Source organism: Capra hircus, chromosome 17 (assembly GCF_001704415.2).
Source record: "Capra hircus breed San Clemente chromosome 17, ASM170441v1, whole genome shotgun sequence".
NCBI lineage: Eukaryota > Metazoa > Chordata > Mammalia > Artiodactyla > Bovidae > Capra > Capra hircus.
Window position 1 is genome coordinate 43,839,763 of NC_030824.1, and position 72,089 is coordinate 43,911,851.

Genomic DNA, 72,089 nt, shown 5'->3' on the forward strand with positions numbered 1-72,089 from the left:
AGTTGTGGATATGAGTGGTGATGGGAGTTGTAAAGAACAATATCGCATAGGAACCTGGAATGCTAGGTCCATGAATCAAGGCAAATTGGAAGTGGTCAATCAGGAGATGGCAAGAGTGAAACACTGACATATTAGGAATCAGCAAACTAACATGGACTGGAACGTGTGAATTTAACTCAGATGACCATTATATCTTCTCTGGGCAAGAATACCCTTCAAAGAAATGGAGTAGCCCTCATAGTCAACAAAAGAGTTCAAAATGCAGTTCTTGGGTGCAGTTCAAAAATGACAGAATGATCTCTGTTCATTTCCAAGGCAAACCATTCAATATCAGAGGAATCCACATCTATGCCCCAACCAGTAATGATGAAGAAGCTGAAGTTGAATGGTTCTATGAAGACCTACAAGACCTTCTAGAACTAACACCCAAATAGGGTCTCCTTTTCATTATAGGCGACCAGAATACAAAAGTAGGAAGTCAAGAGATACCTGGAGTAATAGGCAAATTTGGCTTTGGAGTACAAAATGAAGCAGGACAAAGGCTAACAGACTTTTGCCAAGAGAACACACTGGTCATAGCAAACACCTCTTCTGACAACACAGGAGAAGACTCTACACATGGATATCACCAGAAGGTCAATACTGAAATCATATTGATTATATTCTTTGCAGCCTAAGATAGAGAAGCACTATACAGTCAGCAAAAACAAGACCAGGAGATGACTGTAGCTCAATCATGAACTTGTTATTGCCAAATTGAGACTTAAATTGAAGAAAGTAGGGAAAACCACTAGACCATTCAGGTATGACCTAAATCAAATCAAATCAAATATAGCAGAAGTGAGAAATAGATTTAAGGGAACTATGGATGGAGGTTCGTGACATTGTACAGGAGGCAGTGATCAAGATCATCCCCAAGAAAAAGGAATGCAAAGAGGCAAAATGGCCGTCTGAGGAGGCCTTATGAATAGCTGAGAAGAGAAGAGAAACTAAAGGCAAAGGAGAAAAGGAAAGATATACCCATTTAAATGCAGAGTTCCAAAGATTAGCAAGGAGAGATAAGAAAGACTTCCTTAGTGGTCAGTGCAAAGAAATAGAACAACAGAATGTTAATAATTAGACATCTCTTTAAGAAAATTAGAGATGACAAGGGAACATTTCATGCAAAGATGGCCACAATAAAGGAAAAAAATGGTATGGACCTAACAGAAGCAGAAGATATTAAGATGAGGTAGATTAAAAACAAAAAAGAAGAATTATACAAACAAGATATTTATGACCCAGGCCGTATATTGTCACCCTGCTTATTTAAGTTATATGCAGAGTACATCATGTGAAATGCTGGGCTGGAAGAAGCACAAGCTAGAACAAGATTGCTGGGAAAAATATCAATAACCTCAGATATGTAGATGACACCACCCTTATGGCAGAAAGTGAAGAGGAACTAAAAAGCCTCTTGATGAAAGTGAAAGAGGAGAGTGAAAAAGTTGACTTAAAGCTCAACATTCAGAAAACGAAGATCATGGCATTTGGTCCCATCACTTCATGGGAAACAGTGGAAACAGTGTCAGACTTTATTGCTTTGGGCTCCAAAATCACTGCAGATAGTGACTGCAGCCATGAAATTAAAAGACACTTACTTCTTGGAAGAAAAGTTATGACCAACCTAGATAGCATATTCAAAAGCAGAGACATTACTTTGCCAACAAAGGTCCGTCTAATCAAGGCTATGGTTTTTCCAGTGGTCATGTATGGATGTGAGACTTGGACTGTGAAGAAAGCTGAGCACCGAAGAATTGAAGCTTTTGAACTGTGGTGTTGGAGAAGACTCTTGAAAGTCCCTTGGACTGCAAGGAGATCCAACTAGTGTATCCTAAAGGAGATCAGTCCTGGGTGTTAATTGGAAGGACTGATGCTAAAGCTGAAACTCCAATACTTGGACCACCACATGCAAAGAGGTGGCTCATTGGAAAAGACTCTGATGCTGGGAGGGATTGAGGACAGGAGCAGAAAGGAACGACAGAGGATGAGATGGCTGGATGGCATCACCAACTAGATAGACATGAGTTTAAGAGAACTCTGGGTTTGGTGATGGACAGGGAGACCTGGCATGCTGTGATTCATGGGGTCACAAATAGTTTGACCCAACTGTGATTGAACTGAACTGCTAATGACCCAGATAGCCACAATGGTGTGATCACTCACATAGAGCCATACATCCTGGAATGAGAAGTAAAGTGTGCTTTAGGAAGATTCACTGAAAACAAAGCTAGTGGAGGTGATGGCATTCCAGTAGTTATTTCAAATAACAAAAGACCATGCTGTTAAAATGCTTCACTTGGTATGCTAGCAAATTTGGAAAATTAATCAGTTCCCACAGGACTGGAAGAGGTCAGTTTTCATTCCAATCCCAATGAAAGGCAATGCCAAGGATGTTCAAACTACTGCACAATTGCACTTATCTCACATGCTAGCAAAGTAATGCTCAAAATTCTGCAAACCAGGCTTCAGCAGTACATGCACCATGAACTTCCAGATGTTCAAGCTGGATTTAGAAAAGGCAGAGGAAACAAAGATCAAATTGCCAACATCCGTTGGATCATTGAAAAAGCAAGAGAGTTCCAGAAAAACAATCTAATTCTGCTTTATTGACTATGCCAAAAACTTTGACTGTATGCATCACAACAAACTGGAAAATTCTACAAGAAATGGGAATACCAGACCACCTTACCTGCCTTCTGAGAAATCTGTATTCAGATCAACAAGCAACAGTTAGAACTGGACATGGATAAACAGATTGGTTCCAAATCCGGAAAGGAGTACATCAAAGCTGTATATTGTCACCCTGTTTATTTAACTTTTATGCAGAGTACATCATGAGAAATGCTGAGCTGGAAGAAGCACAAACTGAAATCAAGTTTGCCCTGAGAAATATCAATTACCTCAGCTATGCAGATGATACCACACCTATGGTAGAAGGCGAAAAAGAACTAAAGAGCCTCTTGATGAAAGTGAAAGAGGAGAGTGAAAAAGTTAGCTTAAAACTCAACATTCAGAAGAGTAAGATCATGGCATTTGGTCCCAGCACTGCATGGCAAAATAGATGGGGAAACAGTGGAAACAGTGACTGACTTTATTTTGGGGGGCTCCAAAATTACTGCAGATGGTGACTGCAGCCATGAAATTAAAAGAAGCTTGGTCCTTAGAAGAAAAGCTATGACCAACCTAGAGTGCATATTAAAGAGCAGAGACATGACTTTGCCAACAAAAGTTCATCTATTCAATGCTATGGTTTTTCCAGTAGTCATGTATGAATGTGAATGTTGTAGTATAAAGAAAGCTGAGCACTGAAGAATGGATGCTTTTGAACTGTGGTGTTGGAGAAGACTCTTTAGAGTCTCTTGGACTGCAAGGAAATCAAACAAGTCCATCCTAAAGGAAATCAGTCCTGAATATTCATTGGAAGGACTGATGCTGAAGCTGAAACTCCAATACTTTGGCCATCTGATGTGAAGAACTGACTCATTGGAAAAGACCCTGAATCTGGGAAAGATTGAAGATGGGAGGAGAAGGGGACAATAGAGGATGAGATGGTTAAATGGATCACCAACTCATTAGACGTGAGTTTGAGCAATCTCTGAGAGTTGGTGATTGGCAGGGAAGAGTTGGTGATTGTGTTTCAGTCCATGGGGTCGCAAAGAGTAGGACACACATAAGCGACTGAACTGACTGATTACAAAGAGCAGCGTATAGATGTGCAGAATGTTCTGTGTGGCAGTTTCAGTTCTTGCGAGAACTTGTATTTACTCACGTAATATTTAACCTCGCCTGCTTTCCTTCTGTCTTGGTAATTTGCTTCGTAGATTCATTAATGAATCTCTTTAAAGCATCAGTTGTACCAAGAGTTATTAATGTATGCTTTCCACTTCAACGACAATGGGGTTCATAGAACCTTTATATTTTAATCATATCTGTATTATGAGTATGTTTTCTGAAACCACTAGTCTGTCTTCATTTATATAACTTATGCTACATAAAAAGCTGGTGTGTTATCTGGTGATGACTAGTTTCATAAGTTAATTAATTGCCACTCAGGGCCAAAACAGGAAGACATAATTGTCATTTTTAAAGTATTTAATTTTTCTATAGAATTCTTTTCATTTTTGTATGACCAAGTTCTATATTATGCTGATGTGTAGACAACAAGCCACCTTCCTATCACGGAATGATATTTTTAAGGGTTCATGATATACTATGAAAGTTAATCTTGTTAAATTCAATAGTTGTCAAGTGCCCTGATATAAATTTGACCAGATACAATTTATTAATTGATACCAACTAAAGAAGAACTGTGGAGAAGGCAAAGGAACCCCACTCCAGCACTCTTGCCTGGAAAATCCCATGGGCGAAGGAGCCTGGTGGGCTGTAGTCCATGGGGTCGCTAATAGTCAGACACGACTGAGTGACTTCACTTTCACTTTTCACTTTCATGCATTGGAGAAGGAAATGGCAACCCACTCCAGTGTTCTTGCCTGGAGAATCCCAGGGACGGTGGAGCCTGATGGGCTGCCGTCTATGGGGTCGCACAGAGTTGGACACAACTGAAGCAACTTAGCAGCAGCAGCAGAGAAGAAGAACTGAAATAATAGTGTGGAAAAGGACATCTCTAACCAGTGTCACCTTGCATCCCTTCTATCACATGCTATACATGTGACGATGTACTCAAAGAACATTGCCCCTAGTTTAAATAGAACTTCTTATAAATGACTAGCTAATAAACTCCAGAAAGAAAATTTCTCTCATTTTTAATCAACTGTATTGCAGTATAATTTAGAAACAATAAAATATACATATCAAGTATCACACCCATGTAATAACCTCAATTGAGATATAGAATATTTCTATCACCAAAAAATTAACTTTTGCCCCTTTGTAGTTAATCTCTTGGACATGACTGAAACAACTTAGCAGCAGCAGCTGCAGCAGCAGCAGCAGTTAATCTCCCTATTCCTCCTAGAAAACTAGGAGACTAGTGACTTGTGGATTTTGTCATTGTACAGTAGCCTTTACTAGGGTTTTTATGTGGGAATTTTTACAAATTTATATATATATATATATATACATATATACACACACATATACACACATATGTAGTATGTACACACATATATATTATATAACATAATGTATGTTATAGTAACATAAAATATATGTATACACATATACACACATATATTTATATATAACAAATCCTGAATCTCAAGGGGAAAAAAAAATTAGAAAATCAGAAAAGGAGAAAACATTATAATTCTGTTGAGAAAGTCAGTTATTATCAATATAGAGATGTTCCTAGCGGAATCAAATGGAATCATGAAAATGATAGAATGCTGATAGGCAGAACCTAAAGTTATGTTAACATTTCAGGGACCAGGGCTGGGAGCATGTGGAAGAGAAGGAGCTTTGATGCAGTCAGTCAGTCTTGCTTATAGCTTGCACCACATTTTCTGTGCTTGTTGCCTTTTCTATTCTTAAAGGTAAGCTATTCTTACAGATAAAATAAATGTTCTTAAATTTATAATCCTGGTACACTGTATACAAATCCTATGGATAGAATTAGAAGATGTAACAAATCTTAAAAGTAAAGTGTCTTTAAATCTGTAATCTTGACACAGTCTCTATAGTGCTCTTACATTTTAAAAATCAGAATGCTATGCTATTCAAATGCTCCCCATGCATTATAGAAGATTGTATAACCTTGACATCAAACTCCACAAAGGATAGAAGAGAAAATGAAATCTATATGCATCTTTCACTTATGTGATACGACTGAAACATTATAAGCATAGTATTAGCAAATAGAAAGCAGCAATATATAAAAAGGCGTACTATATTATGTTGAATTTGTGTTTGTACCAGAATTGGAAAGTGATTGCCTGCTTAGTCTCTCAGTCATGTCCGAATCTTGGCAAATTAGATTATAGCCCAACAGGCTCCTCTGTCCCTGGGATTCTTCAGGCAAGAATAATGGAGTTGGTTGCTATTTCCCTCTCCAGAGTAATTTCCCAACCCAGGGATCCAAGCCACATCTCTTGTATTGCAGGTGGACTCTACCTGCTGAGCCATCAGGGAAACTTCCCTTATATAAATGTATCAATAAACAAAATAATTTATCTAGTCTTTAAAACAAATTTTATTTTTCTCTTAATTTTTCTTCATAGTGATTACAGAGTAAACAAATCAATCAGAAAAATAATTTGACAAACTTAATTTTGTTAAAAAATATTTGAGGCAAATCAATACCCATTTATGATAAAATTCTTTAAAGCAGGAATTTAAAATCTGTTAGCACAGCAAAGCATGTATTCATGCATGCTTGTGTCTTGTTGCCACAAGCAAAGCTTTCTCTGTAGCTCCTGTTCCTTCAGACCAGGGCCCAGAACACAGAGAGGGTTAGCAAAGTCATTCTGCCCCTGTCCAGTCATAAACACATTTGCAATGTTTATTATTCCATACCCCTAAAAACTTATGGTTGGTAGTTATGCAGCATAGACTAGCGGATAGCTATGGTTCTATCTTTTTCTTCTCTCTTTCTTCATTATTTAAATCGCCATTAACTCCTATAATCTCTGTGCTTTCCTACTTGTGACAGGATACCTGTGTCAATGCTTGCAACAAATCTTTTTGACAAAATGGGGGTAGAACTTTTCCTTTGTCCTCTCCTGTCTTATCTACTCTTATTTTTAGCTATGTAATATATAATATATTGTTTTGAAATATGTAATTTAGAAGATAGTACTATAAAAGTTATTCAGTGGGTGGTGAGTGGTGCTTAGGGAACTTGAAATGAGTTAAAATAGAGTTCCTAGCTCCAGTACTCTTGCCTGGAAAATCCCATGGATGGAGGAGCCTGGAAGGCTACAGTCCATGAAGTCGCTAAGAGTCAGACATGACTGAGTGACTTCACTTTCACTTTTCACTTTCATGCATTGGAGAAGGAAATGGCAGCCCACTCCAATGTTCTTGTCTACAGAATCCCAGGGACAGGGGAGCCTGGCAGGCTGCCGTCTATGGGGTTGCACAGAGTCAGACATGACTAAAGCAACTTAGCAGCAGCAGCAGCAGTATGATATAGTATGCAATAAATCTTGAATTTTACTCTCTTTAAAATAAATATTTGTCCAAAATAATTAAATCTAAATTTTGAATATGATTTTCTTTGTGTAAATATATTTGGCACATACTTAAACTCATTATGGGTTAATTATAGATAAAGATAAGTGGGAAAATGTAACTAATTCAAAGTTTTCAAAATCAATATAGCTTTTACATTATTTAAACTATAAATTTGGGATAAGTAAAAATGACAGATGTGAAAAGGACTATAAAAATTCCGCAAGGCTCTGACAGTTTTGAGAGGTTTAGAATAATTTATAATTTAATTCATCTCCTGTTTTCTTAGTGAAGTGTGAAGTGCCTCAGTCATGTCCGACTCTTTGTGACCCCATGGACTGTAGCCTACCAGGCTCCTCCGTCCCTGGGATTCTCCAAGCAGGAATACTGGAGTGGGTTGCCATTTCCTTCTCCAGGAGATCTTCCCAACCCAGGGATCGAACCTGCGTCTCCCGTATTGCAGGCAGACGCTTTACCATCTGAGCCACCAGGGAAGTCGTTTTCTTAGTAATGTGTGTGTTTTTTTTTTTTTATTGCTTATGAGAAAACTAATTATTAACTGTTATTTATATATTGGCCATTTTTAATGGAATCATCAGAAACAGACTGTTTAAATTGATCATTATATTAAAAAAATTTCAGCCACATATGCATCCTGTAGCTTTCCTTCAAGTCTGCTCTTTCAGTTGTTTTAAAGACTTTTCCTTTTTGTAGCAGATCCTAAAATTATCTCTTGACTATAATGTAGATATTTTATACTAAATGCTCTGTTTAAAGAGTCCATTATCAAATTAAAAAAAAACTTTAATATAATAAACAGATATTTACTCAGTTTCCACAGCATATCAGCTATTATTGAGTGGATGGTGGAGATAAACCATTATACGAAGAGTTACATTCCCTTACCCTGTTGTGCTTACTTGTGTGTGAAATTTACAATCTAGAGGCAATATACAATAATAATTAAAGCAATAGAAAGTTTATGTTTAAATCCTGCTTCCCAAACTCATGGCTGAGTGGTTGTGGCTTAAGTTCCCTTAGCTTAGGTGTGCACGATAAAATGCAGATAATTTAGTGGATTAAATAAGTTAATATGAGCAAGTAAGTTATTAAGTTTCTGCTATTTGGGTATTGTTTTTTAATTACTGACCTAGACAATAAACATAATGCATAATTATGTGATTATATTTAAAGTTTGGAAGAATAAGGTAGATGTCAGAGTGATCATTTTTGTTAAGGTATTCAGGGTAGAAATGTGTCATTTAAGAAAATAATTGATTAACGTAAGGCTATGGATATTTAGTGGAAGACAGTTCTAGACAAAGGCAACAGCTCTTTGCAAATACCTGAGTTCTGTTTGAGGAACAAGGGGGACCCAAAGATTGAAGCATGGCAAACCAGAGAAAAGATGGTAAGAGATATGGTTGTGGAGTTAATAAACCTGCTGATACTGCAGAGCCTTGTAGACCATTAAAAGACCATTGCATTCAATGTCTCAGTTTGTAGCTTCCCAGGTGGCTCAGTGATAAAGAATCTGTCTCCCAGTGCAGGTGATAGGGGATCAACCCCTACATCAGGAAGGTCCCCAGGAATAGGAAATGGCAACCCACTCCAGTATTCCTGCCTGGGAAATCCCAAGGAAAGAGAAGCCTGGTGTGCTATATATAGTTCATGGTGTTGCAGAAGAGTCAGACAGGACTTAGTGACAACAACAACTTGTAACAGTGAAGGTGGGCTAATTTAGGGAATTGTAAGTTTGTTTCACATGTAAAAATCAACAACACAATGTGAGGTATAAATCATGCTCATCTCAAACCATAAATCATTTGATCGTCTCAAAGTAGAATTAAGCATTTAATAAAAACCATTATCCAATTATACTTAATTGCAAGCCAGAATTCAGAAGAGAATTTCATTAATCTGATTAAGGATATAAAGTATAAAAAGAACCTATAGTAAATATGTATGTGTGTGCATTACTCAGTTGTGTCCAACTATTTGTGACCCCATGAACTGTAGCCCACCAACCTCCTCTGTCCACGGAGTTCTCCAGGCAAGAATACTGGAGGGGGCTGCCATTCCCTGCTCCAGGGGATCTTCCCAACCTGGGACTGAAGCTGGGTCTCCTCCATTGCAGACAGATTCTTACCATCTGAGCCACCAGGAAAGCCCCACAGTAAATATAGTAAATAGTAAAATATTAAATGTAATTCTCCTTTTAAGACACAAAATATTCTTTGTTCACTATTACTACAAGTCAGTAGTATTCTCTGACAGTACAATAAATATAAAACAAATAATGTCATACTTATTACAAAAGTGATAACGTTTATTACTTGCATAGAAATTACTACATTAATTAATAATAAATGAACACAAAGTCAATATGAAAATATATATTTAGATATGAAAAACAATGATTTTTTCATATTCAGTTTATAAATTATAGTTAATATAGCATCAAAATACCAAATATTGAAATCTAACAAAATAAATACATCTAAAAATATATGAAAGATCCTCAATCCTGCAATATATTATAGAAATGGATTCTGGATGATCTAAATAATTGGCATGTTTTACTGTATTCCTGGATTGGAAAATTATTATAATTCTATATATTTTTCCATAAATTGATATATGAAGTAAATGTAATCCCAATATGAATTTACTTAGCATATTGTAGTAAAATTGACAAATTAATTATAAGATTAATATGAAAAAACAAAAAGAATAAATCTATCACAACAAAATAACAAAAAAATAGAATTATACTTTCAAATACCATGACATTAAGAACTATAGAAATTAGAAGTCATAGGGATACAAATACAGATCAATAGTATAAAAGAGAGATTTGTGAAATAGTCTTCAATATTTATGAACATTTACCTTATTAAAAAAATGTGACCAGTGCACAGTCATTTCAATAACTGAAACTTGGCAATTGGAAATTCATAATTTTTTAATGAAATCTCTTTCTTCACACTACTCACAGAACTAAATTAGAAGCATATTGCTGATTTAAAGTAGGAGGAAATACAATAAAGCCTTTAGAAAATAACAGGAGAATACCTTCAAGCATTTGAGGTAGGGTTTTCCTTGGCCACAGCAGTTCTAATGAAAAGGATTCAGATAAGGGGTGATTTTGATTAAGGTAAATATACACTAGGAAGTGATATTTTGTGATTTTTACTTTGACTATCAGCAAAGACATGGGAAGGCAATTAAGAGGTATCATGAGGTTAACACAGGATATTATAAAAGTTGGAAACCCCAACACATGTGTACAAATGCAAGTAATTCATTAGAGACCTAAATCATGATTCAAAAGTGATTTGGCAATCATAGTAGAGTCAGTGCTGGTTGAGGGCAGAATAGAAGCTGAAAAGCATTCTTTCAAATAAACAGCTAAATTTCATGTACTTTATTTAGCAATGAAGTCATATTCAGGTGATGGCAAAAGAATAGGAAAGGCAGAAAAATCAAAATTGGAAAATATTGTTAAGCCAAAAAGAGGAGTTGAAGGTGATAAACCAAGAACTATTGCTTAGGACTGTGTATTTAGGTGTAAAACTACTGATAGTATTTCTAAAACTTTAAGGGTTCTTTTCATTCTAAACATGGACTTATGAGTATAAATGTTTTATTTGTTAGGTATGGATAGGTCTTTGATTTATAATTATTTTTAAAATTATACAGATATATTTTATATAGTCCTTTTAATGGAACTTATATCTCAAAAAAAGAAAAGTATATGAGAATCTTCATATAGAGTCTGGATTCTCAGTTAAGTTTTGTTTTATTGGTGCTCATGTTGCAGTTGGTTTAGAATCTAGACCCTCTTCACCTATACCACAGTAAAAGGTTAAAACTCAAAATGATTAATTTTAGAATCAGGTAATCTTCTACATATATCAGCTAAATTCTTAGCATTCAACTTACCATGCTATACAAAATATAAAATGTAAAATTGAGTTTCTTCTCACAGAATGTGAATACATTTCATACAGTGTAAGTTGCTTTCAATGTAAGAAAATAAACTAAAATTCAGTGTTAAAAATATTGTCTATTTTAGGTTGTGTAGACTTTTTTTTAAGCTTGTTTGACTAAAAGGGAATTGATTCATTTGTCAAAATACCTTTGAGCCTATATGGTCAAATACATGATATTTATTTCTTATAATAACAGAGGATTGATTATTCCTTGTTGTTTAAGGAAAATAAAGTTTCACCAACATTTTTATCATTATTTATCCCTGAGTTGCGAAGATCTTCTAGAGAAGGGAGTGGCTACCCACTCCAGTATTCTGTCCTGGAGAATTCCATGGACTGTATAGTCCATGGGGTTGCGAAGAGTCAAACATGACTGGGCGACTTTCACTTTCATGATTGATGATAAAATAACCTCAACATACTCTTTTAACTTAATTTTCTTTGACACCACTTTAGCGTGATAAATTTTAATGGAACATAATGATATTTTTAAAGTATTTACTCTGAAATAAATGATGAAAATGTCATTATGGGGAGAGCTTTTTTCTAAATAACTTTTTCTTCTATTTCTTCTCTTTTTTCTTAATTTTTTCACTTGCTAGAATTGATTGTAGGAATTATATGACTTTATGTCTAATAGTGGACTTATAAAGGCACTAAAATTTTTTTGAGTTTTTAACAGCATTCATGTCTGCTGTAGCCTCAATCATGTGAGGTTTGTAATGATTATGAGTTATACTATATGTGATAATACTATGTGAGTACTCAGAACATCCTGATTGGGATGTGAAAATGTGCATTGATAGAGCTAGAGAGACCACTTAACCTATATCTCTTTCATAAACTCTGCTAATACATTTTTTTAGAGGTTTTTACTACTACTACTACTACTAAGTCGCTTCAGTCATGTCCGACTCTGTGCGACCTCATAGACGGCAGCCCACCAGGCTCCCCGTCCCTGGGATTCTCCAGGCAAGAACACTGGAGTGGGTTGCCATTTCCTTCTCTAGTTTTCCTTTAAAATTGGAGGAAGTTACAGTTCAGTACACACAGGCAAAGTCATATCCGACTCTTTGTGACCCCATGGACTGTAGCCCACCAGGCTCCTCTGTCCATGGAATTCTCTAGGCAAGAATACTGGAGTAGGTTGCCAGTGCCTTCTCCAGGGTTAGAGGTTTCTAACTGTTTAAAATCCTACATTGACATATATCAGATTTGATAAATATTTTCCTTTTGCACCTCTCATTTATGTCTCGCATTTGTATAACTTACCCAGAGATCTTACTCCACTTAGATGTCAACACTTTTATATAATTAATTAGACTTTCAAGGCTGCCTGGCTGGGCTTGATATATGTTTGTATTTATCATTTTGGGTCACCAAACTTACCATACTATTTAATTTGATTATTTACCCGGAACAATGAAATGTCTATTAAGCCATTATAACTTCAGAATCACCCCAGTTCCTACTGAGACTAGAACTGATGCCATAACAGTTTCTGTTTTTTGTTTTGTTTTGTTTTGGTTTTCATTTGGACTTCACTTAAACTTAAACAATTGCATTTTACCAGTTAAAGTGAATCATGGCCAAACCAAAAGGAACTACAACATACTGTTTTATTGAACTACAGGATTCAGAGGAAAATATCCAAATTTAAACCTAATTTTTCTACTGTATTTGTAATTCAATAGCTATTTCTTGAGGCTGTTGACAAAGAAGATAAGATGAACCTTTATTTTTACCTATATTTTTATAGATTAAAACTCTTCCCTTCTTCTGTTTATGTGTAGCCATCATCACATGCTACTGAGCACATTCACTCTGTTTCAACTCTTGCTTTTTTCCTTCCTGCACTCATAACTGGGCAGCTTGTTTTATAATTTCTAGATAACCAAAATGAATCCTTTTTGTAATGTTTTCAATATGTGGGCTACCACTGAAACTATTTCTGGCCCTGAAGCAATTGAGAATGTAATAGACTGTGTGGGCCAGATTATCATTTGTGAGAACAACTATTCATCTTCAAAAAAGATCTGCTGTGGAGTCCACATATGTATATGTATGGCTGAACCCCTTCTCTGTTCATCTAAAACTATCACAATATCATTAATCTGATATATCCCAAGACAATATAAAAAATTAAAAACAAAAACAAAAAAGATCCGCTGTGTGTACCAACTTGCTACTGTAAATAGTAATATTCTGAGCTAAATCACCAAGAGGGCTAAGATTAGGACAGTATGTCTATCTTGCTATCTTTATGCAGCTAACTTCTATCAAAGTCCTCAGGAGTAAGAATGCTTTGACTTGGCTCTTTTCAAAGGACTTGAAGACTGCTTCCTGAATTGACTTTTATCTTCCTTCTTTCACACTATAGGTCTCCCTTTCTGCTTATGAAGTGATTTGTTTTCTCTCAGAAAGATATGGGTTATTTTTATTGTAAATGAGGGATATTTTCCTGCTTTCAGTATCTGGTTAGATTGTTCTCATCAGGAGATATAGACTAGAAGTAAAATGAAGACAAAGACAAAGAGTTAGTAATTTTTGATACCTGCCATTTTAGGTAGATTTGAGAATTGGATGTGAGCAATAAATAGAGGCTTCTTCTCTGCTATCAGACACAATGGATTCTAGCTTGTGTGGTATAATGTACAGAGTGAAGGCCCTTTCTCTTCAGTATAAACCATGAAAAATTAGCTCCATGATACTAAATTTTGCAGCCTGTCTCATTTTGCCATTTCTTTAATGCATTAGTGTTTCTCCAAAGGATTATATATAAATTATATGCCATTGGTAGTATAATTCCAGAGTTACTCTGTAGTTCTTCTTGATTTAAGCTTTTCTATTCTTTCATTTTGTGAAAGAAAAAGGAGGAAAAATAAAGCATAGGCTAACTGGTTTCTTTGAGTTCTGCTAAATGATTTGTTTCATTTGGGATTCTCAAATTATCAACCCCATTTGCAAGAGAACAATTTGATCATAGCTGTGCTGCTCTGCAGTTTAAATTAGAATTTTGGAAATCTGAGGATTTAAATTAAAGCTCATACCTAAGGTAACAGAAAACTCTGCACTCTACACTCATAGAGAGAGTAATTATATATGAAAACCTGAAATTAGAAGCTGAAATTAGAGCTATATTCACTCAGTCCCAAAGAACAGCTATTTTTTCAGACCTTGTAATGAAATGATTCCAGGTAAGATAATATACATGCCAGGGCCTTTCTACGCCACGTTTGCTCAGCCCTTATTTTCTTTTCTCAAGTATATTGAATCCCTTTAACTGCCTTTGTTGGTAAAAAATGCTTTAAACTATTTATAGATTACAATATTTGACAAAAGGGTTTTTCTTAAATTTAGAAAAAAAGGGCCATGTTTAAATAAATTTTCTTTTGGTTTTATTTAATATTCATATTAGCAAATACTAATAATTAATGGGTGTTTTCAGTATAGTTCATCCAGTGATGAGGAACATGATGCTTTTATTACAAAATATATATAATGTTTCAGTTAATGATAAATGATTTTATGATAAAGAATATGCAGAGAATATGAAAACATTATTATGAAAATAATAAATAGCACTTGCTGAGCCCTTGTTTTAAATCAGACAGTGTGCTAAATATTTCACCAATATATCTCATAAAGCCTTGACAGAAGCTGTGATATGTATCTTTATATATATATACATATAAGCATATATATATATAAATAGCAAGCTTTTACAATACCATACATACACACACACACACACACACACACACACACACACACACATATACCTGTTTACTGGACATAAAATGATGACTTTCTTTAAATCACAAAGATAGATTTCCAGAGCTCAGATTCTTCACCTCTCTAATATAGTAAAATGTGTCACTATTTATTTAGTCTTCTGAAGACAGAAAAATCATTTTATTAAAATTATATTGGTATATTTCTAGTACATTGATTTCATGTTTTATGTAATGCTGCTTTTACATTAGTATGCAAACACATATACAATAGTATATGTATAAATAAAAACTGAAGAAATACAAATTATTAAATCGAGTATGAGACCAAATTTAAACAGATCAACCATATTTGGCAAGGCAGCAACTGCTAAAAATTAGCATAATCTTGAAAAAGTAATATTTTAGTGTCATCAATAGTCAGTGATGAATCTCTTTGTCTAATCTGCCTTGAGTAATCCAGGGTGTTATCAAAGATTACAGTGTATGTAAAGATTCACTGACATCTTTATACACACTCACACATACACACATATATATATATTGTAATTCCAAGGGAGTCAGTGATGTCTATATAAAAGCTTCACTAATCATACTTTGGTATTCCCATACACTTTCTTGAGCAAGAAACGGGGTTTGATTATATAGCTACTGTCCATTAAATTAGATATAGGGGCATAGAACTTGGTGTTTCCTACTTATAGACTTTATTTTTAACATCTTTATTGAGGTATAATTGAAATACAAAGAAACTGCACATATTTAATGCAACTTGAGTTCGATTTATGCATAAACCTACGCACAAATTAATGAACATTTCCATCACATAAAATGTTCTTCCTGCCCCACCTCCCACTATTCTGTGGTAACAACACATAAGATAAGATCTACTCTCTGACAAAATTCTTGAGTGTAAAAAGGAGTGTTTTTAAGCACAGGTAGGATGTCACACAGCAAATGTCTAGGACTTATTCATGTAGCATACCTGAAATGTTATACCTCTTGAACCACAAGTTAGATTGCTGAATATTATAAAAGCTTCCTTTACTGGAATGAGTCACCTTATTAATTTACCATTCTCATAAGAAAAAAAATTAAGGAGTAGGGTTACATGCATTTTAGAATTATTCTTTTTAAAAAAAATTTTTTTTTGGTTGCACTGGGTTTTTGTTGCACTGTGGATTACTCTAGTTGCATCGAGTGCACCACTACTCTTCATTGTGTTATGCAGGCTTCTCATTGCAGTGACTTCTCTTGTTGTGGAGCACAGGCTCTAGGCACGCAGGCTTCACTAGTTGCAGCATGCAGGCTCAAGTCAGTAATTGTGGCTTGTGAGCTCAGAAATTTTTGTGCACAGGCTTAGTTGCTCCACGGCATGTGAAATCTTCCCAGATCAGGGATGGAACTGTGTCCCCTGCATTGGCAAGAGGATTTTTATCCACTGTGCTAGCAGGAATGTCCTGGCATTATTCTCCATTTCTGTGTTTTGGTGCATGGGGAAAAAATCCTATAGTAATCATAAAGAAGCAGTAAAATCCATTTATTTTTTGGCTTTAATTTAGAATTACAAGCTACTTTCTTTCCTTTGAACTATAGAAAGCATTTGCCAATTATCCTCCCAATTAAAAACATAAAAAGTGTCTTCTTCACACTGTATTAATATGAGAATATAAATTGGTATGACCTTTCTGGAAGGCAATTTGGTAATGAATATCAAAAGCCTTAAAAATGAGCAAGAAATAGTACTTCAGAAATATATCCTAAGGAAATAATTATGAATGAAAAGATCTACAAGAAATTTATTACAACAGTATTTGTAATAACAATAAATTGGAATTTTCCTAATTGATCAACAACATGGGAAAATTTGAATAAATGTAATTAGATATAATCTAAGCATTATAAAGTATGTAAAATCCAATAATATCAAAAAATTGAGCTATAAAAATATCAAATCATAGTATTAAGCATATAATCAATTAAAGTGTTATATATATATATGCACACATATCATATATTAGTCACTGCATTTGTACTCAAAGGCAAAAAATTGACAAGAAAGTAATTGAATCTAAAATTCATCCAAGCAAGAAAATATGACAGAAATAAATCTTAAGGTTTGTGTATTTGAAATGATATTGAAAATAATTTTGCATGGAAATTATTAAAATATATATTAAGTGCATTGTGACTTTAAGTTAACTGAAAAAGCAGAACATTTTTAAAAATTTTTTAGTAACTTGATCATTTCAGTTTCATTCTCTGTGTTTTATATATGGAACTATTACCAGATTTACCTTTGGGGAGAAGAAAAGTGGAAATAGCTTTTTAATTGTTGTCGTTAGGCTAACAACCATTAAAGATGATATCTACTATTAAAGAAATGTTCTTAGACACTCCCCTCTTACTGGCAGATGGGCACAATTTCACAGCCTTTCTTTATCATGCATAGTAACCTTCATGGAATAACGTCTCTGCACACGGCCAATGCAAAGCCTCAACTGCCCTTGCCCCTGATCAAGCAGTTCCAAACTAAGAGAGCCAAGTTGAGAGGACCGATCAGTGGGTGTGCTACTCAGAAAGTAGCCTGCCATAGTCATACCTTAAGCTGCAGAGCCCTGTCTCAGGATTTGCCTAGGATTTTGCCTAGGCATGCCATAAAATACGTAGCCCCTAATCTCTTCCCACTGAAGAAGGAAATGACAACCTACTCCAGTATTCTTGCCTGGAGAATCCCATAGTCAGAGGAGCCTAGCAGGCTACAGACCAGGGTGGGTCACAAGAGTCAGATATGACATAGGGACTAAACAATCAAGCCAATCTCTTCCCAGGGCTTCCCAGATGGAGACAAAAGAGACACAGGTTTGATTCCTGGGTCAGGAAGATCCTCTGGAGAAGGGCATGGCAACTCACTCCAGTATTCTTGCCTGGAGAATCCTATGGACAGAGGAGCCTGGTGGGCTACAGTCCATACGGTCACAAAGAATAGGACACAACTGAGCCACTTAGTACACACACACAATCTCTTCCCAAATCATCTCCCTTTACTTCCCAGGGAATATAAAGATATTCAAGAATAAAGATTTTCTAAAAACCTTGAGAATGTGGGAAAGGATAACTGGGAGGAGTTTCATGGACTTAAATGAAAGTACAGTCCAATGCTAAGCTGGCTAGTTTGCAGGATAGTTTGTAACGAGACAGCTGCTGGGACCAATCCTGGAGTCAGAATAGATGTCAACTATGAATTTAAGTAACTAATCCTTCAAGAGAACTAAAATTTAATTGGACTAGTTTGTAGAGCAATCCGTGCCTCCAGGCATTGCTAAAAACAATTGAGTTGTCTACTTCCCCTTAGTGGATTTTAACAGTGGTTAGGAAAAGAGAAAGAATGCTCCATCAATACCACTGTTACTGAGTCCAAGTTCACTCTGCTCACTGCATGACAGGCCAATGAATCTGAGAGCAAGGTATTGAGGTGAGTGATACAACTTTATTCAGAAAGCTGCCTGACCAAGATGGCAGGCTAATGTCTCAAAGTAACCATCCTGTCAGGGTTTGGATGCCAGATTCTTTTATAGAGTCAGAGACTATTGTTACGCTGATACCAAAATCAGACATCACAAGAAAACCCTAGACACCAGTATATTTTATCCACAACAAAATGCTAACAATCAAATCCAGCAGCATACAGAAAGGACAGCCAAAACAAACATACAAACAAAACACTGACAAAGTGCCCCAGGAATTATATTATCATTAAACAATTATGTTGCTTCTTCTCCCTTCATTATGACTTTCACGCTCATTCTCTTTCCAATATATAATTTAAATGTTAGTAGGAAGAAATGTGTGTTCATTTGTGTTTTTAAGTCTATGTTTTCCCTAACCCCTGCTATTCAATTTCTCCTCATCCCCTTTGGTTAAGTTACACCAACCGAGTAGGTATCTATCAGTTGCTCCAAGTTGTGAAGTTTCCTTCACTTTGCTTTCTCCATGTATACGGGCCTTATAAAAGTTTTCTGCAGTCTGAAAAGCCTGTTAAACTACATTATAATGGTATCAATATATGTAATTTTCAATTTAATGTACACATTGACAATACATAAAAATTATTTTAATAATATATTTTATATAAACCAAACCTCCAAATTAACATTTGACATAAAAAACAATTAGGGAGGTCCAAATAGTATATTTTTATATAATTTTTTCATATTAGATATTTCAAATGTCATATTTTACACTTATAACAGATGGAAACCACCCTTATGGCAGAAAGTGAAGAGGAACTAAAAAGCCTCTTTATGAAAGTGAAAGAGGAGAGTGAAAAACTTGGCTTAAACGTCAATATTCAGAAAACTAAGATCACAGCATCTGGTCCCATCACTTCATGGCAAATAGATGGGGAAACCGTGGAAACAATAAGAGACTTTATATTTTGGGGCTCCAAAATTACTGCAGATGGTGATTGCAGCCATGAAATTAAAAGACGCTTACTCCTTGGAAGGAAAGTTATGACCAACCTAGGTAGCATATTAAAAAGCAGAGATATTACTTTGCTAACAAAGGTCCGTCTAGTCATGGCTATGGTTTTTCCAGGGGTCATGTATGGATATGAGAGTTGGACTGTGAAGAAAGCTGAGTGCTGAAGAATTGATGCTTTTGAACTGTGGTGTTGGAGAAGACTCTTGAGAGTCCCTTGGACTGCAAGGAGATCAAACCAGTCCATCCTATAAGAGATCAGTCCTGGGCATTCATTGGAAGGACTGATGCTGAGGCTGAAACTCCAATACTTTGGCCACCTCATGTGAAGAGTTGACTCATTGGAAAAGACCCTTTAGCTGGGAGGGATTGAGGGCAGGAGGAGAAGGGGACAACAGAAGATGAGAGGGCTGATGGCATCACCAACTTGATGCACATGAGTTTGGGTGAACTCTGGGAGTTGGTGATGGACAGGGAGGCCTGGCGTGCTGCAATTCATGGGGTCGCAAAAAGCCAGACACGAATGAGTGACTGAACTGAACTGAGCTGAATTTGCATTAGTCACATTTCAAGTTTGTAAAGTCATGTGTGGTTTGTCCAAAAGTCAGGAGCAAGTCAGATGTTTAAGATAATAATGGGGTGAAAAAGACATTGTTACTCTCTTTTGAGAAGGAAGTACCTTTTTTTGAATGGAAATTTATATTATTTTTTTTTAATTCTGAAACTGTTTCACCTTGATCTCATGAATGTTCCTTCTATAGTGAACAGTTACCTACTCTCAAGAAGATTGATACTTTGAATAGATAAAGGAGAATATCATGCATTTTAAAATGCAAAAATAACATTATATTAATAATTTTCATGTTATCAATGTTATAAGTGCTAGTCACATGCACTATACAGATTTAACCCATTTAAGATAACATTTTTGTGCATCTAGGAATTGGATGCTAGAAGGAGCAGTAAGAAATGATTTTAGATTAGACATTGCCAAGTTTCTGATTCCTTTTGCATTTTCTAATACTGGTAATGATTTAATATATTTAACAGCATTCTTAAACATGGAAAAAATGTGTGTTTGTGTGTGTGTGTGTAAAAACTCAAGGCACAGACATGGACATTCGTTTATTGTTGAATTGCATAAGTACAGTTGGCCCACTCCCTTCCCTATTAATCTATTAGTGCATATGCTTTATATAAGTTAACTGAAGACAAGAACGATATCATTTTCAAAGTCAAAGTCATTTAATTATTCTTAATATGCTTAATTAAGTCAAAATTTCTTACCATCTGCACGATATTCATTATACAATCAAATCAAAGGACCCAGGATAGGTCTGTGGTGTCTCTCAAATTAATTTCAGGTAAAAACAGTCATCACATTATTACTAACTTGCTGCATGAAGTCAGCGCTATGTATTAACTAGCTTAGATTTAATCATTAAACATTAAAGCACTTTTTGTTTTTGTCAAGGATGAAAGAAAAGAAACGAGAAATCAAGGTTATTGGAAATTAATTGAAACCAACAAGATTGGGAGCAGATAACTAGAGCTGAGTATACCTGAACATAGACTTTCCAAAACAATGGAAGTTGAAGTTATTATAGAAGAGTAGGAGGGCCTACAATAACTAGAAGCTGATGTGTGTACTTCTCTTTTATTTTAGCTTCCATATTTTATCTCACAAGAGAAAGGTAAAAGCAGACATCCAGGAGTTGGCCTAACACTCAGAGCTAAGCTTAAAGTTCTCCTTGTAAATGTTAATAACTTCATAGAACATCAACATCAATTAAGGGCACTGTGGGCCCAAAGTTTGTCCACACACAGAAATCAGCAACAAAGATACTGTGCAAATTACAGAAACACCAAATATACCCCATCAGATCTGATAAGAGTAGCTGATGCTTCTTTACCTATATTTTCAGTTTCATGCTAATCTTTTCTCCTTCTATATAAAAGTTCATTAAGGGGAGGGGGGCAAGATGGCTACAGAGCAGGTAGATGTGGAGTACATCTCTCTCCATGGATACATCAGGAATACACCTTCAGACACAGAATAGCATGAAGCAAACCAGCTGAGAATGGACAGGAGTACCTGACCAGCAGAAAAGAATATATAGAACCATGCAAAACTCAGCAGGACGAAAGAACTAGGGGGAAAAACAGGAGCGTTAGTAGCACTGGACCTGCCCTTGGTAGGTTGGGGAACTGAAGCAGGGGTCCCATCCCCATACAGGGGCAATTGTTTGAGTCAGAGGAGAAACATTTAAGGCTGAGAGTAAAACAGCTGATCTGTGGCAGCCTAAATGGAATGAGAATCAGACAGTCCTTGCCACAGTCATACATACCCGAGACAGGGATGCAGATCCTCTGGAAGGTGCAGAAGCTGGGAGCTGGAGTCTAGGGATTGTGGAGCAATCCCAGGGTGAGGGCTGCTATTGACTGAGGAGAGACAGATTGAGGGGGTGTGAGGGAGGAGATTGTGGTAGAAAATGCCTGTGGAGGAAATCCAGGCAACCATGGAAGCAAGGTGATACTGCTGAGTTATGCCTAGGGGCTGGAGCCATCACCATAGCCTCTCTGTCCTCACACGTAGGCATCTGCAGCTGAAAAACAGAGAGACTGGCCCATCAAAAGCCTGATACACTGAACTGAAGAGTAGGACTCCACCCAGGGTGCCCCTTTACGTGCATGACATGCCAATCTACAGAGGACCCCAGCCAGAGTGGCCCCTTCTATGTGCCTGATGGCCCAAACAATGCTTAAAGGACCCCAGGCAAGGGAGCCTTCTAAGTGCCTGAACAGGCAGAGTAGGAGAAAGAATGGCCAAAGAGGCCTTCTGATCACCAGCTACAAGAAGCTCAAAAGATGACTCAGATAGGGCCATGACTCCTGAGGCAGAGGCAGTCTGTGTCCCTGCACACTTGGCCCTGTGAGGTTCCCTGCAAGCTAAGCAGCTGCACCATCTTCATGCTAAACTCCCACTAGGGCAGAGCTGCCACAGGGAAAAAATGTTTTGTGTCTATGTGCATAGGGTTGCTTCCGTTGTGTTCAATTCATTGCAACCATGTAGATATGGCCTGCCAGGCTTCTCTGCCAGGGGTTCTCCAGGCAAGAATACTAGAGTGTATTGGCCAATACTGGTTGCCATACCCTTCTAGAGCACTATATTTCCTGCTGCCCTAGCCACCAACTCCCCTCAGTACCTGGTGCTGCCAGAACCCCTGCGACCCAAACAGCTGCACCACTTCCACACCTGGCCCTCACGGGGCAAACCCAAGTCCTCCAGAGTAGCCTCAGGAGCAAACCCTAGTGGACGACCCACATGCAGAGGTGGAAATAAAGCCACAACTGAAACCCAGGGGCAGTGTGGCTAAGGAAGAAGACCCAGAACCTTCCCACCAGCTATACCAACTGCAGATTAAGTCCACACTATCAACTAGGCAGACTCTGTCTATGGAATATATAAAAGGACATTAGTCAGTTCAGTCAGTTCAGTCACTCAGTCGTGTCTGACTCTTTGCGACCCCATGTCATGAGAACTCCTAAAAAAGAAAACACACTAGTTCTGATAGCTGTGAACATTGGAGGCAAGAACACACAGGAGTAGGACCAGATTAGAATCTGAGCTGCCCCCACAGCTGGTCCAGAGATCAGCACAGGGTTGGAGGGCATCCTAGGCAGGTGAGGTGGACTATGACTCCCAGCGAGGAAAGGACTCTGACAGCAGTGACTCAAGAAAAATATTTATTATTCTTATGTTTTGACTTGTTCTGTAGATTCTTTTGGACTTTTTTTTTTCTTTTTTCCCCCTCCATTGTAGTTGACTTTATTGGCACTATGAAATCTAATTAAGATTTTGAGCTTTTTCTTTCTTCCCTCAGTCACATATTTTATTGTTGTTATAAACCTCTGCCTCTACATTGAGCTTTTGCAGTTCTGTGTAGTTCTTTCTTTTTTTTAAAAAAATTATTTTTTAAATCTATTATAATTTTTTCCTACATTTATTCCTTGTTTGCTTTTCTTACTGTTCTTTTCCCCTTGGAGTTAATCTTTATATAAATCTTCTTTGCTAGGTCACTTCAGTCGTGTCTGACTCTGTGTGACCCCAGAGATGGCAGCCCACCAGACCCCCCCTGGGATTCTCTAGGCAAGAACACTGGAGTGGGTTGCCATTTCCTTCTCCAATGCATGAAAGTGAAAAGTGAAAGTGAAGTTGCTCAGTTGTGTCCGACTCTTCGCAACCCCATGGACTGCAGCCTGCCAGGATTTTCTGTCCATGGGATTTTCCAGGCAAGAGTATTGGAGTGGGGTGCCATTGCCTTCTCCAAAATCTTTTTTACTTACTTCTATTTAACTTTGCTTATCTATTCTTTCTTTTCCTGTCAACATTTTGTTAGTTTTATTTTCGTTACTTTCTTCTCCAATTGGCACGTTGTTTTAGTTTTGTTTTCCAGTTTGTGCTTTAATTAGCTTTGTTTTTAACTGGTAGATATAATTTTTGGCTTCTTTTGTTTGCCAGGTCAATCTATTATACTTTACTTTTGTTGGACTGTTTTTATTTTGCTTATGGGTGTATATGTATATGTGTATATTCAGTCACAATTTTTAATGTTGTTATAAACCTCTGTCTTTATGTTAGGCTTTTGCAATTATGTGGAGTTTTTCCTTTTTTCTTTCTTCCTTTTCTTTCTCTTTTCATAACTTTACTTTTTAAAACTAATTATATTTTTTCTACATTTATTCCTTTGTTTACCTTTCCTACTGTCCTTTTCCCCTTGCAGTTAATTTTTAACATATATAAATCTCCTTCATCTATCCTTATTTAACTTTATATATCTATTCCTTCTTCCTTTACTTTCTTCCCTTTCCTCTCAAAATATGTGTTAGTTTTGTTTTCATTGCTTTATCCCCAACTTGGCACCTTGCTTTAGCTTCTCTTTTCAGGTTGTGCTTTAGTTAGTTTTGTTCTTAACTGGTAAATATAATTTTTTACTTCCTTTGTTTGCCAGGTCAATCTATTGTACTTTATTTCAGCTGAACTATTTTGACTTTGATTATGGGTGTATATGTTTATGTATATACTCCATCATTTTAATTATTATTTGCCTGATTTTTTAACTGCCATTTCTCTGGGGTTCATCTTTGGTTTTTGTTTGGGGGCTATTTGTTTTTATCTCACTTAATGCCATGGCAAGCCACTTGTGGAATCTCTGTTCCTCACCAGGGATCCAGCCCTGAGCCTTTGGAGTGGGAGCACTGACTCCAAGACCCTAGACTATCTGAGAACTAACCCTAGGGAGTATGAAAGAGTGAGAGCTCACACAAAAGAAACCACTTGAATAAAAGACCCCCCATCATCCAACCACCAGTAGCACCCTGTGCAGGACATCTCATCTAAACAACAAACAAAACAAAATACAAACCCAGTTACCAGCAGACAGGATTACCACCTCACTCAGCCTTGGCTATGAGAGGAAAAGCAAACAAATAACCAAACAGACAACAACAGCAGCTCAACATGAATCTCCCCTATCTGAAGCTTACACAAACCACTGGACCAAGCGTAGGAAGGGCAGAAACCAAAAGGAAGAAAGAATTGAAGCCTGTGAAAAGGAGACCTCAAACACAATAAGTTAAAAAATGAATAATTGGAAGGCAGAGAAATACTACACAAATGAAGGAACAAACTAGAAACACAGAAGTCCAAATAAATGAAGAGGATCTAGGCAAACTGCATGAAAAAGAATTCAGAATAATGATAGTAAAGATGATCAAAAACCTTGAAAATGGAGAAAATTCAATAATCAATTAACAAAGATCTAGAAGAATTAAAGAATAAACATACAGAGACAATACAATTAATGAAATTAAAAATGCTCTAGAAGGAATAAAAATAGAATAACTGAAGCAGAAGAACAAATCAGTGAGCTGGAAGATAAAATAGTGGAAATAACTTCTGAAAGGCAGAATAAAGTAAAAAGAATGAAAATAACTGAGAACAATCTCAGAGACCTCTGGGACAATATCAAATGCATCAACATTTGAATTATAGGGGTCCCAGAAGAAGAAGAGAAAAAGAAAGGATGTGAGAAAATTTTTGAAGAGACTGTAGTTGAAAATTTCCCCAAAATGGGAAAGGAAATAAAGTCAATCAAGTCCAAGAGGCACAAAGAGTCCCATGCAGGATAAACCCAAGGAAAAACATGCCAAGACACATGCTAATCAAACTAGCAAAGACTAAACACAAAGAAAGAATATTAAAAGCAGTAAGGGAGAAGCAATAAGTAACATACAAGGGAAACCCCACATGCTTCACAGCTGATCTTTCAGCAGAAGCTCTGCAGGCCAGAAGGGAATGGCAGGATATATTTCAAGTACTGAAAGGGAAAAATCTACAACCAAGATTACTGTATCTGTCAAGGATCTCATTCAAAATTGATGAAGAAATAAAAAGATTTTCAGACGAGCAAAAGTTAAGAGAATTCAGTACCACCAAACCACCTTTACAACAAAGGGACTTATATTGTCAAGAAACAAAAAAGAAGGAAGAAGATCTATAAAATCAACTCCCAATCAACACCAATGCACGTCATTGAAACAGAAAACTATTTAATAATACATTAGATGAAGTGGATCTCATTGATATCTTCAGGATATTCCATCCAAATGCAGAATACATCTTTTTCTCAAGTGCAAATGGGACATTCTCCAAGATAGACCACATCTTGGGTCACAAATCAAACCTCAGTAAATTTTTTTAAATGGAAATCATATTAAGTATCTTCTCCAACCACAATGCTATGAGACTAGATATCAATTATAAGAAAAAAAACAACTGTAAGAAACACAAATACATGGAGATTAAACAATATGTACCTAAATAACCAGCAGGTTACTGAAGAAATCAAAAGGGAAATCAAAACATTTCTAGAAACAAGTGACAATGAAAACATGACAACTCAAAACCTATGGGATGCAGCAAAAGCAGTTCCAAGAGGGAAGTTTATAGCAATACAACCCTACCTCAAGAAACAAGAAAAACAGCAAATAACCTAATTTTACACCTAAAACAACTGGAAAAAGAAGCACACGCACATATACAAAACTAAGACTAGTGGAAGGAAAGAAATTATAAAGATCTGAGAAGAAAAAACAGAAAGAAACAACAGTCAATTTAATAAAACTAAAAGCTGGTTCTTTGGGAAGGTAAACAAAATTGACAAACCTTTAGCCAGATTTATAAAGAAAAAGAGAGAAGAATCAAATCAACAAAATTAGAAATGAAAAAGAGATTACAACAGACAATGCAGAAATACAAAGGATTATACAAGACTATTATGATCATCTATATGGCAATAAAATGGATAACCTTGAAGAAATGGACAGATTCTTAGGAAAGTTCAATCTTCCAAGACTGAACCAGGAATAAATAGAGATTATTAACAACCTAGTTACAAGCACTGAAATTGAAGCTGTGAACAAAAATCTCCAAAAAAACAAAAGCCCAGGACCAAATGGTGTAACAGAATTCTATCAAACAGTTACAGAAGAGATAATGACTATCCTTCTAAAACTGTTTCAAAAAATTGCAGAAGGAACACTTCCAGACTCATTCTATGAGGCCATCATCACCTGGATACCAAAACTGGACAAAGACAACACCAAAAAAGAAAACTACAGGCCAATATCACTGATGAACATAGAAGCAAAAATTCTTTAAAAAATTTTAGAGTTTGAACATAATTCAAATTCAAATAAAAAAACTCATACACCATGATCAAGTTGGGTTTATTCCAGAGATGCAAGGATTCTTCAGTATATGCAAATCAATCAATGTGATACACCATATTAACAAACTGAAAGATAAAAGCCATATGATAATCTCAATAGATGCAGAAAAAGCCTTTGATAAAATTCAGCACCCATTTATGATTAAAACTCTTCAAAAAAAATGGGCATAGAAAGAACCTACCTCAACATAATAAAGGCCATATATAATAAATCTACAGCAAATATTATTCTCAATGTTGAAAAACCGAAAGCATTGCCCCTAAGAACAGGAACAAGACTAAGGTGTCCACTTTCACCACTATTATTCAACATAGTTCTGAAAGTCCTAGCTATAGCAATCATAGAAGAAAAAGAAATAAAAAGAATTCAGATTGGAAAAGAAGTAAAGCTCTCAGTGTTTACAAATAACATGATACTGTACATAGAAAACCCTAAAAATAGTATCAGAAAATTACTAGAGCTAATCAGTGAATTTAGCAAAGTGGCAGGATACAAAATCAACACACAGAAATCACTTATATTTCTATATACTAACAATGAAAAATCTGAGAAATTAAGGAATAAATCCCATTCATCACTGCAACAAAAAGAATTAAGTATCTAGGAATGAACTTACCTAAGGGGGGGGGGTGGGGAAGAACTGAACACATAAAATTATAAGACACTAATGAAAGAAATCAAAGAGGACATAAACAGATGGAGAGATATTCTATGTTCCTGGGTAGGAAAAATCTATTTTTTGAAAATGACTTTACCACGAAATACAACCTACAGAGTCAATGCAATCCATATCAAGTTACCAATGGCATTTTTTACAGAACTATAACAAAAAAATTCACATTTCATATGGAAATACAAAAGACCCTGAATAGCCAAAGCAGTCTTGAGAAAGAAGAATGGAGCTGGAGGAATCAACCTTCCTGACTTCAGATTATACTACAAAGCTAAAGCCATCAAGACAGTATGGTACTGCCCCCAAAACAGAAATATAGACCAATGGAACAAGATAGAAAGCCCAGAAATAAACCCATGCACCTATGGGTACCTTATTTTTGACAAAGGAGGCAAAAATATACAATGGGGAAAGATGGCCTCTTCAATAAATGGTGCTGGGAAAACTGGACAGCTACACGTAAAAGAATGAAATTAGAACACTTTAAGAAGATACACAAAGATAAAATCAAAATGGATTAAAGACCTAAATGTAAGAACAGAAACTATAAAACTCTTAGAGGAAAACAGAGTCAGAACACTTGATGACATAAATCAAAGCTAGATCCTCTATGACCCACCCTCTACAGTAATGGAAAGAAAAACGAAAGTAAACAAGTCGGATCTGATTAAAGTGCAAAAGTTTTGCACAGCAAAGGAATCTATAAGTAAGGTGAAAAGACAACCCTCAGAATGGGAGAAAATAATAGCAAATGGAACAACTGTCAAAGGATTAATTTCCAAAATATACAAGCAGCTCATATAACTCAATGCCAGAAAAACAAACAACCCAATAAACAAGTGGGAAAAAAACCTAAACAGATATTTCTCCAAAAAAGACATACAGATGGCTAACAAGCACATGAAAAGATATTCAACTTCACTCATTATTCAGTTCAGTCCAGTTCAGTCACTCAGTCATGTCTGACTCTTTGCAACCCCATGAATTGCAGCACACCAGAAAAGCAAATCAAAATTACAATGAGATATCACTTTACACTGGTCAGAATGGCCATAATCAAAAAGTCTATAAACAATAAATACTGGAAAGAGTGTGGAGAAAAGGGAACACTCTTGTACTGTTGATGGGAATGTAAATTGATACAGCTACTAGGGAAGACATTATGGAGACTCCTTAAAAAATAGGAAGAAAACCACCATATGACCCAGCAGTCCCACTCCTAGTCATATACCCTGAGGAAACCAAAACTGATAAGGACACACGTATCCGTTGTTCAGCAGCTGTGCTTTGCTGGAGCAGCCATGAAGAGATACCCCACGCCCAAGGTAAGAGAAACCCAAGTAAGATGGTGGGTGTTGCAAGAGGGCATCAGAGGGCAGACACACTGAAACTGTAATCACAGAAAACTAGTCAATCTAATCACACTAGGACCACAGCCTTCTGTAACTCAATGAAACCAAGCCATGCATGTGGGGCAACCCAAGACAGGTAGGACATGGTGGTGAGGTCTGACAGAATGTGGTCCACGGGAGAAGGGAATGGTAAACCACTTCAGTATTCTTGCCTTGAGAACCCCATGAACAGTATGAAAAGGCAAAATGATAGGATACTGAAAGAGGAACTCCCCGGGTCAGTAGGCACCCAATATGCTACTGGAGATCAGTGGAGAAATAACTCCAGAAAGAATGAAGGGATGGAGCCAAAGCAAAAACAATACCCAGCTGTAGATGTGACGTGATAGAAGCAAGGTCTGATGCTATAAAGAGCAATATTGCATAGGAACCTGGAATGTCAGGTCCATGAATCAAGGCAAATTGGAAGTGGTCAAACAAGAGATGGCAAGAGTGAAGGTCGACATTCTAGGAATCAGTGAACTAAAATGGACTGGAATGGGTGAATTTAACTCAGATGACCATGATATCTACTACTGTGGGCAGAAATCCCTCAGAAGAAATGGAGTAGCCATCATGGTCAACAAAAGAGTCTGAAATGCAGTACTTGGATGCAATCTCAAAAACGACAGAATGATCTCTGTTCATCTCCAAGGCAAACCATTCAAAATCACAGTTATCCAAGTCTGTGCCCCCACCAGTAATGCTGAAGAAGCTGAAGTGGAATGGTTTTATGAAGACCTACAAGATCTTTTAGAACTAACACCAAAAAATATGTCCTTTTCATTATACGGGACTGGAATGCAAAAGTAGGAAGTCAAGAAGCACCTGGAGTAACAGGAAAATTTGGCCTTGGAATGCAGAATGAAGCAGGGCAAAGACTAATAGAGTTTTGCCAAGAAGATGCACTGGTCATAGCAGACACCCTCTTCCAACAACACAAGAGAAGACTCTGCACGTGGACATCACCAGATGGTCAACACCGAAATCAGACTGAATATATTCTGTGCAGCCAAAGATGGAGAAGCTCTATACATTCAACAAAAACAAGACCAGGAGCTGACTGTGGCTCCGATCATGAATGCCTTATTACCAAATTCAGACTCAAATTGAAGAAAGTAGGGAAAACTGCTAGACCATTCAGGTATGACCTCAATCAAATCCCTTATGATTATACAGTGGAAGTGAGAGATAGATTTAAGGGCCTAGATCTGATAGATAGAGTGCCTGATGAACTATGGAATGAGGTTCATGACATTGTACAGGAGACAGGGATCAGGACCATCCCCATGGAAAAGAAATGCAAAAAAGCAAAATGGCTGTCTGGGGAGGCCTTACAAATAGCTGTGAAAAGAAGAGAGGTGAAAAGCAAAGCAGAAAAGGAAAGATATAAGCATCTGAATGCAGAGTTCCAAAGAATAGCAAGAAGAGATAAGAAGGCCTTTTTCAGCAATCAATGCAAAGAAATAGAGGAAAAGAACAGAATGGGAAAGACTAGAGATCTCTTCAAGAAAATTAGAGATACCAAGGGAACATTTCATGCAAAGATGGGCTCAATAAAGGACAGAAATGGTATGGACCTAACAGAAGAAGACGATATTAAGAAGAGGTGGCAAGAATACACAGAACTGTGCAAAAAACATCTTCACGACCCAGATAATTATGATGGTGTGATCACTAATCTAGAGCCAGACATCTTGATTTGTGAAGTCAAGTGGGCCTTGGAAAGCATCGCTACGAACAAAGCTAGTGGAGGTGATGGAATTCCAGTTGAGCTGTTTCAAATCCTGAAAGATAATGCTGTGAAAGCGCTGCACTCAATATGCCAGCAAATTTGGAAAACTCAGCAGTGGCCACAGGACTGGAAAAGGTCAGTTTTCATTCCACTTCCAAAGGAAGGCAATGCCAAAGCATGCTCAAACTACCACACAATTGCACTCCTCTCACATGCTAGTAAAGTAATGCTCAAAATTCTCCAAGCCAGGCTTCAGCAATACATGAACCATGAACTTCCTGATGTTCAAGCTGGTTTTAGAAAAGGCAGAAGAACCAGAGATCAAATTGCCAGCATCTTCTGGATCATGGAAAGAGCCAGAGAGTTCCAGAAAAACATCTATTTCTGCTTTATTGACTGTGCCAAAGCCTTTGACTGTGTGGATCACAATAAACTGTGGAAAATTCTGAGAGAAATGGGAATACCAGACCACCTGACCTGCCTCTTGAGAAATCTGTATGCAGGTCAGGAAGCAACAGTTAGAACTGGACATGGTACAACACACTGGTTTGAAATAGGAAAAGGAGTACCTCAAGGCTGTATATTGTCACCCTGCTTATTTAACTTCTATGCAGAGTACATCATGAGAAACGCTGGACTGGAAGAAACACAAGCTGGAACCAAGATTGCTGGGAGAAATATCAATAACCTCAGATATGCAGATGACAGCACCCTTATGGCAGAAAGTGAAGAGGAACTCAAAAGCCTCTTGATGAAAGTGAAAGAGGAGAGTGAAAAAGTTGGCCTAAAGCTCAACATTCAGAAAACGAAGATCATGGCATCCAGTCCCATAACTTCATGGCAAATAGATGGAGAAACAGTGGAAACAGTGTCAGACTTTATTTTTGGGGGCTCCAAAATCACTGCAGATGGTGACTGCAGCCATGAAATTAAAAGACACTTACTCTTTGGAAGAAAAGTTATGACCAACATGGATAGCATATTCAAAAGCAGAGACATTACTTTGCTGACTAAGGTCCGACTAAGGTCCTGTGGTCATGGATGGATGTGAGAGTTGGACTGTGAAGAAGGCTGAGTGTCAAAGAATTGATGCTTTTGAACTGTGGTGTTGGAGAAGACTCTTGAGAGTCGCTTGGACTGCAAGGAGATCCAACCAGTCCATTCTAAAGGTGATCAACCCTGGGTGTTCTTTAGAAGGAATGATGCTAAAGCTGAAACTCCAGTACTTTGGCCACCTCATGTGAAGAGTTGACTCATTGGAAAAGACTCTGATGCTGGGAGGGATTGGGGGCAGGAGGAGAAGGGGATGACAGAGAATGAGATGGCTGGATGGCATCACTGACTCGATGGATGTGAGTCTGAGTGAACTCCGAGTGTTGGTGATGGACAGGGAGGCTTTGCGTTCTTCAATTCATGGGGTTGCAAAGAGTCGGACACGACTGAAGGACTGAACTGAACTGAACTGACCATTGTTCATTACAGCACTATTTATGATAACTAGAACATAGAAGCAACCTAGATGTCTGTCCATTGACAGATGAATGGATAAAGAAGTTGTGGTACATATACACAATGGAATATTACTCAGCCATAAAAAAGAATGCATTTGTGTTAGTTCTAATGAGGTGAATGAACCTAGAATCTATTATACAAAGTGAAGTGAATCAAAAAGAGAAAGATAAATATCATATTCTAGTGTATATATACAGTATCTTGAAAAATGGTACTGAAGAATTTATTTACAGGGCAACAATGGAGAAACAGACATAGAGAATAGAATTATGGACATGGGTAGAAGGGAGGAGAGGGTGAGATGTATGGAAAGAGTAACATGGAAACTTATGTAAAATAGATAGCCAATGGGAATTTGCTGTATGACTCAGGAAACTCATATAGGGGCTCTGTATCAACCTAGAGGCACAAGATGGGGAGTGAGATTCAAAAGGTAGGGGATATATGTATACCTATGGCTGATTCATGTTGAGGCTTGACAGGAAACAATAAAATTCTGTAAAGCAATTATCCTTCAATAAAATAATTTTGAAAAAGTTCATTATGATGTTAAATCGCAGAATTACTGCTGCTTTCAAACAGCTCTTAAGATAGAACTAAGCTTGATTTCTTTGCACTCCCTCCAATCATTTAAAAGATCCAAACCAAACAGAATTTCCTTTTTCATATCTTCTTACTGGATACCCCACAGTTCTCCATAGTGTAAATTGCTAGCTGCAATGAGCAATGTACACATATTGTTCCACAATAGGAGAGATCCTAGTGGTCCTTCAATGAAGAGTCATAGCAGTTATAAAAATGATATTACAATTTACTTATTTTTCTCTTGGTAGGATAATTCAGCTTAAATCTATTTTTTGATAATAAATATCAAAGTTACAGAAACATTACTGAACCTATCACCCTGAACATATATTGAGTTACTATAACGTTCAGAAATAATATTGGAGGGTTGTATGCTGGAAATCCTTAACACTACGTAGTATTAACAGATTATGCTTATACCATCGTGTTGTTCGGTGGCAAACTGATGTCAGGTTCTTTGCAACCTCATGAACTGCAGCATGCCAGGCTTCCTGTCCATCACTACCTCCCGGAGTTTACTTAAACTCATGTCCATTGTGTTAGCATACGATATCAATATATGATGTACAGCATCATATACAGTTTAAATTTGCATTATCGTTGTTAGGGCTTTCCCGATTCTACATATTCTCATCAGTACCAAATCTAGCCACTGTTCATTTTTCTCATTGTGATTTATTGGAAATGCATCTTATTTTCGAATCTATTATTTCTCTGACCACTTCTTACTTTACAACTTTTAGATGTTTAGTTAGTTTCATTTAGTTTCTTTTTTTTTTTTAGTTTTTTATTTTTTTAAATTTTAAAATCTTTAATTCTTACATGCGTTCCCAAGCATGAACCCCCCTCCCACCTCCCTCCCCATAACATCTCTCTGGGTTATCCCCATGCACCAGCCCCAAGCATGCTGTATCATTTAGTTTCATTTTCTGTGAGATGCCTATTCATACACTTGAATATGAATGAAGGACAGGTAAGCCTGGAGTGCTTCATTCCATGGGGTCACAAGGAATCAGATAAGACTGAGCGACTGAAGTGATTCATATACTTAACTCAGTTTTCCTCTCTTGGTAATTGGTATACCTCTTAATTATTTGTAGAAATTGTTTATATTTCCTAATGTATTTTGTTTAACATTGTGTTATAGTTATCTTTTTTTTTTTCACTTCAGCACCTTATATGTTACATTTGTTCATAGTGTATGCTGGTTTTCAAAGTTTTGTTTATAGTTATTATTTTTATAAAAGTCATTTGCTTTCCATGGATTTCATCACAACTTCTTGACTTCTGGTTTCTGTTCAGGCATGTAAGCAGCTTGTAGTTTTTCTCATAACCTCAGTTCTCTAACAGATCATCTAATTTAGGTTTTTGATTTTTAGTTTGTTCAGTTTTTAATTGTAGTTTGGACAGAATAAGTTGAACATGTCTCATGTGGGGTGTGTATACGTGTGTTTGTCTGCACATGCATTTGTTTTTGTTCATCTTCTTTGTCCAAAATGGATTTGGGATTTAAGATGTAGTTGCTGTTTGTAAATCATTAGGGTGCATTTAATGACGCATGGGGACTAATGTTAGTATTCTTCTTCTTGTAATTGCTGACCACCCAATTTCTTTGTAGGACATCTCTTCTCCTTCCTTTATCATCTACCCCACAGATACATTTAGCTGTCTGTCCCTTTTCACACTTAATAACCCTAAGGCATATCTTTCTTTTGGTATCTATTCCAGGTTGATAATGACAAAAACTATTTTTCAGTGGAATATTGTATGTTTTCCTTTGTTCTCTCCTGACCAAAGTGGAGGAGACTCTGTCACCAGACTTGGGACTAGAAGGGAGTCAGGACTGTCTTAAGTATGTTGGTGGGTCACACAAGGAATCAAACACAGGAAACTGTGTGTTGGGTAAAAATGGCCTAGAGAAGCAAACCCACAATAATAGCCATAAATACAAAATGTGGAGTGTGGGGGAAGGAGTGGAAAGGCACATACAAAAAGGCAAGAAGCAGATATAAATTAAAGGGTATAAGACTAAGGAAGCTGGAAATAGTAAAGAAGTTAAAATTTTTCCGAAGATACTGATATACAGATAGGTCTCCTTTGGTAGACTTCTTCGTACTTGTGGATGTTTATAAAATTCCTTAAAAATTAAGGTAGCAATCCTTGCCTTTGGGATTGGTGTATGAAGGCACAGTGTACATGCTTGTGAGAAATGAATACATGAAACTCTTCTCAACTCCATGTTAAGTGACATAACTTTGATAGACTTAAACTGGTCATATTGGAAGGTTTACATCAAAGAAACTGGCAAAGTAGACTACTTCAAATGTATACTCTTATGGCTCATATAGTGTGTTTGCTTATTTTAAATAATTCATGGCATTAAAATAAGGATATATAAAATTAAAAAAATAAGTTTCTGGCATTGTTTACAGCACCATAAGATGTAGCTATAATTGGCCTGTATTGCTCATTGGCGGGAGAAATATCAATAACCCCAGATATGCAGATGACACCACCCTTATGGCAGAAAGTGAAGAGGAACTCAAAAGCCTCTTGATGAAAGTGAAAGAGGAGAGTGAAAAAGTTGGCTTAAAGCTCAACATTCAGAAAATGAAGATCATGGCATCTGGTCCTATCACTTCATGGGAAATAGATGGGGAAACAGTGGAAACAGTCTCAGACTTTATTTTGGGGGGCTCCAAAATCACTGCAGATCATGACTGCAGCCATGAAATTAAAAGACGCTTACTCCTTGGAAGAAAAATTATGACCAACCTGGATAGCATATTGGAAAGCAGAGACATTACTTTGTGAACAAAGGCCCATCTACTCAAGGCTATGGTTTTTCCAGTGGTCACGTATGGATGTGAGAGTTGGACTGTGAAGAAGGCTGAGTGCCGAAGAATTGATGCTTTTGAACTGTGGTGTTGGAGAAGACTCTTGAGAGTCCCTTGGACTGCAAGGAGATCCAACCAGTCCATTCTAAGGGAGATCAGTCCTGGGTGTTCGTTGGAAGGAATGATGCTGAAGCTGAAACTCCAGTACTCTGGCCACCTCATGCAAAGAGTTGATTCATTGAAAAAGACTTTCATGCTGTGAGGGATTGGGGGCAGGAGGAAGAGGGGCTGACAGAGCATTAGATGGCTGGATGGCATCACTGACTCGATGGATGTGAGTTTGAGTGAACTCCGGGAGTTGGTGACAGATAGGGAGGCCTGGCATGCTGCAATTCAAGAGTTGACTGAACTGTTCATTTGAAATGATGGGAAATATCTGAGCATCAGTTAGGTCCTTTCAAATATAAATATGATTTGCATTTTGTCACAGACCTTCCTCTTTCACCTGATTTCTTTCATTTATTTGCATTAACATCCTGGCATCTCCACAGGAATTTGTTATACCCCTTGCCTTAAAAGAGATCATCTAAGCTGGTGGCTCAGAGGTTAAAGCGTCTGCCTGTCATGCGGGAGACCTGGGTTTGATTCCTGGGTCGGGAAGATCCCCTGGAGAAGGAAATGGCAACCCACTCCAGTATTCTTGCCTGGAGAATCCCATGGAAATAGGAGCCTGGTGGGCTATATACAGTCATTGGGGTCACAAAGAGCTGGACATGACTGAGCGACTTCACTTTCTTTCTTGCCTTAAAATCTCTAAGAATTAAAATCTCTGTATCAGTGTAATTATTCCTAGTTTGGTTCACGCTGTATTATCTCTGCTATTTTATTCTAACAGAGTCAGCAGTGGTTCACTAAATAATGACAACCATAATGTTAATAATAAGCTGGTGACAATAATAAATCAAATGGAACTTTTTCACACTTTATAGTTGACCAATTTGATGATTTTATTCTCATTCAATGTAGAGTGTCACTCCATGTAGAAAATATTTTTAACCATCTTTCATTGCTGTCAGGATACAAGTTTTATTGTGGATATTGAAGAAAATTAAATTAGGTGCTAACACAGTACAATCAAACTGTATTATGCCTACATAATTTGATTGACTCAAATTGTACTTAAGATTAAGTATGTCTTCAGGTATTTTTATGTCATAAATGAACATATAGATATATACATTTTGTTTTTATAATGTAAAAGGTTATAATTTAGATTAAAAGAGTCATTTTGTTAACTGTTAATTAATTAAAATGTAATTTTATTTAAATAATGTTTAGCTTACATAAGGTTTATGTTTTCTGTGGTTTTTGTTTTGTTCCAGATCTCTACTGAGAGCCTTTTGTGACAACAGAAAGTAAATCAGACATTCTCAGTGCAAAGTTTCAAGTTTAAGGAATGAACTAATGGTAAATTTTTTATATTTCTTTTTATCTCAAATGTTAGTAAAAATATGACTATTTAAGAAAAGCTTAATCATTTCCCAGAGAAAAGTGCAAGAGGGTTACTGTAGGTTTATACCATTATCAACTGATTTATTCATTTATTTATTGGCTGTGGTAGGTCTTCGTTTCTGCACAGGGGTACCGCTAGTTGTGGCGAGTGGTGGTTACTCTCTAATTGCAGTGCGCAGGCTTCTTATTGCAACGGCTTCTTTGGTTGCAGAACATGGGCTACAGGGCACGCAGGCTTCAGCAGCTGTGGCATGTGAGCTCAGTGGTTGTGGTTCATGGACTCTAGAACACAGGTTCAGTAGTTGCGGTGCACAGGCTTAGCTGTTCTGCAGTGTCTGGGATCTTCCGGTGTTGAGCCTATCTTTTGCATTGGCAGGCAGAATTTTTTACCAGCAGTGAAGCCCTAAGCAACTATTGTAGTAATGTAAATATTTTAAAGTTGATTCAGTGATACTAGTCTGATACATGCCACAACTGAACTATGGGCAAAACTTTGGTTATTTGATTAAATATACTTAGAATAAATTAAAATATTTAAGTAGAATTAGCAACAATAAGATAAAAGAAAAATAAACTGGCTCATGTGGGAGAAACATGCTAATTGCTGGTTTTCTTTCTTGGGCCTCAGGAATAAACCTGGGGAGTAAGGAGGTGCTTACTACAACACACTAAGATGATCTCTGTTTTTATATAAGTGTGTTTGGGGGCATGCAGGGATTCCTGCTAACTGATGGTACAAAATTGAATGTCTTTCCTTAAGTAGTAACAGTTCCTCAGAACTAGTGATGTTTAGGCACAGGCTGATCATACTATAATATTATAGTTTTCAATTTAAGTGAGTTTTTTACTTTTCTCCTTAAAAGCCAGGGAGCAAAAAGTATCATTATTTAATATGTATATGAATTGAAATGTTAATGGGGAAGAAATTAAAATAGATATCCAATCAAGTCTATATAAAAATTAAGCAATCAATACATAAATATATTTCCAAAGCTACTCTAGGCAAAATGTTGAATAATATTTCATAGTATGATTTAAATCCTGTTTCTCTTTGTCATAAGGAACACCATAGTGTTTCTTAAGATAAAAAGTCATTTAAATCAGTTAACCAGTATGTGATACATGATAATAATATGTTAATAAATACTGTATATAATATGGACTATATATGTAAATAGTAAAATACTTTACAACAATAATATATCATAAGTTTTGAATATTTCTGAAAATGTGTCATTTTATAGCATTTTGAAAGCTGTAGTCTAATATTCAATGAATTCTAGATTATATGTCAAATATTTTCAGTCAGGTTAACTGAGCATCTTTCTCTAAAAGAATATTTCTCTAACATCTAGAAATTGAATGCTATTCACTGTTAATAACATGGTCCTGAGGAAGACAGAAATACACTATTAATACCTGCCCAAACACCGAAATTGTTTTCAAAATTTATTTATTTATTTGTTGATTGTGGTGGGTCTTCACTGCAGTGTGAATGCTTTCTCTAGCTGCAGCAAGCAGGGTTAGGTAATCCTTTGTTGTAGTGTGTGGACTTCTCTTTGCTATGGCTTCTATTGTTGCAGAACATGGGCTCTAGGCATGAAGGCTTCAGTAGTCACAGCACACAAGCTTAGCTGCTGTGTGGTACATGGGATTATTCCAGAGATCAAACCAGTGTCCCCTACATTGCAACGAGGATTCTTTATCCCTGGACCACCAGGGATGCCTGAAATTCTGTATTTTCTTTATTTTGCTCAAATACTGAAATTTTCAGATAGCATTAAAATTATTATAAATTATTAATATTTTATAATAATATTGCTGCTACTGCTGCTAAATCACTTCAGCTGTGTCTGACTCTGTGCGACCCCATAGATGGCAGCCCACCAGGCTCCCCTCTCCCTGGGATCTCCAGGCAAGAACACTGGAGTAGGTTGCCATTTCCTTCTCAGATGCAAGGAAGTGAGAAGTGAAATTAAAGTCGCTCAGTCGTGTCTGACTCTTCACGACCCCATGGACTGCAGCCCACCAGGCTCCTCTGCCCATGGGAGTTTCCAGGCAAGAATACTGGAGTGGGGTGTCATTAATCTTCCAATTAAGTTTCTCATGACAAACTAGAGGAAGAAAATAAATAGAGGTTAAAAATTTGCAAACTCCATCAATTGTGCTGAGCATATTTCTCACCCCAACAATGGATCTGAGTTGCCTGAACCTAGCAATTAAAAATGGATACCCTTGTGAAAAAGTGTTTTATAAACACTTTATACTGTATTGAATTCCCTATACCAACTTTGCTTAAGATGTTACACATGTAAATATCTGAAGGTAACAAATCTGCAACTTCATCAAGTCCCCTGTTGTAATGAGGCTAATATTAGGAAGTAGAATGGGAGACTACAGGATTGGGGAGTATCAGGTACCCTACAGTTTCTAACAGTGCTTCCATAAGTCCCAGTGTAAAAAAAGAAGAAGAAATATAAAGGAGAATAAGATTTTAAGATATAAGAGAATTAATTTGCTTTGAAATGTCCTAGAATAGCATAGAAGATAGCATGCCATTTATAAAATAATTTTGTAACTTGTGAGTCATGAGTTACAATTCTGTATACTCTATGATAGTATATACATTATATGCTATTATAACAAATACTACAGTATAAGCAGCATCTTGCTGATAATGCCTATCACCACTAATTCCTCTCCCTTTGAAATATGTATGCTTTTGTTGGTAATGGAAAATGAACAATCGACACAAAACTCACTACATTCCACCTATAAAAAACTCACTTCAAATGTAAATATAAAGACTCCTGTGAGTTTAAAGAGTGGACTGAAATCTAAAGTTCATGCTAAGGCTATGGTTTTTCCTGTGGTCATGTATGGATGTGAGAATTGGACTGTGAAGAAGGCTGAGTGCCGAAGAATTGATGAAAGAGTGAAAACAGTTTCAGACTTTATTTCTGGGGGCTCCAAAATTACTGCAGGTGGTTATTGCAGCCATGAAATTAAAAGACGCTTACTCCTTGGAAGAAAAGTTATGACCAACCTAGGCAGCATATTCAAAAGCAGACACATTACTTTGCCAACAAAGGTCCATCTAGTCAAGGCTATGGTTTTTCCAGTGGTCATGTATGGATGTGAGAATTGGACTGTGAAGAAAGCTGAGCGCCGAAGAATTGATGCTTTTGAACTATGGTGTTGGAGAAGACTCTTGTGAGTCCCTTGGACTGCAAGGAGATCCAACCAGTCTAATCTAAAGGAGATCAGCCCTGGGTGTTGGAAGGAATGATGGTAAAGCTGAAACTCCAGTACTTTGGCCACCTCATGCAAAGAGTTGACTCACTGGAAAAGACTCTGATGCAGGGAGGGATTGGGGGCAGGAGGAAGAGGGGATGACAGAGGATGAGATGGCTGGATGGCATCACTGACTCAATGGACGTGAGTCTGAGTGAACTCCGGGAGATGGTGATGGACAGGCAGGCCTGGTGTGCTGCGATTCATGGGGTCGCAAAGAGTGAGACACGATTGAGCAACTGAACTGAACACTAATCAAAGGAAAGCTGGAACAGAACTTTTGTTTCTGGAAGTATATCTGGTCCCTGAGATAAATGACACTGTGCTTTGTTAATGAGGCTGCTGGAAAATAGGCATTCTCTTATAAGGCTTGTGGGAGTACAAACTATGACTTCTGTAAGGAGGATGTATTAGTTTATTGTTTCAATGTTTTTTAATTGGAGGATAATTGCTTCACAATATTGTGTTGGTTCCTGCTATACAACAGAATGAATCAGTCATAATGATATATATATATGATATGATATATATATATCTCCTTCTTCTTGAGCCTGCCCCCCTCCTGCCATCCCGTTCTTCTTGGTCAGCTGAGAAACTGAACAATAATAAGTAGTGAGTGATATTGAGCATCTTTTCATGTGTTTATTGGCCATCCGTATGCCTTCTTTGTAGAAATGTTTGTTTAGGTCTTCTGTCAATTTTTTGATTGGGCTGTTTGTTTTTCTGTTATTGAGTGCCAGGCTAGGCTCCCTGTGTTATACAGCAGCTTCCCACTAGTTATCTATTTTTCCCAGTGTATATATGTTGATGCTAGTTTATCACTTCCCTTACTCTCTTCTTCCCTCTTTGTGTGCATAAGTCCATTCTCTACATCTGTGTAGAGATGTAGAGATTCCTTCCCTTCAAATAGGTTCATCAGTATCATCTTTCTAGATTGCATACATATATGTTAGTATGTGACATTTTTCTTTATTTTTTCTAACTTACTTCATTCTGTATAACAGGCTCTAGGTTCATCTACCTCATGACAACTGACTCAAATTTATTCCTTTTTATGTCTGAGTAATATTCCAGTGTCTATACTTACCACATCATCTTTATCCATTCCTCTGTCAGTGGACATCTAGGTGGCTTCCATGTCCTGGCTATTGTAAATAGTGCTGCAATGAATATTGGTGTACTTGTTTCTTTTATTTATTTTTTTTTTGAGATTTTTATTTTTTTATTTTTTTATTTTTATTTTATTTTTAATTTATTTTTAATTTTTAATTTTTTTTTAAATTTTAAAATCTCTAATTCTTACATGCATTCCCAAACATGAACTCCCCTCCCACCTCCTTCCCCACAACATCTCTCTGGGTCATCCCCATGCACCAGCCCCAAGCAAGCTGCACCCTACGTCAGACATGGACTGGCGATTCAATTCTTACATGACAGTATACATGTTAGAATTCCCATTCTCCCAAATCATCCCACCCTCTCCCTCAGAATTGTGGTTTTTTCAGGGTATATGTCCAGTAGTAGGATTGCTGGGTCATATGGCAGGGTTTTTTTTTTTTTTTTTTTCATAGCTTGTTAAGTAATCTCCATACTATTCTCCTTAGTGGCTGTATCAATTTACATTCTCACCACCATTACAGAAGGGTTCCCTTTTCTCCACACTCTCCAGCATTTAATGTTTATATTGTTTTGATAATGGCCATTCTGACCAGTGTGAGGTGATATTTCATTGTAGTTTTGACTTGCATTTCTCTAATAATGACCCGGATGCTGGGAAAGATTGAAGAGAAGAGGAGAAGGAGGTGACAGAGGATGAGATGGTTGGATGGCATCATTGGCTCAATGGGCATGAGTTTTTTGCAAACTCTCAGTTCAGTTCAGTCGCTCAGTCATGTCCGACTCTTTGCGACCCCATGAATCACAGCATGCCAGGCCTCCCTGTCCATCACCATCTTCCGGAGTTCACTCAGACTCACATCCATCGAGTCTGCGATGCCATCCAGCCATCTCATCCTCGGTCGTCCCCTTCTCCTCCTGCCCCCAATCCCTCCCAGTATCTGAGTCTTTTCCAATGAGTCAACTCTTCTCATGAGGTGGCCAAAGTACTGGAGTTTCAGCTTTAGCATCATTCCTTCCATAGAAATCCCAGGGTTGATCTCCTTCAGAATGGACTGGTTGGATCTCCTTGCAGTCCAAGGGACTCTCAAGAGTCTTCTCCAACACCACAGTTCAAAAGCATCAATTCTTCGGCGCTCAGCCTTCTTCACAGTCCAACTCTCACATCCATACATGACCACAGGAAAAACCATAGCCTTGACTAGACAGACCTTAGTTGTCAAAGTAATGTCTCTGCTTTTGAATATGCTATCTAGGTTAAACTCTGGGTGATACTGAAGGACAGGGAATCCTGGTATGCTTCAGTCTTTGGTCTTGCAAAAGTTAGACACAACTGAGTGACTGAACAATAATAAGTAGTGAGTGATATTGAGCATCTTTTCATGTGTTTCTTGGCCATCTGTATGTCTTCTTTGTAGGAATGTTTGTTTAGGTCTTCTGTCAATTTTTTGATTGGGCTGTTTGTTTTTCTGTTATTGAGCTATATGAACTGCATGTGTATTTTGAAGGTTAATCCTTTCTCAGTTGCTTCATTTGCAATTATTTTCTCCCATTCTGAGGGTTTTTTTATTTTTTTATCTTGTTTATTGTTTCCTTTTCTGTGCAAAAGCTTTCAAGTTAAATAGGTCCCATTTGTTTCTTTTATTTCCATTACTCTAGAGGTGAGTCAAAGAGGATCTTTCTGTGACTTATGTCCAAGAGTGTATTGCCTATGTTTTCCTCTAAAAACTTTACAGTTTCTGGTCTTACATTGAAGAGTAATATATTTCAAGTATATTTTTATGTGTATTATTATGAAACATTCTAATTTTATTCTTTTATACATAGCTGTCCAATTTTCCCAACACCACTGATTGATGAGGCTGTCTTTTCTCCATTGTATGTATTTGCCTCCTTTGTCAAAGATAAGGTGCCCATAGGTGCATGAGTTTATCTCTGGGCTTTCTGTCTTGTTCCATTGATCTATATTTCTGTTTTTGTGCAAGTACCATGATGTCTTGATGATTTCAGCTTTGTTGGATGATCTGAAGTCAGGAACATTGATCCCTCCTGCTCCATTTTTCTTTCTCAAGATTACGTTGGCTATTCTGAGTCTTTTGTGTTTCCATACAAATTGTAAAATTTTTTGTTCTAGTTCTGTGAAGATTGCCATTGGTAGTTTAATAAGGATTGCATTGAATCTATTAATTACTTTGGGTAGTATAGCCATTTTTGACAATATTAATTTTTCCAATTTAAGAACAGGATATCCCTTAATCTATTGGTGTCATCTCTGATTTCTTTCATCAGTGTGTTACAGTTTTCTGCATTCAGGTCTTTTGTCTCTTAGATAGGTAGGTTTATTGCATTTATTTCAAGGTATTTTTTTAATTTTTGTTGCAATGGTGAGGGGGATTGTTTCCTTAATTTCTCTTTCTCATTTTTCATTGTTAGCATATATGTATGCAGGGGATTTCTATGCATTAATTTTATATCCTGTGACTTTACTAAATTAATTGATTAGCTCTAGTTAATTCTATTTCAGTATTAAAATTACATATGAATTTACTTTTTGACTCAACTGAGAAATATCCTATGTGTAAACTTTTCTCATTAAGGTCATTAATTGCAGGGTTATTTGTAAAGACAAGCATAATTAAATAAAATAATCTAAGTGTCTTTTAGTAAGAGGAAGTTGAAATAATTTACAATGTAACACATAATGCTATAATACAGTGCTTTAATCAGTTAGGAGGCTCTTTGTGCACTTATTTGAAAATAGACTCCAAGATATATTAAATGAGAAGGCAAGAAACAGAGGAGTGTATATATAGTACATCACTTTGTGTATAAAAAGTGGAGGGTAAATATATATTCATAAAATGCAAGAAATTTCATAAAGATCTTCTAGAATGGCAGATAAGAAAAAAGTACCGATTCCTGTGAAAACTCTGGATTTTTTGGAGCAGAGAAAGAGAAGTGAAAATTTTTGTTGGATGTGAATGTATTTTATATAAAAAATTAAATGGAAAATTAAAGAGCATCAAAAAATTAAAGCAATAGTTCCACTTTGAATCAAAGAGATCGTCATATTCAGTGAAACACTAAGAGTTCTCATACTTTAGTTGCTCATAACCTCTTGTTTTGCTTTTTCATTCTTTCTTTTGCTATTTTTTCAAAGGAAAAATTTTTGGAAACGTTATTTATCTCATTTAATATAAAGAAAAATAAAACCAAAGTTTTAGTAACCTTGAGTTGTATAATGAAGAAGACAGACTACCACTGCCATATCATAAAATGTCCAGAAAATAATACAGGATAAAGCTTAGTTTAAGACTTTTGGAACAAATTGAAAGGTTGAAAATGCATAGGTTTACCTTTGAGGACAGCTGGATTGCCAAGATTCTCACACCTAGAGGTTTTATTCCCTCAAGGTTTTGTTGTTAGGAAAAGTGAAATGATACACAAAGACAGCTTTCATCAAGTATGTGATGAACTGTGAATACCTTCTGGGCATGAACAAAATTAATTTAGTTTTAAACTTTATGGCTTTGAAATAGTTATTGTAATCATATGTAAAGTTGTTTTAAGTAGAATGATTTTTACCATTACTTATATTAACATGGAATTATCATTAAGCTTTCCAAATGCTATAGTTTCTGTATTTTCTCTTTTTTTTTTCTTTTTTGAGACATTGATGGATGTATTGAGTCGTATAAATTCAGGGATTATAATTACTTGTGCAAAAACCTTGTAGCAAACAGGACAATATAATTGTACCCTGTCTCATTTTTAAAAAATTTTATAAAAAAAAAATGAGTGCACAATTTTCATTCCTATTACCTAACAGTTCATTTGTTAATGATCTCTGGACTTCAATTAAGAAAAGTAACCATGATTTTTATGTAAGTAGGCATTTTTCCACCTTATTTAATTTCATTAATACAGTTTAAACACCTAGAAATATTTTAATCTCATTTAACACACTTTAAAACTGATTAAATAAAATCAAAATAATTCAATAATAAGTCTAACTCAAAGTGTATTAACTTAGGTATAAGTTCTGGGAAACTCCTCCCCTTCACTGTTCCAGAGTCTAACTTATTACACATACATTGTAACCATGCTACTGCCATCATTCATACTCAGTGATGCAGTCAATTCTATGCTTCTCCCAGAGTGGGAATCATTAGCAGCATCCAGTTTGCCCATATCAGAGACCAGACAAGCTGTACCTTCTTACAAGTGCACCTTTGCCTTAGGTCTAGGTTAACATATAAGAAGTATATCTTTCTTGGAAAACTTATCATGAAATAAAAGTAATCTGTTCCCAGCTATACTTATTCTATTGGACAAGCATCGTCCTACTACTAGGTACTTGGTTATGTGCATATGAGAGTGTCTTTGCAAGAAGCTATAGCAGAGATGGATGAGAGAAAGACAAAATTGCATGTAATTTTAATCATATCATTTAAACATAGGTTTTTAGAATCATTGGAAGTATTGAGAAGAAAAAATTACAGTTCCTTTTGATTATGTCTACTGATTTGTATGCTCAAGGGCAGAATTCTTTCCTACCAGCTTTTATTGCTCTCTCCAAATTGGAGGGAAAGGATAAACTATAATGGCTACTTCAGTCCGAGAGGAATGTTTAATGTTTTGTTAAAAGAAAACAAAACAAAATCCTGGGGCATTAATGATTCTTTGCAACATGTAAGATAGCCAGTGCCAACACAGACCAGGCATTATTATTTTTTATCTAAAGGAAAACAAATTTATAACATCCCACCCACTGCCATAATAGAGCAGAATTTTAATTAGGCAGAATATTGTGGCGACTTGCTCAAGAAGCACAATTCGTATTACAGGCATTTACAGATGTGCGATAACATAAATGGAATGAAAAGTCATTTCTTATTAATAAGTAGCTAATGGTAAAAATTTCTTCAAAGCAAATGGGAGCACAGATATCCTCTTGAGCATATCATTGATAAAGGCAAAGTAGTTAAAAGCAAATTTAAATTATGTTTATGCAGGCGACTGAGAACTTTCTGATAATATTAGCAGAAAGATGTAAGCAACCATTCCAGGGAAGAAGCACACATGAAACAACAGCATAGTACATGAAGAAATTGATCAGAAGAGCAAGATTCTATTGAATTAAAGGGAAAAATAAAAGACAAGATAGCCACAGGACAAGAGAAGACAATTACCTACCATTACTAAGATAAGAGTTTTCATCATACCCCAAATTATATTTTGGAGTACATAATTATGTTAGTTGGAAAATGTATAATTCTCATTTTATATTGTTAATATAATCATTGTTAAATTATCTCCTTTGTAGTTTTCACAGAATACTGACTTAGAAAATTCCTTCAGGTTGGGGTTGCTTTTCTGGGTCAATTGCTGTCAGCAGTTGCCGACATAAAGGGCCTTTATGCAAAACATACTATACAGAGCATTGCTTCTGTCTAGAAGTGCATTATTATTCCATGCCCATTCTCCCTTAAATCTTATTAGATTACATAGATCTATTTGCATTTATAATTTTCCATTTCAGTTTTACAACATAATATTTCAGGTCACATTTTTCATCCTGTAAAACTTTAGAAGTGATAAAGCATTCTGTCTTTATTCCTGTCCTTTCCTCTCCTAAACAGAATAATTTTCTTGTGTTTGGGAAAAGTATTTGATAAATACATTTTGAATTGTTATCAGTATTTGATAATTGGAAGTATCTTCTGCCTGATACCATGCACAGCTAATGAATACCTGTATAACCCCTGTCCTTGTTTATTAAGGAGTACTTGGAAAAAATTGGTGACTGGTTACTTCAGACTTCACCAGTGGGTAGAGCAGGATAAGAGTTCTTCACTTCTATTAGGTAATATTTTTGTGTGATAAATATTGAAAATAAAATTCAATAGATGACCTAGATTTCAAAGGTGACTCCTTAAAAAAAATGATGTATTGATAAATAGATCTGTACATGTTTTTGAAAAAAAAATATTGAAATGATACATGACAATGATAATTTGGGTTCTCATTACATACTCCATAGATTTGAACAGCAACATTCATCTATTTTTACACATGGTGCTTGTAAGAGAACATCATGTTAATGAAAAAAAAGGAGGTAGCAGAAATAATGTATATTTCCCTCCAAGTCCCCCATGGCAGACAATACTCAAAGAAATTATTCATTGTTTTCTAAAAGGATTAATCTTGGAGGAATAATTTTTGAACATATAAGTTTGGTTTCTGGTATGCTGTGTAGGCACATTAGTCTCAAATTATTTATTTTTCCAAAATTATGGTTTTCACCAAATTCTCCTAGCTATCACTTTCTTGGGGAATTCATTAATATTGATCAAATATTCATTAATGGTGATCAAACAGGAAAAAAAGTCAAATATAGTCATTTTGCCTGAGAATGAGTTATTGTCATTATAGTTTATGTTATCTTCAAATACTCTTTATCCACATTTCATTTTAAAGTGTAGTTATGGTGAAAACTGTGACAATGTAAGAACATGACATCTAGAGTCTATATTTATTCTCCAATTCTGACATCCCTAGTTATTTTTTTTCTAGTTTGCAAGTCAAAACAGTATTTTCTTTCTGTGAAGATAGCAGTTTTAACTGTTGTATAAATATCACACTGTCTATATTTCTTACATTTTATCTGTTTAGTGTTTCAGTGGGTGACTTATGTCTTTTTATACAGGACTTAGAAAAAGACTGAAAATTATGGGCCAGGCTTGGAAAAAGAGAATAATAATTAGTGTTACCATGTGTAAAGTAGGTTAACCTTCTACTATTAATGAAATAATAAAGTATATAAACAGAGTAATATCATAATAATAATGTTATTGATTAGCATTCGTTTAAACACATATAATTGCTGTGTACATTTTACATATGATATATACTTGTAAAATAGAGTAATGACATATTAAAAATTCATCTTATTATTATTTTATAAGCAATAGTGAATAGTTTAATATTATTAGGATTTTACTGCTATGAAAGAAAACTCAGTCTTCCTTCTATTTTTGTATTAAATTTGCTTTGTTTTGTCATCTCCATGTCAAGATAACATTATCTTTTATGCATCAAGGAAACAATAATTTTATGAGAATTCATAAAAGCGTGTGTGTTAGTCACTCAGTTGTGTCTTCCTCTTTGCGATCCCATGGATTTTAGCCCACGAGGCTCCTCTGTCCATGGAATTCTCCAGGCAAGAAAACTCCAGGAAAGTATTCCCTTCTCCAATAAAAGTAGTTAAGTCAATGGATATTTTTTTTCCAAATAATATATTAACAGTTTTCTATAAAAATGAAACATAACTTTGTTGATCCGTAGAAGCCCAAACAAAAGAATTATGAGTATATCAAGTGATTATTACTATGATCATGTGGTGTGTTATAAAGAAGGATGTTTGAGAGTATGGACTCTCAAGACAGACTATGTACTTTCAAATTTGGCTGTGCCATGTACTTACTGTGTGCCCTTAGCAAACTGCCTGACTTTAACCAGCCTCTTTTCCCAACTATAAAATAAGGATATGGTCATAATGTAACTCCACAGGATTGTTGTTATAAAGATTTGGTGAGAAATGCTTATGGCTATGGGCTTCCCAGGTGGCTCAGCAGTAAAGAATCTACCTGCAATGCAAGAGATGTAGGTTCAATCTCTGGGTTAGGAAGATCTCCTGGGGAAGGAAATGGCAGCCCATTACAATATTCTTGCCTGGGAAATTCCATGGACAGAGCAGTCTGGTCTACAGTACATGAGGTTGCAAAAGAGTCAGACATGACTTAGCAACTAAATGACAACTTAGGGCTGTGCCTAGCACATGCTGTTATACACATGTTGGTTACTTTCATGTATATATGTGTCATGATAGAGGCATTAGCTAACCTTCTGGTGGTAATCATTTTGCATGATATGTGTATCAAATCAACACAGTACATCAGTTTGTATAATGTTTTTATTACATCTCAATAAAACTGGAAAAAAGTAGACAAAAATAAGTGTTTAATATTAAAATGCAAGTGAGTGATCTTCTAGTTTTAATGATATATATTTTGTTTATATTAACAGTGTGGTAATTATATTATCCTCAAATCCTCTCCAAATGTTTTCTTGTGTTTAAGGATGAGGTAATCATTTCAATCATAGCTGATTCTATTTTAAATGATAAAGCCAAAATAGATCATAAAACATGCAATAAAGCACATTACATTAAATAGACAAATCATGCTTTCTTCATCATAAGATATAATTTACAAAGTCTGATTTTCAATAATGAAAATGAAGGATGAAGATGTTTTTTAACCTCTTTTTGTCTTTGTTCTTATTGGAGAATAGGAGGGGAGCATGTACAAAATTTTTGCTTAGCTTCTTTTTTAAATTTTAGTTACTTTATTTTTGGCTGTGCTAGGTCTTTGTTCTGAAGGAGATCAACCCTGGAATTTCTTTGGAAGGAATGATGCTAGACCTGAAACTCTAATACTTTGGCCACCTCATGCGAAGAGTTGACTCATTGGAAAAGACTGATGCTGGGAGGGATTGGGGGCAGGAGGAGAAGGGGACGACAGAGGATGAGATGGCTGGATGGCATCACTGACTCGATGGATGTGAGTCTGAGTGCACTCTGGGAGTTGGTGATGGACAGGGAGGCCTGGAGTGCTGCGCTTCATGGGGTCGCAGAGTCGGACACGAGTGAGCGACTGAACTGAACTGAACTGAGGTCTTTGTTGCTATGAGGGCTTTTCTCTAGGTGTGGTGAGTGGGTGCTGCTCTCTAGTTGTGGTGTGCAGGCTTCTCATTGTGGTGGCTTATTGTAGAGCATGGGCTCTACGGTATGTGGGTTTCAGCAGTTGGTGCATGTGGACTCATTAGCTGTGGTGCACAGACTTAGTTGTTCCACGGCATGTGGGATCATCCGAGATCTGGCATCAAACCTGTGTCTCCTACATTGGCAGGTGAGTTCTTTACCGCTGAGTTGGTCTTTACCACTGAGCCGGAGCACTGCTTAGCTTTTTATAGTGGTTTTCTAACTAAACAAATCTAGCAATATGCTTCAAAGTATAGTTCATGAAATGTTCATCTAAGAGGAATGCCCTGAAAAATGAATCCTGTGATCAAAAAGCACATTATTGATAAACAATTTGAGAGGTTAACAAGCACATTTGTTTAGCATTGTTTTACTAATTATATTCCTCTTTTGCAAATCATAAGTCTGCTCTGCACAAAATTATTTAAAGACTCGTGGACCAGTATTCTATGTAACAGCCCTTATGAAAGCATACTGTACAATCTTAACTGATTCCACCCTCACAAATATCTAAGTAGAAACTCATTGAAGTCAGATATCCCTTGTTATGAGTCAAACATTTGCTGACTTACAGTAAATAAATCATACAAGATTTTCCTCTTGCAATTTTCCTCTTCCTCTTGCTGGCTCTTTTTGGGCAGCATTGTGTGACTCACAGAATCATAGTTTCCCAAGTAGGGATTGAACTCCAGCCACGGCAGTAAAAGCACCTAGTCCTAACTACTGGACAGCCAGGAAATTCCCTCATTTTGCAACATCAAGTTCAAATAATCTTTTTGTTTTTTCATATTATCTGGCTCATAAACAACAGAGAGCCAAAGCATCAACCAAGATCCTCCTGAGTAGCAAAGTGTAGGGGACACCCAGCAATCAAAGAAAAATGATCAAATGAAAGCACAAATTCAAACGGAAAACAGATTTTGGTAAATGTTTCTTTTATTCTTGATTTCTACAGAAGATCTTCCTTAACTCTAAGATTGAAATCACTTATAAATGTTTGGCTATCACTTATCAGGCTAGCTTTGATTTCCAGAAAATTGAAGATTTATATCATGGAGCATCTAAGAAAAGTTAAACAAATTTTAGTGTAAACCTTTATGAGGTGAAGATCAAAATTTTAAAATTCCTATGCTAATATAAATTATTCTTTGCTTTGATCCCAAGGGTTGTCATTAGAAACATAAGCCATTATAATAATATTGTAGTAGATGAAACTATTTTCCCCCACTGAAGAATTTGTGTGTTTGTTTGTTTGTTTTTCCCTTTACTGAAAATTCCCGAATGCTTCATATCTATTGTCTTCAATTTTTTAAACTTTAACACTTTTTGGACTCTTACTTTCTCTACCACATATTTACTCAGCCTGCATTGATGGTTATATACCTAGACTTGTCTCTGTACCATTTGGGACTGGGAGCCTTTAAACAAGGTGTCTCAGACTCTCTTGGCATTTAGACTCTTAAGTTTTCAGGAAGGTTAGCTATAGTATTTTTTCTAGATAGCATTCCATTAGGAATCAGAGGGTTTAACTCCATCTCCATTAAGTTTACCATCAAGCAGACTTAGTTCAGCTCAGTTCAGTCACTGTCATGTATAACTCTGCGACCCCATGGACTGTAGCACTTCCCTCCAGGCTTCCCTGTTCACCACAAACTCTTGGACCTTGCTCAGACTCATGTCCATCGAGTCAATGATCCCATCTAACTATCTAATCCTCTGTTGTCCCCTTCTCCTCCTGCCTTTATCTTTTCCAGGATCAATGTCTTTTCTAATGAGTCGGCTCTTCACATCAGGTGGCCAAACTTCAGCTTCAGCATCAGCATCAGTCCTTCCAAAGAATATTCAGGACTGATTTCTTTTAGGATTGACAGGTTTGATCTCCTTGCAGTCCAAGGGACTCTCAAGAATCTTCTCCAACACCACAATTCAAAAGCATCAATTCTTTGACTCTCAGATTTCTTTATAGTCCAACTCTCACATCCATACATGACTACTGGAAAAATCACAGCTTTGACTATACAGACTTCCTTAGCAAAGTACTGTCTTTGCTTTTTGATATACTGTCTAGATTTATCGTAGCTTTTCTTCCAAGGAGCAAATGTCTTTTAATTTCATGGCTGCAGTCACTGTCTGCAGTGATTTTGGAGCCCAAGAAAATAAAGTCTATCACTGTTTCCATTGTTTCCCCATCTATTTTCTATGAAGTGATGGGATTGGATACCACGATTTTCATTTTTTGAATGTCGAGTTTTAAGCTTTTTTTCACTCTCCTCAATCACCTTCATCAAGAGCCTCTTTAGTTTCCCTTTGCTTTCTGCCATTAGGGGATGACATCTGCATATCTGAGGTTATTGATATTTCTCCCAACTATCTTGATTCCAGCTTATGTTTCATCCAGTCCAGCATTTTGCATGATATACTCTGCATATGGGCTCCCCTTGTAGCTCAGCTGCTGAAGAATATGCCTGCAATGCAGGAGACCTGAGTTCAATCCCTGGGTTGGGAAGATGCCCTGGAGAAGGGAAAGGCTATCCACTCCAGGATTCTGGCCTGGAGAATTCTGTGGACTGTATAGTCCATAGCATTGCAAAGAGCTGAACACGACTGAGAAACTTTCACTTCACTCTGCATATAAGTTAAATAAGCAAGGTAACAATATACAGCCTTGTTGTACTCCTTTCCCAATTTTGAACCAGCGCATTTTTCCATGCCCGGTTCTAACTGTTGCCTCTTGACCTGCATACAGATTTGTCAGGAGGCAGATAAGGTGGTCTGGTATCCCCATATCTTTAAGAATTTTCCATAGTTTGTTGTGATCCACACATTTAAAGGGTTTTGCATAGTCAATGAAGCAAATTTTTTTTCTGGAACTCTCTTGCTTTTTTTATGATCCAACAGATGTTGACAATTTTATCTCTGGTTCCTCTGCCTGTTCTAAATCCAGTTTTAACATCTGGTAGTTCTTGATTCACATACTGTTGAAGCCTAGCTTGGAGAATTTTGAGCATCACTGTGCTAGCATGTGAGATGAGTGCAGTTGTGTGGTAGTTTGAATATTTTGGCATTGTCTTTCTTTGGGGATAGAAGGAAAACTGACCTTTTCCAGTCCTGTGGCCACTGCTAAGGTTTCCAAATTTGCTATACGTCCTAAAAGACAATTAAATATTCAATTATAGTTTGGTTTTAAATATATTATGAAACATAGCGGTTTAATAGAAGTACATGTTAAGGATACTTAATGGAAATCAGTTTTTCAGGAAGGTTTAGCCAAATGAAGCTGTGATGGAAGTGCACACAGGCTAAAACGGCAATATTGAAAGCATAGTGTGCTCAAAAAGAACACAGGATGCGAGGGGAAGTTCCTCTAAGAGGGTAAAGTTCCGTGTGACTTAATCTTATGATGTGGTAGACAATGAAGCTGTGTAAGGGAGGGCATGTTAAGCCAAGTTTAAAATGAATTATAAGCAGAAATAACTTCAAGCATGGGTGCATTATAATGACATTATATTGCAGAGTAATTATTCTGATTTGCAACTGAAAATTTATTTTGAGTGAAGTAGTTTTTGAAACAAAGAGAATATTGAAAGAGTGACTGGACAAATAAGAAAATGACTTCTCATTACCATGTACTCTATTTTTTAAAACTTGAAAAGCAGATTTTATTATATGTATAGTTGTACTTATTTTTCTGTAGTATTTTCCAGGTAATTAGGTACACTTTTGTTCCATTATTTTAAACAGCTACATAATATTTCATGTAATAAATGACTGGATTAAATTACTATACTATTGTGGTTACAAAAAACACTCAATATGTTAACACTGAATAAAAATTTAGATATGCAGGACAGTACTGTTAACTATAGGCACAACATTGCATAGCAGACCTCTATAACTTATTCATCTTGAATATTTGAAAACAACACTATGTTGTTTTGAATAGCAATACTTTTCCCCACCCAAACCCCTGCCAACTACCATTTTATCCTGCTTCTATGAGTCTGAATAGCCTTTCACTTAGCCTTCTTTATGGTCCAGCTCTCACATCCATACATGACTGCTGGAAAAACCATAGCCTTGACTAGATGGACCTTTGTCAGCAAAGTGTTGTCTCTGCTTTTTAATATGCTGTCTAGGCTGGTCATAACTTTTCTTCCAAGGAGTAAGCCTCTTTTAATTTCATGGTTGCAGTCACCATCTGCAGTTATTTTGGAGCCCAGGAAGATAAAATCTGTCACTGTTTCCATTGTTTCCCTATCTGTTTTCCATGAAGTGGTGGGATTGGATGCCATGATCTTCATTTTGTGAGTGTTGACTTTTAAGCCAGCTTATTTCAATCTCCTCTTTAACCTTAATCAAGAGGTTCTTCAGTTCTTCTTTACTTTCTGCCATTAGAGTGATTTCATCTTCATATCTGAGGTTGTTGATACTTCTCCTGACACTCTTGATTCCATCCTGTGATTCATCCAGCCCAGCATGTCACATCATGTACTCTGCATAAAAGCTAAGTTTACAGAGTGACAATATACACCTTTGATGTATTCCTTTCCCAATATGAACCGGTCTGTTATTCCATGTCTGGTTCTAACTGTTGCTTCTTGACCTGCATAGAGGTTTCTCAGGAAACAGATAAGGTGTCGAGGTAATGGACAGGGAGGCCTGGTGTGCTGCGATTCATGGGGTCTCAGAGTCGGACACAACTGAGTGACTGAACTGAACTGATTCCCATCTCAGAATTTTCCACAGTTTCCTGTGATCCACACAGTCAAAGGCTTTAGCACAGTCAATGAAACAGAAGTGGATTTTTTTTTTTTTTCTGGAATTTCTTTGCTTTCTCTGTGATCCAATAGTAGTTGGTAAGTTGATCTCTGGTTCCTCTGCCTTTTTCTAAATCCAGCTTGTACGTGTGGAATTTCTCAATTCACATAGTGCTGAAGGCTAGCTTGAAGGATTTTGAGCGTGACCTTGCTAGCATGTGAAATGAGTGCAATTGTGCTGTAGCTTGAACATTCTTTGTCATTGCCTTTCTTTGAGATTGGAATGAAAACTGACCTTTTCCAGTCCTGTGGCCACTGCTGGAATCAGGTAGAATTTGCCCTCTGTAACTGGCTTATTTCACTTAGTATGATGTTTTCCAAGTTCATCCAAGTTATTATTTATTATAGGATTCCTCTTTTATAATGCTAAATTATATATTTAGCCATTTATTTATATATATATATATATATATATATATATATATATATGGGAGAAGGCAATGGCAACCCACTCCAGTACTTTTGCCTGGAAAATCCCATGGACAGAGGAGCTGGTAGGCTGCAGCCCATGGGATCGCTAGGAGTCGGACATGACTGAGTGACTTCACTTTCACTTTTCACTTTCATGCATTGGAGAAGGAAATGGCAACCCACTCCAGTATTCTTGCCTGGAGAATCCCAGGGACTGGGGAGCCTGGTGGGCTGCCGTCTATGGGTTCGCACAGAGTCAGGAACGACTGAAGTGATTTAGCAGCAGCAGCATATATATGCACACACCTTGTATACACACACACATAAATATATATGCATGTATATACTACACAGATATATAGTATATACACAGATATACTAAGCTTGACTATTATTTAGGTGGTATACAAGTTCATTTTTAAAATAATTAATATCGAGCTGCTAATTTCAGCACATTCTACTTAACATTCATTAGTATTTAGGAAGTTTGACATCTGCAGTCTTGAAAGCTAGATTTATTGATTTATTTGGCTGAAAATCCTGCATGCAAAATTATCAACTCCATATGCAAATAATGTAAAATCCGCATAAGATGGCTTGTTGCTTTGTTTTACATAATGCTGTTCCCTCCAATCTATTACTGTGTGAATTGCTTGAAGTGCGTGTGTGCTCAGTCTGCTTAGTCATGTCTGACTCTTTGTGACCCCATGGACTGTAGCCCACCAGGCTCCTCTGTGCATGGAATTTTCCAGACAAGAATACTTTAGTGTGCTGTCATACCCTCCTCCAGGGGATCTTCCTGACCCTGGGATTGAACCCACATCTCCTGCATTGGCAGGATTCTTTATTGCTAAGCCACTTAGGAAGTCCCATTGTTTGAAATAATCAAACTTAATTGAAAATGTTAACATTTTTAAAAAGTATTTGTTTTAGAACTCTTTTTGAGAATCTAAGTGACAAGGTCATTTTTGCTGAGTTTTTGCTAATAATGATAAATTTCTTGCTTGATAATTGATTACCTTGTTCACCTCTCAGTTTCTTAAGTTTTCAAAAGGTCATAACAAAGGGAAACCTGCAATTATAATAAAGGACAAAAATAAACAGAAAAATTAAGAATTGCACAAATAATTTGGGAATGCATAGAAGTTTAAAACTACTGAAAATTTCTCTTAGTCCTGAAAATAATAACATTGACATCTCAATCGTCTAATTTGACATTTCCAGGTTTTTTCTGTATGGATAAAACTGTCTAGATGGTTTCTTTACAAGGTCCATTATACTCAGTATTTTTTAAGTACATGTTACTTATGTACTATACATATTTAGAATAGTTACATATAAGAAATTCCATTTATTCAACACAATTTTGAGAAGTCTTCATGTCAAAGCATTTCCAGATCAGTGTATTATAGCATTCTCTAAAAAATAGAGAATGTTCCTGACACATTCATGAAAGTCCTTTAGGTGACAAATTATGGGTCTAGAATTCATCAGTGAGTATCTTACCTTTAAATTAGACACTGATAGACACTGATTAGACACTTCTACTCTAAAGAAAGAAGAGACTTGGCACCTAATTTTATTCCAAACTAAAAGATTTCTGAAGAAAAAAGAAACAAAATCACCCTAACAAAATTGAGGACATAATTACTTTTAAGGTCAATTTTGTAGACAGTCTCAAGGAATAATTTGAGTTTTATTTTAATCACCTATTGTTGAGGTATAGACGCTTTGTACTCCCCAAGGAGTTTCATGATATCTTGAAGACATCATGTATCTTTTTGCTCTAAACTCAAATTTAAAGCAGTCTGTAAAATATTGATGTATGAAAAGAGCAATTGGAACTCGGCACCTCCCACCCTGGGCTCCGCGCGGTGGCCGGCAGAATAAGTCTGCATATCTTCAGTGACGAAAGTGTCACTGGTGACAAAAGCACAGAAAATTGCGACTTCCTGTTTTCACCACCAGAACTTACCAGAAGATCATCTGTTCTCCGTCTGTCACAGAAAGAAAATGTGCCACCGAAAAGCACAGACAAAGCTGTGAAGGTGATTTTTCAGACTTCTCTGTGGGACCCATAGACACACAGGATCTTAAGTCCCAGCGTGGGCAGCAAGCTCGAAGCCTGTTTTGCTCTGGGCGACCCCATTGGATTAGAAAACTGCCATGAAGTCTGTACCCAGAAAGAGAATCAACAGTTCACCAAGGAAACAGACACCAAAACGACGCATGGAATTCTCCAGAAGCCAGTACTGGTCAACGCCGAGCCCCCTTCAGAGGACATGAGACCAGCCTCCGAAGACCAGCCTCCTGGTGGGCCCCCCTCAGCTTCCCTGGTCAGCCTGGGTCCCTCAAGCTCTTCCCAGATACCAGACAGTGTTGAAAACCCTGAGGCCTCCCGAGGACCAGCGCCCAGCAGCCCTGAGTGAGCCGGGAAGAGCACGTCCTCCCTCGGCCCTCGGAGGAGAGCATGCCCCTTGGCCCCACGGCTCCAGAACAGCCCCCCAGGGTGGTGTCCCAGGACACAGCAGAGGACCTGCTCAGCTCTATTGGAGGGGGTCCGTGATCCCCTCGCTGGGCCTGCCTCGCCCTCTGGTGCCCACCCTGGAGAAAAACCCCTCGTGGACCTGCCTGAAGCGGCCCCAGCGGGCTCCATGGATGCCACCAGCCATGAGGACACGGCCCTGACCAGCCCAGGAGAGGCTGCAGGGGCCACACACCCCAGTGCTCAGGGGGAGGAGGCCCGTGGCCAGGCCGCTGGCTCTCTGAGGAGTGAGCCTGTCCGGCTGGAGTTTGACTTTTCTGACGCCACCAGCAAAAGGTCCCCCCAACCTGCGAAAGTGAGGGAAAGTCCTGGGTCTCAACCCCCCCTCGAGGAGACCAAAGGCGAGGCCCGGAAAGGCCCCCCAGGAAGCGAGCAAGGGTTGCAAGCTCGCTCTCCACGAGTCCGATGGCCCGAGCTGGGACAAGCCAGACGACCCAGACTGTAACCCAGCCGTGGACAGTGGAGAGGCCTGCCCCCAGAGCACCTGCAGAGTGGCCAGGCCTCAGAGGCCTTGTGTCTGAGCTGGCAGGTGTGCTCAGATGACACACCTGGGACAAGGGCCCCAGCAAGGACACCAGGAGTGGGGAGGTGGGGGGGGTGGACCACAGGCTCTTCAGGGAGGTCAGCGCCCCTTGGCAGCCCAAGCAGTGAGCCACCGACTGCACCCACCAACACCACACCCCCCACCGAGAGAGAGCTGGAGCCCACCGTGGACCTGAGTGGGGAGCAGTTCTGGGACCCTACGGAAGTCCTAGGTGCAGGGGGCTCCAGGTGGACTACCTGGAGCAGTTTGGGGCATTATTGTTTAAAGAGTCAGCTCTGAGGAAGCAGTCACTACCTCAACTTCAACCCACTCCTGCAGGACAGTCCCCAGGGGCTGGCACCCAGCAGCAGCAGCGGGCCGCCTGACAGGCCGCAGGGCCCACCTGTCCCGAGCCCGGGCCTCTGGCCTCCGAGGAGAGCCCTGGGCTCACGCAGACGGTGGGTGGCTTCTCTCCTGGTCTCCGTGCTCACAGTGTGGAGGCACCTTCCTCTGGAAGCCCCCCGGAGGCCCAGCTGCTTGACTCGGACTTCCCAGGAGCCCAGGGTGGCTGGCCCGGCTCCGTGTGACCTCGGGCCTGGGGCTCCACTGCTGCCTGTGGGGCCGATCGTGGACGTGCTGAAGTACAGCCAGAAGAACCTGGACTTGGCGGTGGAGGCCACGCAGAAAGAGAACGAGGTGCTATGGGGCAAGTGCGCAGCGCTGCAGGAGAGGCTTCTGGAGATGGGGAAGATCATGGACAGCTTTGAGGGGACTGTCTACCAGGTGATGGAGGAGTCTCAGAAACAGAAGGAGCTCGCCAAGGCCGAAATGCAGAAGGTCCTGAAGGAGAAGGTACAACTGATGGCCGACTTGCACTCCGTGGAAAAGTCGTTCTCCGACCTCTTCAAGCGGTTTGAGAAACAGAAGGAGAACGAAGAGTCGCTGAAGAAGTGTGTCGAGGATTACATAGAGAGGGTGGAGGAGGAGGCTCAGAAGTACCAGGCGCTGAAGGCGCAGGCGGAGGAGAAGCTCCAGCAGGCAAGCGAGGAGATCGCCCGGGAAGGCCCAGACGGACGCTCTGGCGCTGCAGGCGGTCCTGAGGAAGGAGCAGATGTGTGTCCACTCTCTGAAGAAGGTGGTGGAGCAGAAGACTAAAGAGGATGATGAGCTGACCAGAATCTGTGACGACCTCATTTCCAAGAGGAAGAGAATCTGACGTGACAGCCCCGAACTTGCCATCTTCCCTTTGTGTGTGTGTGTCTGTCTAGGTTTTTCTTCTCTATTGACGTCAATTCTTTTTTCAATTCGTTTTTAACCTAGGTTGCTTTAGGAAAAAAATCTAAATAAAGTTTCTCTTAAATCTAAAAAAATTAAAAAATAAAAGAGCAATTGTTAATTAATTACTCTTAGGTTATTCTCTTTTTTTCTAATTTCTACTTTTAGTTAAAAAAAAAAAAACTCAGTTCTTGAATATGGTGTGAAGTTTTTGGTATTTGGTTTTATCTTCACATGTCAATCTGATTTTTTTCCTTCATATTTTCTTCAAATTTAACTTTATATATATTCACATAGACTTATATTTGCCATCAATTAACTCTGCCTGGCCTATTCTGAGTTAAATAATACAGGTTCTATATATAAATGTCAAAATACTTCTATTATTTTTTCCTCTCTCCTTTGACAAGTCCTCTATGACCTAATAGTAGAATTAAACACTTTATTTATCCTTGTCACTTTCTCAACATGATTCTTATTTCAAAGCAGTTAACTCCTACTCCTAGAATTAAAACTGAATGCCTAGTGCAGAGTACAATATAATTGACAAGCAAGCTTTTCCAGATGCTTTCTGAGACTAAGTATGAGCTTCCATTAATGTAGTACTTAGCTTAATAGTCTTGAGAATTCTAACTCTGGTTCTTGTGAATACATCAATAAAAATATAATACTATCTCTTCTCCAATTCATTCCATCCATTTTTTTCTAATTATAATTAAAATTACTATATCAAAATTCATCACCAATTACAAGAAAATGCATACCTGAAAATTTTCTCAGTGTACAATAAGATGTGTGGAGAACAAATCAATCTTGAATTCCATGAGTCTGACCTCGTATTGATTAGCCTGACTACTATTGTCTTTCTTTCCTTTGATGAACTTACCCTCTGAAAGTACTGCTAACAATAGCATTAACATATTCATAATTCTAAAAATTTAAGATTATATATTCATTTATTCTCTATTTTCCTTCTGATAGTAATTTGTTCATTATATTATTGCATTGTTACAATTACCACATTCTCATGATCATAACACAGTTTCTGATGCCACTTGTATTTTGATTGTTCTTTCTGTTAACAAATTGATCCATTTTACAAACCTCTATAGTCCAGTCTTTGTATTAGGAAAAAGGGATATAGAGACAAATAAGGTGGCTCAGAGGTTAAAGCATCTGCCTGGAATGCAGGAGACCCAGATTTGATCCCTGGGTCGGGACGATCCCCCTGGAGAAGGAAATGGCAACCCACTCCAGTACTCTTGCCTGGAGAATCCCATGGAGAGAGGAGCCTGGCAGGCTACAGTCCGCAAAGAGTCGAACACGACTGAGCGACTTCACTTCACTTTCACTAAGGTGTAATCTCTGTCATCAGAGAACTGAGACTGGTTAAGTGATTAATAAGAAATCAGTAATTAGATAATTGCAACATTATTTTGATTTTCTTGCTGCACTGACATTCTTTTACTTTAAAACATTTAAATTATTAAACTATGTCAAAGTGTTGCACAATGTTTCAAAAACTTGAGGATATAATTGCATTCTCATCAACTGCATGTTAAGTATTACTATAATGAAATGTAATGGACTATCTCTGGGTCATGCTAAAATATTTTTATGGTGATATCATTAATAAAATGTCTACCAAGTTTTCCCTAATTTTACATCCCACTATTATTTAAATATGAGCAATATATTAACACACTCTCTTGGAGATTTTACTTGGAAAATGATCTTTCAGATTTTTTTATTGTATTAATTTTGTTCTAAAAAAGATATCCCATAGTTTATTAACACTGTTATAAAAATGTATTCTCTCATCTAGCCAAGATGGAGTAACCACTACAGGAATATATATTCAGTAAAAATGAATATAAAAATTGGGGAGAATACTTAAGACAACTATTTTTCAATGTTATTTAACAGGCAGTGTTGGAATTTTATGCCTGAAAGAGGAAGGAAATAATACATGTTGAGCAACCTATGAATGTTGGCTTTATAGTTGACTTTACCCTTCAGATTTTTAGTTTAGGGATGGAAAACAGTGGTATCTATGAGCTGGAAAAATAGAGCTTGGAGTTCAGGGCCAGTGAAGTAGCTATAGTTTGTGACGTTAGGCTATTATTAAACAGGATCCTACTCGGGAAAGGAGCTCCAAATATTGACTTTAAGGATCCTTTCTATTTCTGACTGAATAGTAAGATGATGTATGCAAAGCAGTCTTCCATGAGGTTTGACAGAGGACAGTTACTGGGGAGTAGGGGCCCAGATGAAGTGCTTAGAGGTCAAAAAGTACTGGCAGAAATGGGAATTTTGATGAAACAAAATGCAGAGACCTCACTTGAATAATGCAGGCTCTCAGTGGAGATTCCAGATAATACCAAGTTTTAAATAAGATTATTTTTGAAAGAGTGAAACTTAATGTAAACTGTGGACTTTGGATGATAATGATGTGTCAATATAGTATAGTTTCATCAGTTGTAAATTTGGAGGAAGATGTTGCTAATGCCTGAGTAGTTGCATGTGTGGTTTAGGGAGTACATGAGAAATATCTATACCTTCCTCTCAGTGTTTCTGTGAACCTATATTTGCTCTAAAAAAGTAAAGGCCTGAACACCAAGAATATGATAGCAGTGATGGCACATGACTTCCAAAGTTATATCATAAAATGTTATATAGGACTTCTACCTGGCTTATTCTGTCTTGTGGCACTTATCTTTGGATCCAGGTATTGTGCTCTAAGGAAACCCAAACTACCTCTATAATCAGAGGCCCTTTGAAGAATGAAACTGAGGCCCCTGTTTAACAGTCACTGTCAACAACTAGACAAGTGAGTGCATGAACCTTTAACAATTCCAGTACTTGGTCTTTGATTCTTTAACCTGAGGCCATAGAGACAATAGAACTTATACAAGAAATCCCCACTTTGTCCTTTTCAATGTTCTGATTTATGGTGACAATGTATGGCTATTTAGTGACAATAAATTTGGAGATAATCTATTATAATACCACAAAGATTCCATCTTTGTTCTGACCATTGTCATTGTCAAATTTACTTCTTTAATGACCCACCTTAAGTTCCATTTTCCAACAATAAAATAATTAACCAACTTACAACATCAGAATGTTTGTCATTTTCTTGCTTCATTGTACATATCTCTTCATTGTAAATACCTCATTGGATTCAGTTATCTGCACTTATGTAGCTTATTAAATCTGTGGGAAAAAAAAAAAAAAAAACTCAACCATGCTGACTGATCTCACCTTTAAATCAGGACCACCATGTCCAGTGAGACTTTTAATATCTATTCAGAGCATTTAAAAATAGGTCATTTTATTGTATCATATCTAATAAATGACATGATGTCTTGGATACCATTGAATACAGGTAACACTGCAACTTAAATGTATATCTTAGTTTAATAGCTGTGTTCCAGTGGGTGGTACTTTTGATCCATTTCTTTTCCTATAACTCCATGAAAATTAAATTTAATTAAATTATGTTTTATTAAAGTGTATGTTAATTTTATAGTACTAGTGTTAACATATATAAAGCATTACCTTATGGTTTCCCCATTTCTTAATTCCTTTAAATTCATATTAAATGATGACCCAGCAATCCCACTGCTGGGCATACACACCGAGGAAACCAGAATTGAAAGAGACACATGTACCCCAATGTTCATCGCAGCACTGTTTATAATAGCTAGGACATGGAAACAACCTAGATGTCCATCAGCAGATGAATGGATAAGAAAGCTGTGGTACATATACACAATGGAGTATTACTCAGCCGTTAAAAAGAATTCATTTGAATCAGTTCTGATGAGATGGATGAAACTGGAGCCGATTATACAGAGTGAAGTAAGCCAGAAAGAAAAACACCAATACAGTATACTAACACATATATATGGAATTTAGGAAGATGGCAATGACGACCCTGTATGCAAGACAGGGAAAGAGACACAGATGTGTATAATGGACTTTTGGACTCAGAGGGAGAGGGAGAGGGTGGGATGATTTGGGAGAATGACATTCTAACATGTATACTGTCATGTAAGAATTGAATCGCCAGTCTATGTCTGATGCAGGATACAGCATGCTTGGAGCTGGTGCATGGGGATGACCCAGAGAGATGTTATGGGGAGGGAGGTGGGAGGGGGGTTCATGTTTGGGAACGCATGTAAGAATTAAAGATTTTAAAATTTAAAAAAAAAATAAAAAATAAATAAAGTAAAAAAAAAATAAAATAAAATAAGTGATAAAAAATAAATAAATAAATTCATATTAAATGAAAATAAAGCAAAATACTCAATTCTTAAATTTTTTGCAGTTTCATCAGAAGAAAATGTTATTACAAAACAGAAAAAAGTTACATAATTCTACTTAAGAAAAAAATGAAGGATCTTAAAGCAATTTATTATTTAGATCAAATACTGAAATAAATAACAAGTGATTGAAATTTTTATCTATAATACTTCTACCCCTGTACAACATGTTAATTCTAATCTATTTGAGAACATTATTCAACTATAATAGCAGTCTTCCATAAAATATAATGTAATAAAATATAATTAAAACATGCATTGTTAGTAATGCAGCAAAAGCAAATAACTCACATGGTTTAATAATATAACAAATTATTAAAACATAGAAATTATTTATTATATAAGTTTTGAACCATTTCCTAATATAATTGCCAAATCCTGTGAAGTGTACTGGATTCTGTGATATTTTACCTAGAGTTTTTCATTTGTACTAGAAAAATATATATATATATATATATATATATATACACATACATACATACATATATACTTTCAGAAATCAATATTAGATCATTGTTTCTTTGTGTTTTATTCTTTATAATAACCTATATGGAGTTAGAGTCATTTCTGATTAGGGGACAAATTTTCTGAAACTCTATACAATAAGTTATCACAATAGAGACATCTTGTACAGGTGGGATGCCAGGGAAAGACAAATAGTTTGAAGTAAAAAATGATAAAGGGAGCTCACAGAGATATACATCAGACAAGTCAAAAGCTTCATGGTTCAGTGAAGGCTCCTGGCAAAATCATTTAACACACAGTTTTAAGGTATTATAAAAAAAATATTTTTACTTAAACAGACGCTATGGTCTAGTGATATATGATCTATAGTTTGATTGATTTCTTTTAAAATTAGCAGTATATTAGGCTGAAAATGGAGAACCAACAGAAGTGTTAACATAATTTATACAGGCTGCAAATGTTAAGTAGTTTTATTCATTGTGGGAATAAATCTATCCCACTGTTTGAAACTATCAATTAAGTTGATGGCTAAAATTCATTAAAATAGATGTATAGCATGCTATTCACGACAAGCAAATGCTCCATCTATCACTACTAAGTAAATGGCTGGAAGAAAAAAAAAAAGATATAGAAAAGATGGCACTTTAGCTTTCAATTTACCTCAGATTAGAGAAAGAATAGATGGTTAACTTGCATTGTAAATAAGCACAGAGATCCTATAAATGTTCCAAGAATTCTCAGTGTGTTTTCTTAACTTACTTCACTATTTTAATTAACAAATCTATACAATCTTAATTTGTATAAGTGCATACAAAGGGAACCATTTATTTCTTGTGACAGTTTTCCCTGTCATAGTTTTAAATGTTTATAAGGCTGAAGAAAAACTCAAGTGATAGATGTTATAATAAAAAAATGTTAAAATTCTATACAAAATTTAATTGAAATATAACTGCTATTATTTTATATATGACATTGAGATCCAGAGAGGGTAACTATTAGTCTATAATCACGTGCTCCCATTTTGAGTTAAGATTTTAACTCATATCTGTATCATGTAAAAACATGCACTTTCCCAAGTGTATCACCATCTTATGTAAAACCATTTACATCAATAAATTAGCCATCAGAAAAAAGATTTTCTCACAAGAAATTTTATAATTTCTAAGAAAAATACTGCATTTCACAAATTTCATTAACTATTATTTAAAAATGGAAATCATGATGCTGTTTCACTATAAAAGAAAACTTTAATTTACCTAAATAATATGTTGATTCTCTTTTGTGTTTGATTTTTTTAAAAATTTTTATTGCAAGATATTTTCTTTACAATATTGTGCTGGTTATTGCCATATATCAGCATGAATCAGCCACAGGTATACATATGTCCCCTCTCTCTTGAGCCTCCCTCCCATCTTCCACCCCATCCTGCCTCTCTAGGTTGTCACAGAGCACTAGATTGAGCTCCCTCTGTAAACTGCAGATTCCCACTAACTGTGCATTTTACATATGGTAATGTATATGTTTCCATGCTACTGTCTCAATTCATCCCACTCTCTCCCTCCCACACTGTATCCACAAGTCTCTTCTCTGTCTGCATCTCTATTGCTGCCCTCAAAATAGATTCATCTTACCATCTTTCTAGATTCTATACACATGTGTTAGTATACATATTTGTCTTTCCCTTCTAACTTACTTCACTCTGTACAATAGGCTCTAGATTCATCCATCTTATTAAGACTGATTCAAAAGTGTTCTTTTTTAAAGCTGAGTAACCTTCCATTATATATGCATAAGAGAATTCTGTATCCAATCATATGTAGATGGACATCTAGGTTGCTTCCTTGTCTTAGCTATTGTAAAAAGTGCTACAACAAACACTAGGGTACATGTGTCTCTCATTTATGGTTTTCTCAGGATATATGCCCAGTAGTGGGATTTCTGGGTCATATGGTAGTTCCAGTTCTAGTTTTTTAAAGAATCTCCATACTGTTCTCCATAGTGGTTGTATCAATTTACATTCCCACCAACAGTGCAAGAGGGTTCCCTTTTTCCCACATCCTCTTCAGCATTTATTGTTTGTAAATGTTTTAATGATGGGCATTCTGACTGATGTGAAGTGATACCTCATTGTACTTTTGATTTGCATTTCTCTAGTAATGAGTGATGTTGAGCATCTTTTCATGTGTTTTGTTGGCCATCCGTATGCCTTCTTTGGCATACATCTATTTGGAGAAACAACAGATTGTTTAGGTCTTTGGAGAAACATCTGTTTAGGTCTTCTGCCCATTTTTTGATTGGGTTGCTTTTCTGGTATTGAGCTACATAATATGCTTGTATGTTTTGGAGATTAATCCTTTGTCAGTTTCATTTGGACTCATTTTCTCTCATTCTGAGGGTTGTTTTTTAATCTTGTTTATTGTTTCATTTGCTGTAAAAAAGCATTAGTTTTAATTAAGCCCTGTGTATTTACTTTCATTTTTATTTCCATTACCCTAGGAGAAGGCAATTGCACCCCACTCCAGTACTCTTGCCTGGAAAATCCCATGGACGGAGGAGCCTGGTAGGCTGTAGTCCATGGGGTCGCTGAGAGTTGGACACAACTCAGTTACTTCACTTTCACTTTTCACTTTCATGCATTGGAGAAGAAAATGGCAACCCACTCCAGTGTTCTTGCCTGGAGAATCCCTGGGACGGCAGAGCCTGGTCGGCTGCCATCTATGGGGTCACACAGAATCGGACACGACTGAAGTGACTTAGCAGCAGCAGCAGCAGCCAGCAGAGGTAGGTCAAAGAGAATCTTGCTGTGATTATGCCAAAGAGTGTACTGCCTATATTTTCCTATAAGAACTTTATAAATTCTGGCCTTATACTTAAATATGTAATCCATTTTTAGTTTATTTTTGTGTGTGGTGTTACAAAGTGTTCTAGTTTCATTCTTTGACACGTAGCTATCTAGTTTTCCCAGCGCCACTTATTTCAGAGGCTAGCTTTTCTCCATTGTATATTCTTGCCTCTCTTGTCAAAAATAAGGTGCCCGTAGGTGTGTGGGTTTGTCTCTGGGCATTTTATCTTGTTCCATTTGTCTACGTTTCTGTTTTTGTGCCAGTACTATACTGTTTTAATGACAGTAGTTTTGCAGTATAGTCTGAAGTCAGGAAGGTTGATTCCTCCAGCTCCATTTTCCTTTCTCAAGATTGCTTTGCTTGTTTGGGTCTTTCATGTTTCCATACAAATTGTGAATTTTTTTTTTTTTAAATTTTAGTTGTGAAAAATACCATTGGTAGTTTGATAGGGATTGTACTGAATCTGTAGATTACTTTTGATAGTATAGTCATTTTCACAATATTGATGCTTCCAATCCAAGAACACAGTATTTCTTTCTGTTTGTGTCATCTTAATTTCATTCATTGGTGACTTAGAGTTTTTTGCACACAGGTCCTTTGTTTCTTTAGGTAGATTTATCCCTAGATATTTTATTCTTTTTGTTGCAATAGTGAATGGGATTGTTTCCTTAACTTCTCTTTTTGATTTTTCAGTGTTAGTGTATAGGAATGCAAGAGATTTCTCTGTGTTAATTTTATATCCTGCAACTTTATGATTTTCATTGATTAGCTCTAGTAATTTTCTGATGGGATCTTTAGGGTTTTTGATGTGTAACATCATGTCATCTACAAATAGAGTTTTCCTTCTCTTTTCCAATTTGGATTCCTTTTATTATTTTTTTTTTTTCTTCTCTGATTGCTGTGGCTAGGATTCCCAAAACTACATTGAATAATAATATTGAGTGTAGGCAATATTTTTCCTGATCTTAGAGGAAATGCTTAGTTTTTCACCATTGAGAATAATGTTTATTGTGGATTTGTTGTATATGGCCTTTATTATGTTGAGGTAGGGATTCCCCAACTAGCTCAGTTTGTAAAGAATCTGCCTGCAATGCAGGAGACCCTGGCTCGATTCCTGGGTCGAAAAAATCCACTGGAGAAGAGATAGGCTAGCCACTCCAGAATTTTGGGGCTTCTCTGTGGGTCAGCTGGTAAAGAATCCACCTGCAATGCTGGAGACCTGGTTTCTATCCAGGGGATTTTCCCAACCCAGGGAAAAGGCAAAGGCTACCCACTCCAGTATTTTGGCCTAGAGAATTCCATGGACTGTAAAGTCCATGGGGTCACAAAGAGTAGGACACGACTGAATGACTTTCACTTTCACTTTATTTCAGTTTCCTTCCTTATAAATTTACTTTCTGGAGTGTTTTTATCATAAATGTGAGCTGAATTTTATAGAAAGCTTTTCCTGCATCTATTGAGGTGATCATATGATTTTTATCTTTCAGTGTGTTGATGTGGCATATCACATTGATTGATTTGTGTATGTTGAAGAATTTTTGCATCCCTGGGGTAATTCCCACTTGATCATGGTATATGATCCTTTTAGTGTGTTGCTGGATGCTGTTTGCTAGAATTCTGTTGAGGATTTTTGCATATATGTTCATCAGTGATATTGGCCTGTAGTGTTTTTTTTTGGGGGGGGGTTATCTTTGTCTGGTTTCCATATCAGGGTGACAGTGGCCTCATAGAATGAGTTTGGGAGTTTTCCTTCCTCTGAAATTTTCTAGAAGAGTTTGAGCATGATAGGTGTTAGCTCTTGCCTAAACTTTGGCCAGAATTCACCTGTGAGGCCATCTGACCCTGGGCTTTAGTTTGTTGAAAGACTTTTTTTTATTGCAGTTTCAGTGTTGCTGCTTGTGATTGGTCTGTTCATGCTTTTTAATTTAATTGAAATATTATTGTTATCACTATTTTATACAAGGAATTGAGATCCAGAGAAGTCAACCATAATCACCTGCTCCTATTCTGAGTTAAGATTTTAATTCAAATCTGTATCATGTAAAAACATACACACTTTCCCAAGTGTCTCATTGTGTCATTTAGGATGATTTTCAACTATAGAATATCAATAAGGTTCAGTTCAGTTCAGTTCATTTGCTCAGTCGTGTCTCACTCTTTGCGACCCCATGAATCGCAGCATGCCAGGCCTCCCTGTCCATCACCAACTCCCGGAGTTCACCCAGATTCTTGTCCATCGAGTTGGTGATGCCATCCAGCCATCTCATCCTCTGTCATCCCTTTCTCCTCCTGTCCCCAATCCCTCCCAGCATCAGAGTCTTTTTCCAATGAGTCAACTCTTTGCATGAGGTGGCCAAAGTACTGGAGTTTCAGCTTCAGCATCAGTCCTTCCAAAGAACACTCAGGACTGATCTCCTTTAGAATGGATCTCCTTGCAGTCCAGGGACTCTCAAGAGTCTTCTCCAACACCACAGTTCAAAAGCATCAATTCTTCGGTGCTCAGCTTTGTTCACAGTCCAACTTTCACATCCATACATGACCAGTGGAAAAACTATAGCCTTGACTAGACGGACCTTTGTTGGCAAAGTAATGTCTCTGCTTTTGAATATGCTATCTAGGTTGGTCATAATGTTCCTTCCAAGGAGTAAGCGTCTTTTAATTTCATGGCTGCAATCATCATCTGCAGTGATTTTGGAGCCCCCCAAAAATAAAGTCTGACACTGTTTCCACTGTTTCCCCATCTATTTCCCATGAAGGTTAGCCTACAGAAAAGAGATTTTCCCACAAAAAAACTATAATTTCTAACAAAAAACTGCATTTCACAAAATTTCATTAACTGTCACTTAAAAATGGAAATCACAATACTGTTTCACTGTAAAAGAAACTTAATTTATCTAAATAGTATTGGTTTTCTTTTTTTTTAACAAAAAGTTTTTACTACAATACTATTAATATCCAAATTTTGTTCTTTTAAGCAAATGTTGATTCTTCTTTTACTCTACATCACTGTCTTGTGAGAAATAGTTTTACTAATGAGAATAGTTTTATTTCTAAATCCAGATTTCCCTATTTCCTTTTTATTTCTACTTATTCATGTTTTCAAGTCCTCCTCCATCTCAATTTTATTTCCAAACCCTTCAAGAACAAATAATTATTTCAAATGAGAAATACACATGGGTGTCATCATATGAGAATCAGAGATTATTGATTTCAGCAGACTTCAATGTAATGTTGTTTGAGAGTCAGGTGTTCTGTTTATATTTGAATATTTTAGGGACAAGATTTTAATTATAACTGCAAATACTTACACATATTGGGCAATTGTTTTATGTTATTATAGTTATTGTTTACAAATATTTTTATAGTGAACCATAATATCACTTTCTATTTCCTCTGTCTGTTGACAACATGTGTAGTTTTATCTAGTATGTTGACACCAAATATATGTTATCAGTGTCAGTGTTGGCAGTGTAATTTGCAGGATTCTGTCTGCAGAAAGATTATACTTTCATTCTTGCCCAATTATCTCAGACTTAGTCATTGTTATTTGTGATGATATACCCAGAAAGAGAATTATGCATCCTTGGAGTCTGAAATCAGGACAGATCATATAAATCTCTTTAGCTACTGGTATTTATGTGGACGTGATATGTGTCACTCTTAAGGCTTTAAAAGCCATCTCACTGCTAAGCTTCACTTTTACAGAGATTCTGTGTCTTCAGCCTAGACCTAGAGTGGGTATAACTTAGAACAGAGATGCATTCATTTTGCAATGGGCATTTAACATGGGATAGAAATAAACTGGCTTTATAAACCACTGAGCTTTAGAGTTGTTTATTAACACAGTGTACCCTATTATATCCAGACTAATAAATGTTGTGACTAAAATTTCTTAAAATCAAATTCAGAACAAAATAAAGACAAGCTTAGTGTGGCTCAAAATTCTTTCCTATGTAGAAATAATGTGACCTGCTTTATTCTGGAGGTCAGGGTGTTTTTTGTTTTTTGTTTTTTTAGGATAGTATCCATATGATAAGAAATAAAATTTTGATCAAAGAAATTTATCTAGACATTTCACTTTATGGCATTGTGATTGACTTTTTTCATGTTGCAATCACTTTTATTGGTACTATAAGGTCAGAAATGATGGCTATATAAAGACATATAATTTCAGTCAAATTGATTTTGGGTATTGTGTTAGTAAGAATTATCCAGAGAGATAGAATCA

The 72,089-nt window shown here is 36.8% G+C and overlaps 1 pseudogene; it reads left to right on the plus strand.

The window, feature by feature from the left end:
* On the plus strand, positions 17,314-60,166 carry LOC102177913 (annotated as a pseudogene).